Source organism: Sardina pilchardus, chromosome 9, assembly GCF_963854185.1.
Source record: "Sardina pilchardus chromosome 9, fSarPil1.1, whole genome shotgun sequence".
Taxonomy (NCBI): Eukaryota; Metazoa; Chordata; class Actinopteri; order Clupeiformes; family Clupeidae; genus Sardina; species Sardina pilchardus.
In genome coordinates, this window is record NC_085002.1 from 19,082,523 (window position 1) to 19,153,972 (window position 71,450).

At 42.9% G+C, this 71,450-nt stretch overlaps 5 protein-coding genes across 8 annotated transcripts in view; 1 reads left to right on the plus strand and 4 right to left on the minus strand.

Moving 5' to 3' along the window:
* Positions 1–2,503: 2,503 nt before the first annotated feature.
* On the minus strand, positions 2,504–13,132 carry znf76 (zinc finger protein 76). 2 transcript variants are annotated; one of them, XM_062546150.1, is made up of 14 exons: positions 13,062–13,132; positions 10,951–11,050; positions 10,552–10,635; positions 10,237–10,314; positions 9,535–9,725; positions 8,536–8,607; positions 8,255–8,371; positions 7,774–7,975; positions 7,206–7,385; positions 6,057–6,254; positions 5,003–5,106; positions 4,439–4,600; positions 4,125–4,235; positions 2,504–3,419 (listed from the first exon to the last, which is right to left on the minus strand). In XM_062546150.1, the coding sequence occupies exons 2-14, from the start codon at positions 11,021–11,023 to the stop codon at positions 3,315–3,317; spliced, it is 1,677 nt and encodes a 558-aa protein (XP_062402134.1). In that variant the 5' UTR covers positions 11,024–11,050; positions 13,062–13,132; the 3' UTR covers positions 2,504–3,314. The 2 variants fall into 2 exon arrangements, with proteins under 2 accessions (XP_062402134.1, XP_062402136.1); XM_062546152.1 differs by lacking the exon at positions 13,062–13,132 and adding an exon at positions 12,854–13,017.
* A 287-nt stretch (positions 13,133–13,419) lies between these two features.
* c9h6orf89 (chromosome 9 C6orf89 homolog) lies at positions 13,420–19,203 on the minus strand. Of its 2 annotated transcripts, none has more exons than XM_062546154.1 (8): positions 18,810–19,203; positions 17,798–18,327; positions 17,341–17,506; positions 16,811–16,959; positions 15,780–15,931; positions 15,272–15,407; positions 14,847–14,970; positions 13,420–14,710 (listed from the first exon to the last, which is right to left on the minus strand). In XM_062546154.1, the coding sequence occupies exons 2-8, from the start codon at positions 17,984–17,986 to the stop codon at positions 14,628–14,630; spliced, it is 999 nt and encodes a 332-aa protein (XP_062402138.1). In that variant the 5' UTR covers positions 17,987–18,327; positions 18,810–19,203; the 3' UTR covers positions 13,420–14,627. The 2 variants fall into 2 exon arrangements, with proteins under 2 accessions (XP_062402138.1, XP_062402137.1); XM_062546153.1 differs by having other exon boundaries at positions 18,721–19,203.
* Positions 19,204–19,644: 441 nt separating this feature from the next.
* arl8a (ADP-ribosylation factor-like 8A) lies at positions 19,645–30,311 on the plus strand. The gene is made up of 7 exons (XM_062546155.1): positions 19,645–20,072; positions 23,544–23,624; positions 24,223–24,296; positions 24,920–25,013; positions 26,860–26,927; positions 27,023–27,093; positions 27,497–30,311. The coding sequence occupies exons 1-7, from the start codon at positions 19,950–19,952 to the stop codon at positions 27,544–27,546; spliced, it is 561 nt and encodes a 186-aa protein (XP_062402139.1). The 5' UTR covers positions 19,645–19,949; the 3' UTR covers positions 27,547–30,311.
* Positions 30,312–35,846: 5,535 nt separating this feature from the next.
* On the minus strand, positions 35,847–40,597 carry gpr37l1a (G protein-coupled receptor 37 like 1a). The gene is made up of 2 exons (XM_062546156.1): positions 39,750–40,597; positions 35,847–39,044 (listed from the first exon to the last, which is right to left on the minus strand). The coding sequence occupies exons 1-2, from the start codon at positions 40,413–40,415 to the stop codon at positions 38,079–38,081; spliced, it is 1,632 nt and encodes a 543-aa protein (XP_062402140.1). The 5' UTR covers positions 40,416–40,597; the 3' UTR covers positions 35,847–38,078.
* Positions 40,598–70,436: 29,839 nt separating this feature from the next.
* elf3 (E74-like factor 3 (ets domain transcription factor, epithelial-specific)) overlaps positions 70,437–71,450 on the minus strand; it is a 4,595-nt gene continuing 3,581 nt past the window's right edge. For both annotated transcript variants that reach the window (XM_062546161.1, XM_062546160.1), the window contains exon 8: positions 70,437–71,450. This exon is cut by the window's right edge and continues 339 nt beyond it. The gene's annotated coding sequence lies outside the window, so the exon portion shown is untranslated.

Genomic DNA, 71,450 nt, shown 5'->3' on the forward strand with positions numbered 1-71,450 from the left:
CACTCCTCTTTAGAGTAATTATGTTGGCTAGTCCCCTGGGACCATATGGGTATATTCAAGACATTGACCTCTGAGGGGAAAAACATTTTTTTTTTCCTGTGGCCAGACTGAGTGAGAGCTTTGAGCTCAAGACTTCGCCACACCCTGGAGCTCTGCGCAGCAGATAAGAGAGCGATAACAGGCAAGGAACTGTGGCCCAGGCTCACCCGCAGGCAAACAATAATAAGCCAGCAGAACAGGGACAAGATGTGGGTCGATAACACTTAGCATAGTGGGCTGTTTGGGGATGAGACAGCCCGGCTTTGGTTCCCCAGGGGTGATGAGATCATGGCTGTTTTTTTTTTTCTCCCCCTAGTCCCTTATTCAAGTGTCCTCATCAGCTGAAAAGGTTAAAAGATACCATTCAACCTGATCTGCCTTAAGGTACCAAAATGGAGACACACCCTGGAACATTTCAGACAAAAAAAAAAAGCGCAGTAGTTGGAAGGGGAAAAAGAGCTAAACGTCTGTCGTTGGTCCCTGCATTGGACAATGGCTGCTCATCACTTCTATTGTGAAGAGGGATCTGCTGCTTTTCTTAAGCAGACAATAACAAAAGATGATCGCCCCTGAGATTGTCTGGGACTGTATGGAAAAGCAAATGAACAGCTGCTGCTTAGTAGATCATAACATCTTAATAATTGCTATGAATTTCAGTACAACAACCATGTAAAATCACACACAGTCAATCCAGCTTACTCAGTGCATTCTGTGTAGGCCTGTGCCAGGTTCAGACCTGCCCTCTGCCTTAACAGGATGGGGGTGAACAGCAAAACACTGGGCCCATCAGACAGTTGATCAGATTGGACCAGTAGGAGAATAGCGCTCATGTTTATACTCTAAGAGCAAAGTTATGACTGGAACCACCCACTGCTATCAACCCAGTCTGTAAAGATAAGCTTTGCTAAAGAGTGTGGCTTCGTGGGTGTGTGTTTTTTTTCGGGAGGGCAGAGAAACGGAGCGAGGACGCTGGGGAGGAGGCCTGTTGCGAGTCTCAGCAAGAAGGCGTAGGCCCTTCGCTCTCTCTCTCTCTCTCTCTCTCTGTACCTCCTCTCCGCACTTCCTGACATGACACAGACGGGAAATAGCTTACGGTCGGCGGAGCACAGTGGAACAATCGAGGCGAAGGCCGACGAGACCGCCGTGGTTTCCACTGAAGCGCTGCTGGGGCTGAGCGCGAGCAGAGCGGCGCACAGGGGAGGAAACGCCTGCACTCTCCTTCCAGCCTCTCTCTCTCTCTCTCTCTCTCTCTCTCTCTCTCTCTCTCTCTCTCTCTCTCTCTCTCTCTCTCTCTCTCTCTCTCTCTCTCTCTCTCTCTCTCTCTCTCAAGACCTCAGCCACAGCAGCCACTTCCTGCCTCGCTCGCTGCAGCTGTTGGTGCTGGCACCCAATGTCGTCACGGCACCTCAGCCAATCAGGGCCTGTTGTCGAGGTAGACTAGGCTTCCACAGGGAGGGGAGGGGAGGGGAGTGGGGAAGACTGTTGTGTATACAAGAAAATGAGCTCCCTTGGTGTAGCGCTGGTTGGTGGTAATGTTTATATCTGTTTCAGGTCACCATGATCCAAACCGCTCAATTTGGCCCAGTTCAAAATGACCACACACTCTGTTCTCACATGTTTATTTTTCATAAGCTATTGAGGTCTGGCAGAAGATGGCAATCAGTGAGTGTTTTCTTTCTCTAAGTAACACACACACACACACACAAAGTTTCATCTGGCTTGCGGTATACAGAACAGACACAACAATGCCAGGCAGACACACTATTCAGTCCAGGATAGGGAGGGGGAACCACCAGCGAACAGAGGGGTAAAAGACTTGCTGAATTTTTTAGTGAAATGTCCCTTAACCTGAGTGATGGCCTGGAACAGATGAATGGGAGTGGGCAGAAACTAGTGGTCAAATGCACCCAAGACAGATCTAGGTTCCTCTTTTTGTCTTGGACACTTTCCCAGTTCCTCTGTAAACTTTGATAATACTGTCCCTGTCCCTTGCTCAGTTCCTCTGGACTTTTCACGAGTGGGCATCCCCAATGTCATACACCAGAACACTCATGATATTATGTATAAACAGCGCTGACACGGAACCGCTCTAAAATTCGTATACTGGGTTTCAAGGATTCATAGTAGATGGATTTTAAGAAAGAACATGGCAAAGACCACTCCGTCAATAACATTCTTTCATCTGCACATACATGGAACCCCCTACTGCGCGCTATGTAAAACTGCAGCCAACTATTACACCTCCTTCAAAAACACATCTGTTCAGGACTTGTGTTCATTTTGTGGAACACTCTTCCCCCTTGTGTTGAATTAAGGTACTGCATATAGCATGTCTGCAAATTAAATCAAACTGGCTCTTAAACCTAATAAATGACCTGTCAGAGAAATCTAACTCTTAGTTGTCATGTATGAGTGACTCAAGCCAATTCATGCTACCAGAGAACAAATTAACGAGAGAAGCATCTGAAAGTGTAAAGCTAATTTATTGGCAAATGTAAACATCACTGGCCTAAATAGAAGATATATTAAAGATAATTCATACTGGCTCAAAATGACAGCCCTTCCACTTGCAGCAAAACGCTATTGCATTCTTTCACACAGCCATGTGCATGAACTACAGTCACGGGCCAGCTAATAATCCTTCAAAAGAAAACAAAAACACCAAGAGGCTCCAGGCTCCTTGGTCACACACAGACGCAAACAGACACAGACACAAACATACACACACACACGCGCACACACACACACACACACACACACACACACACACAGTCTGAAGAAACACTCATTTATCATATGCACATCCAAATGTTTGATGGCTAAAATCACACTCAGGCTCAAATCCACTTTTAGCGCTGACAGTCAGTTGACAGCAGCCGACCTGAAAGCCAGCCGGACTCGAGAGTAAGGCCCTACCGGATAAAACCAAACAAGAAAAACCAAATAAACAAACAAAAACAAACAAACGAAACAACAACAACAACAACAACCAAAAAAGACAAGACCTGTTATTAATCAGATCTAAGGAGGCCAGAAGTTCTATCCATGTCAACACTCGCAGTTCGTTCTGTTTGACTCACTCCCTTCCGCAGCTCTCTCTCTCTCTCTGTCTCTCTGTCTCTATGAATGAGGTCGTGTCCCTCTTAGTCCTGGAGACGTTGCCCTCAGTGCTCAAGGGTCACCAGCGAGGGTGACTTGGGGATGGTGGGCTGGGTAGGCAGCGGGGATGGTGGTGGTGGTGGTGGTGGTGGTGTGTGCTGGGGGTCGGGAGAGGTTCAACAGCCGTTCTCGACGGCGCCGACCTCCTGAGACAGACCGCCCTGCTGGATGGCAGCTGTCGCCATGCTGATAGCCTCCTCCAGCGTCTGCTGCTCCTCCAGCTAGGCGTGCAAACACACACACACACACACAATATTTGAATGATTAACATTGTTTGAATGATTAGCTGATGTCGAACCAAATTCTTTCCCACTTTTAAAACCACGCAGGCTCTTTTGAACCGACAGGATTAAGGCGTGGAGCTAAGCAAACTTTAAGAAATGAGAAGGACTATCCAGTTAAGTCTGACGTCACATGTGGATTCCCGGTCCTACTGCTATTTTGTCCAAACAGTTAGATAGCACAGCCAGCCTGTTCTCACAACTTGTTCACCTTTCACCATGACTTTCTGTGTAGCTGTGCAGCCACATAATATAATGAAGTTGCAAATAAGACTGAATGAAGTTGTGGCAGAAGTGCAAGACCATTGTAGTTGTAGGCTACTTTGAACAGTGGGGGAAAAAAAACGTTCTTTTACTGTCTATGGAAAAAAACAAATTGCTCTGGGGGCCCAGTTGAATCCGAAAAACAGGATTATCAACACACATTTACCATCAGACTGTTGGTAAATTGGGGAGCCTTTAAAAAAAAAAAAAAAAAAAAAAAAACCAAGAACAAATAGTTCATATCTCTACAGAAGAAACAAAAACATGCCATGTTCTATGCCACACACATCCAGTGACGTATACTGCTTTGTATTGCTCTGTGTGAAGCATCAAAGAGGAAGCAGACAAACCATCTCCAACCAAGTTCCCAAGGCCACTCACCTGTACAGCAATTTGTGTGCCGTTTGCTGTGGCCAGCAGTGCCACCTGCTGGTAATGAGGGGACACCTGTGACCCGCCGCTCATAATTGCCTCTGATGTTACTATGGCAACCTGAGAATACAGATGGAGAGGCGTTTAAAATAGAACACAATAAAACATTTGGCAGATTACAAAGAGGTTGCCATGGAGAGCAAGCGTTTTAATTATGCTTTGCCCGTCAGCTGTTGGGAAATGGGCAAACAAACAGCGGTGACATGCTGCGTTCCATCCTGAATGTGCGTGTGCCCTGATTGCTGCGTTTGTGTAAGTCTTACGGGCTGCAGTTCCTTGCCGTCGCCGGTAACCATGGTGACATGGTGCTGCGCCGTGCTCGTGATGTCACCCTGGTGCGTGGGAACAGTGATGGTGGTGCCATCCTGCGTTACCATGGTGATGGCGGTGCCAAGAGCTTGTAGCTCTTCAGCTGACAGGCTGACCTGGGAAAACCAAACGGATCAAATCAATCGACAGAACAGACTCAGCCACCCAAATGTCATGGTCACAAATACCTCCACGTTCACCCCCATGCACTGTAGTCTTCAACACCATCATGAACGTAGAGTGAATGCCAATGCACTTCTCAAACTTTTCACCCCGTCATGGATTGGTTGGTAAACCGAATTGCCCCTCGAGGACTAATAAAGTTGTCTGAATCTGAATCTGAATCTGAATCTGAACTAGTGAAATCGTACATGGAGAACAAACCCAACACAGACTAGTGTGAATGCCCAGGAGCCAGACTGAGCAGTTTTGCCCCCGTCATTCCCGATGGGGCCCAAACGTCCAGTGATAACACGCATGTCGGGGCATGTTGGGGCATGTCGGGGCGTTACCGGTACCTGAGATCCGATGATGCTGTCTGTGCTCATCTGTATCACGCCTTCCTTCTGGTCCACCCCTTCCGCCTGCTGCAGCTTCAGAGGCTGATCCATCGCCTCGCCCTCTGCCAATCAAATCACACGGAGACCATAAGCATCGCCGCCGTCTCTCACATGCTCCCCACGTGTGCACACAGCAGCATGCTCACTTCCACACGTTCCACCCACTGTACATACAGGTGCCTATTCAGGGGTCATGGGACTCATCTCATGCTAAACAGCCACAGTCATGTGTTAATGATAACAAGAAATCAAGAGACTCCACTTAAATGTGAGTGTGTGTGTGTGAGAGAGAGAGAGAGTGAGAGCGCGAGAGAGTGAGTGTGCATATGTTAGTGTGTGTGTGTTGGAGAAGGGGTGGATTGTGTGTGTGTGTGTGTGTGTGTGTGTGTGTGAGAGTGTGTATGTGTATGTATGTGTCCTAAGTAACGTACTATTACTATTCTCCATAGTCCATGTCAATTGTTGTTATTATTAATATTAATGGCTAATTATTTGATGTAATTACTGCTTTGGCAACATTGTAACACTTACAGTCATGCCAATAAAACTCAATGAATTGAAATTGAATTGAATTGAGTGTGTGTGTGTGTGTGTGTGTGTGTGTGTGTGTGTGTGTGTGTGTGTGTGTGTGTGTGTGTGTGTGTGTGTGTGTGTGTGTGTGTGTGTGTGTGTGTGTATGAGTGTGTGAACTCTTGCACACAAGCTTTAGGAGTCATAATTCAGATACCCTTGAAGGCTTCAGAGTAGCTGATGGAGGTGACAGCAATTACATGACCGAGTGCGTTCAGAATGCCGTTCTAGAGGTCGTAACCAGAGAGCCTGGTGCCAGATTCCCCCCACAGAGGCGCTTTCTATGATCGATACCAATTAGGCATGCCCGTTTCCTGATACCGCTCTCAAAATAGACATGCATACGGCAGCTTTACACAGAGAACCTCCCCCCCCTCCCCCATCAAAAACATGTTCTCACCCCCACACCACACCCCCCCACAACCTGGGTCTTTGGTCTCACCCTCCTCCGTGGCCTCAAAGTCTCCATGGGTGGTGCGCTTGTGCATGGCCAGGGTGGAGGTCTGTCGGTAGGTCTTGCCACAGTGGTTGCAGGTGTAGGGCTTGCAGTGCGTGTGCACCACGTGATGCTTGTACAGGCTGGAGTATTCAGTGAAGCGCTTGCCACAGCCAGGTACTGTGCACATGTATGGCTTCTCTCCTGCAGTGCAACAGAGGGAACACAGACACATAATAAAGATATTTTGCTTGCTTACTTGCTTAGTATGTGCAAAGATCCTTAAATGCTTTTTCAACCGTCTCTGGTATGTGGTTCTTGGCAACTGTGCAATGCACATCTGTCCCGATGCTAGCACTTCTGCTTTATTCTAGGCATTTTAGGCTCTAATCTACTGGATTATGCTGTTGTGAATATCTGCGAGAGTAGTAATGTAGGCCCACTCCTGAGAGCAATTCAAAATCAAAAAGTTGTTCTGGTAACTTTTTAGGCCCCGTGTCCACCAATCGCGTTTTTTTTGCAGTGACTGTGGCTATTTTCAATACAAATTTTATGAAGATCAGTGATCACAGCTTTCACCGCAGCGCTCAGAGCGCTGAAAGTTGAAATCTGTTCTACTTTTAGAACAGTGCTGGGCTCGTCAACTTCTCGCTCTCTCGACGAATCAAAATTGAGGAGGGGGAAAGCTTGCAACCTCGCAACAAGTGCTGAGAACGCTGACCGAAGCGCTAAGAAAAGGAGGTTGAGGGTTAAAAAAAAACATGATTGGTGGACACAGGCCTAACTTTGTATGTTATTACCTCCGGCAAGGAGGTTATGTTTTCATCTGGGTTTGTTTGTTTGTTTGTTTGTTTGTCTGTCTGTCTGTTTGCTTGTTTGTTCGCAAGATAACTAAAAAAGTTATGGATGGATTTTGACGACATTTTCAGAGAAGGTCTGAAATGATCCAAGGAAGAAACAACTACACTTTGAGAGTGATCCGTATCACTGTCTGGATTCAGGAGGCGGTTATGCTTTCGCTTGGCAGAGGTTTGTGCTCTCTGAGTGTTTTTCTAGTCTGTAATGTTTCCTTCATAAGGTCGGTCTGTAACCTTCCTGGATGTGTATGTTTCTGACTCGTAGCCAGTATAGGCGGGGGTTGACCGCAGCTCTGACCTGTGTGTATTCTCATGTGGTTCTTGTAGTTGGTGGCGCTAGCGAAGCCCCGTCCGCAGCTGGGCTCTGGGCACAAGTAGGGCCTCTCCCCCGTGTGGGTGCGGATGTGCACTTTTCGGATGTTGGAGGTGGTGAAGGAGCGTCCGCATCCCTCAAACGGGCACTTAAACGGCTTCTCACCTACACACAGATGGAGTACAAGAGATATATGGGTCTGTGTGTAAATACTTTTCAAAACAAATATGAAGTCTGTCCACGTCCACACACACACACACACACACACACACACACACACACACACACACAGACACACAGAGAGTGGGTAACAAGACGACATGGTAATACATATTTGAGGTCTACAGTAATGTACTGTTTTATGCCAACTCCATGAATCATATCTATAGATCATATCATAAACTTCTCTACAGGAAAGTCCAAAGTGATTAATCACCAGACAGTCATTGAATTTCCCCTTGGGGATCAATAAAGTATCTATCTGTATATCTATGTGGACGAGCGGAGGTGAACATACCATGACGGCGTCACCTCGACCCTCCCATCCCCATACCTGTGTGCGTGCGAACGTGTTTCTGCAGGTCCCCTGACGTCTTGAAGGCCTTGTAGCACATGTCCTCGGGACACTTGTACGGCTTCTCCCCCGTGTGCGTGCGCAGGTGGCTCTTGAGGCCGTAGCCCGTGGCGAAGGCCTTGCCGCAGGACAGAACTTCACAGCGGTACGGTCGGTCGCCCGTGTGCGTTCGCTCGTGCACCTTCACAAAGAGTAGACACGGAAGCAGCCAGTCAGACCTCTACCCTGGACAGCATGAGCCTGCTATTGCGCAACCAATTACTTGAATGTCCCCTTGGGGATCAATAAAGTATCTATCTATCTATCTATCTATCTATCTATATATGCCGATTCAACTTGATTCATGCTTATACTACATCAAATTGAGGAATGTAAGCCTCGCCTCTGAAGAAATTGTTGTGAAGCTGTGTACAGTATGTTTGTGTTTGTGTATGTGTGTGTGTGTGTGTGTGATTTGTACCTTCAAGTGATGCGCTGTGGTGTACAGCCTCCCACAGCCCTCAAATTCACAGCGAAAACTCTTCTCAGCTGTCTGCTGGACCTTGGCAGAACCCCACGTCTTCCCCTCAAACATCACCTAAGGGGTGCACACCAATTCAACGCTGATCAGAGAGATTGTTAGGCTAAACCCAACTCTTTCCCTGTGATATATTTTGAAATGTTTGATCAAATGTTCACATCCTGAAAACCAAAATGTTTTTTTTCCCCCACCAGGCCTATACTGCCATTTTCCATACCCACCTGCACAGTGGTATGCTCTTGATGCCCATTGGTACTGCCAATCCTCTTACTAGTCGGCATCTCTGTCGCCATCTGAACGGGTAGGAAACAGAGAAGCTTCAGAATCGGAGAATGTCCTAAACATGCGGAGACATATTCCTTCCTTCTACTGAGGCCTAGGGCAAGCTTTACACTAGAATGCTCAGTTCAGTCATGCACGGTTATATTCAAGGAACTCTAAAATTCTAAAATCTTGTAGAGTTCAGACTTTAAAGAGACCCTATGCAACTTTCTGCAGAAGACGATCGCTCTTTGTTTACATCTGGAAGTCTGAGACGAAGAACCACGCTTGCAATTTATATATTTAAATATAGCCTATACATGTATAAATATACACGCTAAAGCTGTCGGGGAAGCTCTGCAGAGAAAATGCAAGCATAAAACGAGCGAAAACGAACAACGAAACCGAAACCAGAGATGAAATCGCCAATCCTGCATAGTTCCTCTTTAACAAAATAACTGAACAAAAAAATAAACATCTAGCAGCCAATCATTAATTCTGGAGCCTTGCCAGGCTTTTGCACTCTCGGCTAACTGCGCTTGACTGTGCTACTGAAATGTTTCAGCCTTCCGTGACGACTCTGACTAACAGATTTCTGAGTGCCCGTGACAGACATTCCTGTCTGTGTCTAGATTCATGCTCCCCATCACAGTCTTTCAGGGGGGCATTTCCCAAAACCATAGTTGCAAAACTGTTACAACTAAAGCCTACCTTACACTGACAAGATTTGGCAAATATTCTTGAAAGATTGTAGTCTTTTGAGTAAAGCCTGAAAGAGGGGCATTAGTTAAAAGGCTACACTCTTTCAAGAATCTTTCCCAAATCTTGTCAGTGTAAGGTAGGCTTTACAGTAGTTGGTTGGCAATGGGAAATTGCATTGCAACTATAATGTTGGGAAACGTAGCCCTGGTGGGTAACTGAGTTTGACTGACAGGGATGAGCCGCGTGTGGCCAGGCACCTTGGAGTAGGATTCCAAGCAGGCGATGGTGTCGGCGTCCACCTGGTCCTCAGCCGCGAGGTCCTCCAGAGCGCCCCCTGCCTGTACAGTGAGGATGGTGCTGCCTGCCTGAAGGCCGCTGGGATGGTGGATGTATGCGGTGCTGCCGTCCTCCAGCTGAACTGCCTCCACCGCACTGGGGTCATAGCCATCTACAGGGGACACAGGACACGGGACACGGGTCAGGGAGGTGTGGTGGAAATAACAGTTAAAGATGTCTGAGCTAAAACACTTTTTGTTACATTCAGCAAACATCTCCTCACAATACGCTAGCTGCCTGTCCACTGAATACACTGTAAAAAAATGCGGTCTCTGTAGACAGCCCAGGCTCCAAATATGGCAACAAAAATCATCCTTGACCTGACATGAAACAAACTTTTCCAGTCATTCACCAGCGACATGTGCGTTCAGGAGAGTTTCAGTTGCATGGGAGGGAGGAGCCAGCTAGCTCTCTATTTTGTTTGAAGTGACATTACACAGCATCGCTTACAGCACCTTTCACAGGAGCTCCTGCTAATACGCCAGAAGTGATGAACGAGCCACAGCAAAAAAAGAGCGGGTAAGTGCTTCTTTGCGCCGCCCGAAAAACATCAGGCTGGATCAAGATGGCTGTCAATGCTACCTCTGAGTGTGTGGTGAAATCAAGATGGCTGACAGAGCTACCTTTAGGTGTGTGGTGGATGTAGGCTGTGGTCCCATCTTCCAGCTGAACAGCTTGGCCATCCTCAAATGGAAGGGGATCTGACAGGGGCAAACAAAGTCTCAGTTAGGGCAGCCAATAGCTTAGAAATTGGCCATGTACCTATGGCATTCATGTTGCAATTAAGTGAAAGCATGTTTTTCACAGTCATACAAGTACAATTCTTTAACAGCTTAAAACATGTGGGGGAAAAAAATGAGAAGCACTATAGCTATAGCAGATTCAAAACAACACACAGACATGAGCCATTAGAAGGTCATGCGGGTGTCATGACCAACCTTTCTGTTGCACAGTGACCTGCTGGATGTATGCTGTGGTGCCATCCTCCAGCTGGATTGTGTCTCCCTCTACAAGGTTGCCGTCTAAGAACATAAAGACACAGGTGTAAAAAAAAAAAAAAAAAAACTTTTTCAAGCACAAGTTCAACAGAATAAAAGTGAGTAAACTTGGGTCTTTCCAAGTCTTGACTAGCATTTTTTTTTCCAACAAAATAACCCTCCAGTAGAACACTCATTCTCTCACTGGCATTCTCGTGTCATAATTACAAAATTTTAAATGTCAGTTCGGTGTGGTTATTTTGAGTAGCCTTGATGACCTTGTTTACAGTGTGTGGAAACTACCGTAAGCTATTTGTACAAGTCTGAAAACAAACATTGACATGGTGGGCTTGGTCTTACCATTGATGGCCTGCTGAATGTATGCAGTGGAGCCATCACTTAGGGCCACTGCCTGAAGGCCCAAACTCTCCATCCTCGTTAGGGACCGCTGTCACTTTACCTGCAGGTCCAGGAACGCCCCCCATTAGTTACTAATACATAGGCTATACCACATACAAATACAGGCACTGCATATAGTAGTGGCACTATAACGCCTACAACAATAACTACCCAGAATAACATCACAGGTAATGAACATTTTTAACCAAATATTGTAAGAGTGAACTTGTATTATGATGGGTCCTGGACTCCTGGGCGTTATACCCTAACATTTCAACTTACAGTACAAACATCTTCAAGCAAGGAAGAACATTTACATCTCCTAGAGCATAGTAAAGCTTCAACTGTCCTGTTACTACTCCATCCCATCAACTGACATACATTAAAACACATGAAAAATAAGCAATGCCCCATCTTGCTCATAAATAATACATACATTTCTTGGGTATTATTTAACCAAAAACAACTCCATCATCGTCTCATAATGACATCTGACTGAGCTATATGCATCTCCCCTCATCAAAAGTCCTATAGGTTTCCAACCAAAACCCTATAGGATTTAGGAATCAATTTCAAAATCTGTTTGGAATCCTTTAAGACTTTTTGATAAGGGTTGTGTGATGTTGCGGATGACTGCTTGTGCTTTACTGAATTCTGGTGGTGATCCCGTTATGTGGCCATTGCCTTGTAGACAATGTTTAATTTTAGATAATCTGACCAGTGAAATAATATGCATGAGCAAAAAAAGGCTAAATGTCCGCCCTCTTATATTGTTTGTTACTTGGCAATAAAATGCTAGAGTATCCAACACGCTGCATTCGTCTTTGTATGGGATTTGCCCCCCTAAGGCGGCACACACTGTATCTTTATTTTGACCAAAAACATTATGATGAAGTAGTCAGTTGCTGTTCGAAGGCATACCAGTAGTTAAATAGACTTTATTTAACATCTGCAAAATCTATGGATACATATTGTATTACAGTTGTATGTAATTTTGCATGTACAAGATTAGAAACGTTTAGGTCTACCATACTTAAAATAAAGGAAAATTGATACCCTAAGGATGCGCATAACAAATCGACCTGAAACAGAAACATTTTAGAATGTATAATCCTAACCGATACATTGTTTCTACCATCGTCACAGATCATAATCATGATTATGTCTGCGTACAATCCAACGTGTTGCTGATGTGTCAAACAGGTGACGAGACCAATTTTCCAACGTTAAGGCCATGGACTTTTGATCAATTGAAGTGTCTTCAAAATCTCACCATAAAGTAGCCCTACTTTGCAAGTACAACCAACTTTATTACAAAATCAGTCCAGTCAATGTGAAAGCTTTTGGGACTTGCTTGTAACAATTTCCTCAACATCAACATTACATTACCCAGGCCAGCTAGCGATAGTTAGCTAAATTAACTCGCTGGTGATTACCAGCAGGCCGCACTGGATTAGCAATGTAATGGAATAAGATCAAAGGGATCACTAACAACGAGTGCCAATAGAACCGAGAGGCCTTTCCTTGGGGTTTTTATAATCGCAACTGGACATCTGTTACTGCAAGAAATGACACGAGCTAACAGTTGGCTAGCCAGTGGCTAGCTTGCTAGTTTAACATTACATTTGCCGATCAAGTTCAACACTCACAAACTAGATACTTTCTTAACACTGTTCAGCGCCATTGCAACCGTGATATTGTGGTTGTTAGATATCTATATGTTTCTGATTTTACATTACATGAAATAAACTGCGAACAAAACTCTCGAACCGGAGGGAGTGTTTCCAAGTTATTTAGCTATCTAACGTTAGCTAACGTTTCAGCACAGGCCTTGATGTCTCCCCATGTTAGTTTACGCACGGACCTGCCATTTGGCTCCGTGATCCAGTCGACATTCGATACCACTTAGCGTCTAGTTCAAATCGGTATTCTTTCAGTACTGTAAATTTGTTAAAATAATAGCAAATCCTGCACTTCAGATCCACAACAAACTATCCTGTTCGTAGTCCCCCATTTTTCAATCCCATCTCTCCCTTGGTCTCTGAAGTTGCAGCGCAAACTGGGATACTCACCGCCAGCAGCCCGCCATGCACCAGCCACAAACGTTTGGCCCCGGAATCTGTATAAAAGCAATAGTTGTAGAAATAGCTACAAAGAAGTCGTATGCTAATGAGTTCAGGTTTTTCAAAGATCCCTTGACATTGCACAGAAATACGGAGAAAAATACAAGACTTCATAAATCAGTTAATCTACTTAATATGCAATCAATATTCATGAAACATATGAAATATTGAATCATATTCTTAGAGTTCCATAACAGAAATGAGCCTTTATACCCTGAATTTCACAAATCTGCTTTCAGAAAGGTTTTATAAATAAGTTATAAGTCAAAGTACCAGGAAAGGCAAAAAGACAAAGAAACCACACGTGTTACATTATACCTAACAAAACTTTATGCTGTGACACTTTGACAAGATAAACCAAAACATATGTTCATTGGCTTGCTTTCATGATTACATGTAATCAAATCAACATTGACCATTATTTAAAAATAAAACATGTTTTAGTGTCCATGGCATTTCATCTGTTCAATGTCACACCACCTGTAAAAGACCAAGCTGAATTTTCAGCTAAGGACAAAGCAAACTATTATTCAAAATTGCAGTGATAAGACAGCAACACATAAAAATTCCAGTTTGTGTAAAGATGCAGCCTGTGGGTGACTGCTGGAAACACGGTGCAAAGGCAGACAATGTACAGTGGCAGAGCAACAGTATGTTTATGAAGAACAAATATGAGTTCCATAAGGAGAGAGAGAGAGAAAAAAGTGACTGTCAGCTGACACGACCAATATACAGTAAAGTGCTTTCACAGGCAAAGCCACCAAAGGCAGAGATGGCTAACAGACCAGGCAAATAAAGAGAATATCATCTATGGCATTGTGGATCGACAATCCACCAGGTGTCAAAATCTGGCACAAGTTATGAGACAGAGATAAATAAAAACGTGAACGGCTGCTGAAAAACAAACATTTTCTGGATACAATGTCATTAATGCCATCTGTTATTTAAATTAAGTAATTTTGTACACTAGAGCATGGAGGCCTTTTTTTTCCAAGACAGTCACTAACAACTATGAAGCATACAACAACAGCTCCAGTCTGGCTGTTATAAATACACTTCATTGCATCCTCATAGGAGTTCGACTGCAGGCCAGTTGGGCGGTCCCGACCCAAATAACCGAAGAAGATAAAACAAAAAGAACACAAAGGACTCTAAAACAGCTTCCTGATTTCATCATAGCTGGTTCCTTGACCCCTGAGAGCCGTGTGTAGTGGTGGTTCACGGGCTAGATACTCAGGTGTGTGTGTGTGGGGGGGTGCGTCCTCAAGAGGCTGAGGCAAAGCTGAGGCAAAGCTGGCAAATAGTTTAGTTCAGTCCCTACAAATGAACGCACAGGTTCACACAGAGAGGAGAGGCACGTGAAGACCAAACGGTGGTGCTATTCCTGATAGCTGGGTGCCTGTGGGGAGGTCTCTGAGCAGCAGGAGCACAGAGCCCGACATCTGTGGCAGGGCTGTTCCAGCACCACATTCACTCCCATTCCGATGGGCTTCGGCCGACTCCTTGGTTCGTCTCTTAGAAGGCAGAGCCATCGCACACAATGTTTTGTCCTCTTCCAGGGAACAGCTCCATCTGCCAGTAGCGTGGATCAGCATACACTAGAGGATTTCAAAAAAGACCGTTTTTTCCCTTCTTTTCTTTTTAACATGGTGGCCAGCTCAAAGAACTAAAAATAAGGCAGAACTTAATGGCCTCTTAATGAACCATGACAGTGCACGGCAGGTTTGGACTCACCCATATCTCCAGGGCCAAGCCAGAGGTTGAAAGAGCTGCACTGTTTCTGGCAGTGGTGGACAGGCAGCACCCGCAGCGTGGGCTGGCCCTCTCCTACGACCAGCCAGCCCAGCACCTCCACTCCCTGCCACACACAGAACAACCGTATTACTGACAGACTGATATACAGTCACAAACAACTACATACTGTTTTCAGTATCTACAGAAACTACCTTTACAAAACAGAGCAGCTCAGCCTATCATGTTACAGGATGAATATGGCCTGCCGTTGGCAGTGCACATTATGTCACGGTCTAAGCTTTGATGCCAGCAGCACAGTAACCAAACATTCCTTCTACCAACTGATTTAGGTCCGAAAAGTGGCCTATCTAAATGTTGCTGCTGGGTAGTGTGTGTCGGGATGTGTCCTCCTCGGGCCCACTCACCCTGGTTTGGGAGCTGGTGCTGTGAGTGACTTGGCAGCGCTGCAGCATCGTTCCTGCACTGTCCAGCAGGTGACAGAGCTCTGCTTTGGGGAACAGCCACCGCAACACTTTCTCCCTGGCCCCTGTGGCGAATCTCCTGCACCCAACCAAGGATGATAGAGAGTGCAGAGAGACAGTGATTAAAAAATAAATCAGTAAATAAAATAAATAAAAGGAACTTTATTGGGAGCTCTCTAGTGTGCGGCTCTTCACTTTTCTTTGAAACGTCTATTTTTGATCCTGCACCCGAATAATATGGATGTGTGTTATTAAACTGTATTTATAAAAAAACAAAATCGCCCCTTACTAACCACATGCAGAGTAATTTAGAGTGTAAGTGTTCTGGATGTCAAGAACTCTCTCACATAGGAGTATATGACCACTTTGTTCATAGTACCTAGAATATTTTCCCATCTACATTTCCCAGTGATCCAAAATGTGTGTAAATGATAAGTGAATGTGTGTATACCAGAGCAGGGTGAAGTTGGCGGGGCCCTGGGGGAAGTGCTCTTCATGGGAGAGGCTGCTGTCCTGCTCCTCTAGCAGGATACTCATGGAGGCTGCGTGGGCGGAGTAGAGCTGCTCCAGCTGATGCTTCTGCAGGGTCAGAGACTCACCGCCCTGCCGCAACACACACACACACACACGCGCACACACACACACACACACACGTTAGCCTACTTGTTATGTAACTATACAGTAATAGTTCGCAAAAACTATTACATTTTTTTTTTTTTTTTTTAAGTGTCGAGTAGGCCAACCCTGAAGACAAAACTGCAAACTAGAGTGGAAGTGAGACTGCCGTTCAGGAAATGGTGCCAAAATGAGGATCTGTGCTTCTAAGGTGCCAACACTCCGGTTATAAATGAGTTTTGAGGGTTTACTAATGCAGAATTTGTGCAAATCTTGAAAAAAAACAAAACATCTAATGACGTAAAACACCTAAATCGTGATTTTATATGGTTGTGATGCATCACAGGTAAGTAAGTACAGATACAGTACACCGAGTCAAAGTTCCTCCCCAAGATTCGTTCAAACTTTGTTAGCTCAAAATATCACTTATTGATTCAAGACACGTACAGCTCCATGGGTTTCTTATGCATGCCAAACTTCATTCAAATCTATGATCCAATCCAAGTGTGATGATATGACGCAGACTTCTCCAGAGGCAAATGTTCCTGACTTAAATAAAAATGTTTCGTTGTATAAGAATCGTCAATAGTTTGCTTAAAAACTGTAAACACAATGTCAAGCTATACAAACACAAACTTTGCCTCTGCTTGCTGAATTTGCACACACCTCTGGGAGGCTAAACATACCACTGATCTCCTTTCGTAGTATACCCCCTGGTTGCCCTAATATTTTGTTTCATCTCCCCTTCCTATCTCACCCTCCACAATGTATAGCATTCTGTATAGCATGTGAACCATACTGTACAAAGCCATGTTTGTCGTGAAAGGGACATCTCTCTCGCAGTACCAACAGCAGAGGCAAACTCACCTTGAGTAAGACAGGTTGGGGTCTGGCACGTAGCCCAGTGAAGTCTGTGTGAGACTCAGCGAGCTCTGTGACGGCAGAGACATCTGCACAGCCAGAGCAGTTTACCAGAGCTTGCTGTATGGCCCCAACACTCCACCACTCATGAAATCCTGCAAATACAGTGCCATTATAGTAATGAGATGTGCTACACTGTCACTGCGTGTGTTTGTATTTGTGTATGTGTGTGTGCGTGTGTACCTTGTTCACACTTATGTGTATTTTTTGAACAAACAAAAGACATTTTGTTATAAAGGGGCTTTACAGAGATTGTGAACCCTGAGAATGATAAGCCTGACATGGAAGTCTTAAGCTGCCCAGCAACTACTTAGAGTTACAAGTTACCAGTGTGTTTATTTGTTTCTTACAGTCAAAGCATCCATTATTACCAAGGCCATATGGCAAAGCATGACATCAAGGTATTCATTTCTGGTTCAGTACTTAAACAAATAAGACAATCCTACCGCAATATGTAAGATACGCAGTTACTTTACCTTGCAGGTTATACTTCTTGGCAATAGGCAGTGACAGTAGCCGCACATGACTGAGGGGGGAAGACCAATTATGACTGCCTGAGTCTAGTGACCCCAAATGACGAGGATGATGTGGGTAGGTGAAAGCCAACACAGCTACCACCAGGAAGCCGATAGCTACAACAAACTGGAAACACAGAAAACTTTTAATTGCCTGTGGCTTGACCACATAGAAGGAGCACCACTGAAGGTGTGGAGGACAACTGATAAACCTGTGTCTTTTATACATTTTGGAACAAACTCGATGAAAATAAGGAATATTGACTATTAAACTGACTCAACACCTGTTGACCTGTGAGGTCATAAGAAATGATATCAATATCAAAGCATAAGCACAAAGTACATCATCTCTGATCATTTACCACCTTCATCATCGATTCACTTATGTTATAACAAGAGCACTGGATTGGATTCCTACCTTGATGGTGGCTCGCAGAATGGGAAATTGGGGTGGCTCCCTCCGTGGTTCGTTAGTCTCCAATACTTGTTTAATGAACTTCTCAATCTCCCTCTCGGACATGCCATAACGATATCCGGACTGCCGTAAAATGTCGATGCTTTCAGACAGTTTGTCATAGATGCAAGGTTCACTCAACGTTGTGCCCATAGCGATCCCACTGGTTCCTGCTCGTTTACCGTTGAGTAAGGTTTGAAATCAGCTTCAAGAGGATGAGGATAACAAAGCGTTTTTGGAAGAGATAGACATGCCGTAAACTCCGTTTCCGTGTTGGAAGAGACGGGACTCACTAGGCTCAACAGATAGGCACACAAATGACAGATATGAAGCTCTTGTTATTCGGGTGCGATAGTTCCAGATATAGATCCACCAATATCAGCACACTTTTGGAATCCGTTCAGTAGAAGTCCATAGCAGCGTTTCAGAAGCTGGAGAAGACACACTTATCCCATATCACGTGAAAATTCCTTTGCCTTCATCGTCGATGACTTCTGCGATATGAAATAAACAGATTCAGTTAACATTAGTAATTTATATTAACAACATAAGATTTCCTTACTATCTCAAAGTCAATGTCAAAGCCAATATTACAACAAGTGTAATTACAACAGATGATATGTCATATAGAGATGAGTTACTAGTGTAAAATAAGTGTCTTGTGTAATAAGGTAACGTTAACGCTAGCCCAAAACTGGCCAGGTAACATTAGCTAAATGCTAATAACAGTATCGACAGCTAGCTTATCGTTGTAGCAGCAGCCCACAGCTAGAACCATAGCTAGGCTAGAACTAGCTTACCACACTAGCTAAACAACTGCTCAAGTGTGCCAGTACTTGTCTTTCGTTTATGTCTGAAACACTATGCACAAAACTAGGTATACTCACACTTAAGTGACATTACTAGTAAGTCCGTTTGCTTTTCATGACCAATTCCTACCAATACATTGCGGTGGCCACCAAACCACCAAACTTACTCGATGACACTTCACCTCCACCAGAGCATAGCAGCCCAGCCAGTCTACTTATTCGACGTTCTCTGCCTCCACCTTCCACTGACTGGTTCGAAACCACCACTTACATTTTACAATCCGCAGATTCGACTAACTGTCAGTTGGCCATTTCTGGAGCAATTTAAAAAGGTATAATTCAGTAAAACTGCCATGTTGATGTAAATTATTGTAGTTCATATACTGTTAGTCTTTGATAGATTATTTTAGTTGACGATGAAAGTACACAATCGAATCATCATGTAGCTAAAACAAAATAACTTTTTGCGCTTTATTTTTTAATACGATTTCTATGGTTTCTGTTTTACCCACAACCATACAATTATTGTTGCAGTGGCCAGTCAAATCAGGAGATTATTATTTGGCAAAGCACAAATTATCCTTTATACGGCTATGCGCAGAGCTAGAGCTAGGCCTACTACACATGCCTACCTCTACCTGTCAAATGAAGTGGGCTCACATGGGCTGCATAACAGGTGAAGAGCACGCCTGATTACCACCATCCCTTAACACACTTCTCATTAACCATCTGTTCCAGTTTATTGGAGTAAGTAATGCTAAGTGGTTATTGCAAGAGGCGCAGCGATATTTTTTTTGTGATTCTGTGTACATTGTACAAACAATAATAAACTGTAGTGTGTTCCTGAAGTGATTTACTTACGTTTTTTGATTTTATTACGAAATAGTAATAAAAAAAGGTTAAAGTTAGACAAGCCATTTATTTAAACGAACTCCATAAAGTGTGACTACGATAGGGGGCGCAATCTGAAGACTAAGACGAGCACCCAGACCAGCATGCCTTCTTTTACCAGTCGCCCTTCTCCCTGCATTGTTTAGGATCAGCTGTGCATGGATCTGAAACCCCACCCAATGAGGAAGGACAAACCATAGGGAGGAACAGGGACTGCAAGAAAACAGAGCGAGGGGGCCTTTTACGATAGTGTCGATCATTACAGGGCAATAATAACGATTATTGCCGTTTTCAGTGCAATTTTCTCCCAGGAAGAGGAAGGAAGTCTATATTGCAACATTTCTCCTACTGTGCGCCGCGACGGTGAAGCTAGTCAGCTGATATTTCGTTAGCAATTTCCAACGAGCGGCGACAAAATGATTGCCTTGATTAACAAGCTTCTGGACTGGTTTAAAGCCCTGTTTTGGAAGGAGGAGATGGAACTGACATTGGTTGGTTTGCAGTATTCGGGGAAGACGACCTTTGTAAACGTGATTGCGGTATGTGATGATTTTTTGACTGCGTATAGTAATATTGCAAATCATGATTTTCCTCCGAGGTAGCGGTCCCGTGATTGACGCTGCGCCCCCAGTTAATTGCTAAGTGTCGTATTTAGCCGAGGCAAGAACGCAGACTATTACACCGTAAAAATACGATGTCATCTTGGCTTGTTTTGCATGTGGTTGAAGTTGCCACAGCGTAACTGCAAAAAGACAATGCTGGATGACCGTGTGGGCCCAGAGTGTTGCTAAAGCGTGCGTAAATGAGCGGCGAGAGCTAGCCCCAGTTCATCATATGATGTGCAGAGACCCGTTATGACGGCATCCCGTGTGACGTTGGGTGAATGAAAATGGAGTCCTCTCAATATTTGCTCGGTAGTTAAATGCATCTGTGATCCAAAAACTACATTTGTCGGCCACATTGGCCTAAATCCGGCCAGGAATGCCCAAGACGGAATTGGTGTGTGGATTAAGCTAGTTTGTAGTGACCGCTCGAAATACACTGCTAGCTTTCGGCTAAAGGGGCAGAATCTTAGATCGAGACCGACGCTGACCTATAAGTTGTAAATCATGCAGATTACGGTTAGATATGTCCATGGCCTACGTGACTATTTCACAGGATGAATTGAGTGCAGTTGTTGGTTTTAACACCTTATCCAACAGCCACAAAGGTTTTTGCAGGTGTTGGGCCTACTGTAGCTTATGCCTGGTCAAAAAGGTTGCTAACCTCAAACAGACCTATAGCGTCATCATTCTTTGACATGACGTTTGGTAGTTGAGTGGCATGCTTCCTTTCGTACTTAACATCGAAACGTTTAAATATTTAGATTAAACATTGATAAGCGAGGTCAAAGACCCACAGAGCTGTCTGTTCAAATGTTATGTTGGAGTTCACTGAAGCAACTCCTTTTCCAATAGGTAGAGGTGTGTGTGTGTGTGTGTGTGTGTGTGGTTGTGTGTGTGTGTGTGTGTGTGTGGTTTTCACACCGACCTAAGCAGTCAAGTTTTTGACATCACCTTTTAACACTGACTGATGAGGTATGAGTAGCCTTCAAACAAAACAAAAGGCCCACTTTATAGAAGCCATCATTGTTTCAAAAAGTGATGTTCATTTAACATGTTCATGGTAGTTTTGAGTTTGGCTGGGACCTTATGCCAGTTAATTGTGAGGATGATTTAGAATGTTTAGCAGTCTGTAGTGATGTAGTTGGTTTATCCTTAGCTCAAGTCATATTCAAGTCATAGTGTCATGAACATTTCTCATCATGATTCAAGTCATGGTTTCATTAGTTTTCATATTCTTCCAGAGCAAGCTACACCCCCTCATTCTGTGTCATTGAGAAAGGCCCCAATTAGCTTGTCTGGTAAGGCAAACAGGATGTTGTCAGCTGGGTCTGCTGAATCATGACATTTGTACATTAGTGAGTCAGTCACAATATAATCAGTTTGGACTTACTTGTGTTGAGGTGGGCTTTACAGAGTCATATTAGCGTGATGAATGTGCTTGTTTTCAATTAGATGTCATTCAAAGTGCTTCATTTTATTCAGATATCACTTTGATAAAGACTATAGTCCATCACTACATCACTGGCATAATTGACTTGCCATGCATCGAACCTTTGAACCCAAGCTCCAGTTTCTTCAGTGTGATTATGTTTAGTTTTGGATACACTTTTTTAATTAGGTCATCATAACAATTTCATTATCATCATCGATCATTGCAGAGAGATGATCTTTCACTCTTTTTTTGTGATCTGTGAAATGTCATTAGAAATCCTAACATGTTACTGAGATGCAGTGTGTGAAAGAACAGCCATATATGAAGATATGTCCTATCGGATTCCTATTTGCTACTTGGCTGTCTTCCGTTGACCAGCAAAAGCTTGTTATGGATACCATGTCTTAGCATCTTGTAAGATGTTATAATTTGTCACCCACCACTCTGTCTAGTTTTGCTGCACACCGTGAGTTAAGTTGTCTGCCATAGCTAATGAGTATTCCACCTGCACCGGAGGAGAATGCTGGCCAGACTTTGTGGAAGGTCATCCGTGTATAAATTCACACCTTTGGCAAGGACATAAATTTAACCTCCTCATTGCCCCACCCTCTACTCGCAATTCCTTGCCGGCTCACATCGTTCGAAATCGCATCATCTTGCCAGTTGCCAAGCCTCCTTTTATCAGAGGATCCATCACCAGGGCTGTAGTTTAGTGACACATTACATGACAAATTCATTTTGACTCATCCTGAAGAGGAAGAGTATCAGAAGCCTGAAATAGCTTGTCTGCCATCAGCAAAGATATGTGATGATTTCTTTTGAAACCTTTGAACCAATGACAACTAATGAGTTAGTGGGTAATGCAATGAAGACCCCGTAAATAGACACAGGCAGATTGGAAAGGTATATGTGCACGTAAGCTTTGATGGTATTGGATAAGGTGTAGTCGATTAGATCACACTGTCCATCACAGGCTTGGTTTGTATACTGTTTTGGCTGTTTCAGTTGGTGATTTCTACAGATCTTTACAGTAATTTCCTGTGTATTAGCCGCATTGTGTATAAGCCACAGGACAGTGTTTTATGCAAGTTGAAAGAAACAAAACCATATTAATACCATATTAATTGACCCCATATATTAACCTCATAGCTGAAGAAATTGAGCAAAATCAATGTATAGAAATTGTCTAGAAATTACACTACTGTCTGGTTGTGTAGTGTCGATGGGGCTAGGGCTAGAAAATGCAGGTAATGGTGAAAGGAAAAAACACCTGAGGCATTATATGGCTCTTATACAGAGCTCTTAAATGGAAGTTGAAATAGCAAATGTTTTTTGAATCCATGTAAAGGGCCTTTCACACTGCATTAATATCTGTAATGGAAAAATATTGCTCTACTTAATATGAACGACAACATCCACTTCTAAAACATAATGATAACAGTTTTCTTTATAGTTATTGTTGTTGTTGTGAACGGTGCTTAACCCACAGCACACTGATATGCTGGCATCATGGAGTCATGTCCTTAAATTCTGCAGATTCGTTGCATGGCTTGAAATTATTAACCCTCTGAGAATGCAGATCATGCACTGTGGAATCAGTGATTTACCCCTGGCTTTCTAGGAATAATTCAGTGTCTGCAGTGTAGGATTGATGGACTGGAAAATGTCTCATGTCACAAACTGCCAGGCTTGTGCTTTGATGGCGTTGGAGGGTAACAGCCTTTGGCAGGTGTGTGGGTATGGGAGGTGTGAGTGAGACAAGAACAGTCTCGCCCTCAGACGGTTCAGTCACTCCTTCTTATCCGTATCTTTTCAAGTCTTTTGCATAACGGTGTGAGCAAGTTTTTGAAACGAAACCCTGTGTGCGTGTGCGTGTGTGTCAGTGTGTGTGTGTGTGTGTGTGTGTGTGTGTGTGTGTATGTGTGATTACATTTTGTGTATTTACGAATGCATTTACTGTTTCCTCTCTGTAGTCGGGGCAGTTCAGCGAGGACATGATCCCTACTGTGGGCTTCAACATGAGGAAGATCACCAAGGGCAACGTCACAATCAAGGTCAGGGCATCAGCCAATCCAGATCCAAACAAACACAAGACCGTTAACCTGAATATAACATTTCTAACATAATTGCTCCTAATTTTGTGTGTGTGTGGGGGTGTTGTAGTATATAATATCATGGCTGTATTTCTTTTGAGACATTTCACTTCATAGTCCAAGCCCATCCTGTAGAACATCAGTCTGATTTTATCACAGTGATGTAAGCAACCGCAGTGATCTGTATCGCAGTATGAGGCCTTGCTATTCATTTGACAGAATTAAGTGAACGTTAGAGTCAGGCATGAGTGAAGACAGGATCCCTTTGGTCTCCACTAAATTCTATTTAGTGGTTCTGATACTGGTGCTTGTCATCTGCTCACACAGGGAGGACAGATCCTCTCGCTAGCCTTGCACATAGCCAAAGTCTGTAAAGTCTCTGGCATAGTTTAACATTTAACATTCAGTCTAGTTGTGTATGTATGTACTGTATATGCATATTAGAAGTCTTCTCAGTGTATGTTTGAGAGCCATGCACGTCTGTGTCCCCATGTGTTGTGTCTGAAGCATTGTGCTGGGCATGTTGAGTTCTAATTGGTGTGTTTTATTCTCCTGGCAGCTGTGGGACATTGGAGGCCAGCCTCGGTTCAGGAGTATGTGGGAGAGGTACTGCCGTGGAGTCAGTGCTATTGTGTGAGTTCTACTGGAGTTGTCCCCGTTTCCACCTTGTTTACCACGCTCTTAGCAGGCCATGATATAGCGATGTTAATCATTGCAATGGCAGACTCGAAGTGAACATTGAACTGAATGATGGTGGAATTCTTCTTTTACTGTTCAGAAGGATTGTAGTGTGGTTTAGGCACATGATGGCAATATGTTTTTATTTTTTTTATTATATTATTCTGAGCACATTCATTGGACAAACTGTTACAATAGTTGGCAAGTACAGCACATTTTCACAAATCGACTTATTTTAACATTATTATATTGTCTTACTTCCTCAGACTGACATGAATTAGTAGGTTTTCTTGTCAGCATTGCTAATAGCTTTGACACCACATGCACTCACATGCAGCCCAACAATCACATTAAACATACCAATTACATTTGGCTGCTTTTTAGCCAAAGCAACTTACAATGTCAAACAGTTTAAGCTTTTTAAAGCAACATCCCTTGTCCTTTTAATGACAACAGTTGATAACACTATTGGGCACTCATTTTTTTTAAGATGTGCTATATGTGGACCTATATGCTGTTGCAATATTTTCTTCAGATCTAATTTTTGTCTTTTGGTTTATGCTTCCTGTGTCATTCAGATATATGGTTGACGCTGCCGACCCTGAAAAGATCGAGGCCTCCAAGAACGAACTGCACAACTTGTTAGACAAGCCCCAGCTGCAGGGCATTCCAGTGAGTACAGCTCAGGCCACGACCAAACCACCCATTTAGAGCCCTGTTTTCAGTAGCACTTCAGCCAAAGCAGTGTAATGCCCTGTTCTGCGGACATTCCTGGAGTGCTTATAGCGATGACCAAGTGACCTACGTTGTAGCAAAGTGTGGCATATGAGAGGTTTTGAAGCAGGAAGGTTCTATGTGGACGGCTTTTCAAACCAAAGAGCTTTTGGGGTTCCCGAGCCTGGCAAATAGTGTTACTTATAGTGTTAGCTGAAGGAGCCACAAGGTTAGACTATAATGCCTTTGTTTCACAGAATCAAATCAAAGACCTGCTAGGTGCTCTAATGTAGAGCCTTTTACTGTGATGGAATACCCTTGCAGTTCAGCGTGCATTACCCCACTGATGACCGCATTGTGGTCCAGTGGCTCTTACCACCAGACTCTTTGATCAGAGGACCATGCGAAAAGAAACGATGACTCCGTTTTTAATGGTGGTTTTTAACCATGTCTTCCAAGTTGAAACTAGCTAAAGGGTGTTTATTGTTTATGAGTTCCAACTGCACGCTGTAAATAATGTGTGTGTGTTCATTTTGGTATGATGCTCTGAGAAGACCCATGTGTGGCCAGCTGGTTAAAGGGCTGTGGGTAGAGTGCTTAGTGCCGATCCATATGCAGCACCTCGGCCCCCACATGGAGCCCCTCCCTCCAAGTCCTGACGAGGGTGGCATCTGTCCCGTATGGGTCCTACCATGAATAATGAATGTGTGTGTGTGTGTGTGTGTGTGTGTGTGTGTGTGTTTGTGTTGAGTAATGACCACCACTGCAGTGCTGTCAGTGCTGTCTGATTTATTGAACCGGGGGAAGAGAGAGGGAGACATAGAGAGAGAGAGATGGATGGATGGATGGATGGATAGATAGAAAGATAAATGGATAGATGGATGGAGGGTAGCAGTGAGAAAAGAATTACTGAGCAAGTGTGTGTTTTTATTTTTCTGTCTGTGTGTCACCGTCTAGGTATGATTATTATACACGTGTGTGTGTGTGTGTGTGGGTGGACAGGGAAAGGGGTGGGGTCAGACAGCTTGTACCGTAATTTCCCTACTATTAGCCGCGGCTTATACATTGATTTTGCAAAATTTCTCCCGCTATGAGGTTAATACAGGGGGCCAGTTAATGTGGTGTTAATATGTTTTTTTTCTTTTGACTTGCATAAAACACTGTCCTGCGGCTTATACACAATGCGGCTTATATGCGGGAAATTACTGTAGTGGAGTCTCTCTCTCTGTCTGTCTGTCTGTCTCTCTCTCTCTCGCCTGCCTCCTTCCCTCCCTCCCTCTCTCCCTTTCTCTCTCTGTAGTCGCTTCAAAGTTAGCATGTAGCCTTAAAGGGCAGGCTGGTTGGTCGACGTGTCTGTCTGTGACTAGACATGGGAGGCCATTAAAGGGGCAGCTGCATCGCTGGGCGGAGGAGGCAGAGGATCCTATTGATTAAGGGCAGTGGCCGAGGGACTCGCAAAGGTCTTAAAGGCTTTACGACTCTGTTCAGAGAGGTGCACAGCGACGCGCCCCATCCGAGGGCTTTTTGTCCACCCTCATCAGGATTTAGGTGGAGCCGCCTAAATTTGGTATCCAGGAGAACTCACAGGAGGACGGCTTTCTAATTGAGTCATAGTTAATTAAATATATTACGATGTCACTTTAAATGAAAATCTGATGAATAATATGCTGTTGCGTCACTTATTATGCTATCATCTTTCACCTAGTATAGTGTCATAAGAACATTGGCTGAGTTTCATTTTTAAAGGAAGATGGTAATGGGTGTTCCTGTTAGCAATGAAACCTTTTCCATTCCGTGCCTACAGGTGCTTGTGTTAGGAAACAAAAGAGATCTTCAAGGTGCCTTGGATGAGAAGGAGCTGATCGAGAGAATGTGAGTGGTTGAACATTTTGCATGTTGAACTCTACCCTTTATTTTGATCGGAGGATTTTAAAATTGATTTTAAAACTCAATCCTGTGCCCTCCAGGAATCTGTCTGCCATTCAGGACCGAGAGATCTGCTGCTATTCGATCTCATGCAAGGAGAAGGACAACATTGGTAAGAATTTATCTAACAACGGGTGTCCCTCCCTAATTTGTGTTTATGTTGCTCTGGACAAAGGTCTGCATTAACCGTAACTGTAACCATGTTGTGAATGTGTGCTAAACACCATGCTTGCATGGAATATTGCTTGTTCATTTTGCCTCTATATTTTATGTATTGGACAAAGGCGTCTTCTAAGCAACATAAGCATAACCATAATAACCATGTATGTATGTATGGTGGAGGTAGTACGCTTTGTACAGTCTTCCAACAGGATATTGATTCACAAGTTTAATCATAGATGTTATTCAATGAGCTTACTTGCCTCCTATCTCCTGATGACCATTTGCTGTTGGTTTGTCTTTGGAGTGCATAGGGTGAATTAAATGGTGTTTATTTGCATTGTGTGTCCCTGTAGACATCACACTACAGTGGCTGATCCAGCACTCAAGGACCAGGAGAAGCTGAACCCCCCCAGCCCTTCATCCAGCCCACCTTGACCTAACCCTGGAGGACCAGCGTCCGGTGCACACACCCACACACACATGTACACATATACACACACATACACACAAACACACGCATACATTTACACATACACAAATACACACACACACACACACACACACAAACTCACACACAAACTCACACTCACACACTCACAGGCTTCTCAAATTTACTGTTCTAAACAAAAAAAAAATAGTAATCCCTCACCGCCCCTCTCATTTCCTCTACATAACCCCCCCTACTCAATCACCACTCTCCCCTTCCCCACTCATTACACATTCAGCCAAGTTCTGTTCTTGTAAAGACATTGTGTAAAAAATATGATTTGCACTGCTTTTTTTCTCTGGTTTTGTAGTTTGTTTTTTACATACACATTTTTTTTACAAGTGACTGACTGGATAGCATTTGGCTCTTTGATAAGTCACTGATCAAATAACGGCTTGTTGTTTACCTTCTTTGCGCTTTTTTGTTGACCTTTTTTTTGTTATTGTTCGTTTGTTTGTTTGATGGGAATCTAAAATGTCTCGTGCTGGTCAGAGGGTTTCATTGTTGGCTTGGTCTCACCTTCAACAGCCACAGTGGAGAGATCCACATGGCATGCTCTTCAGCATTATCATAGTATCAGTGGCCAGAGGTAGATCACGGACAGTCATTTGTGAATTCAGCTGATAATTGATTGCCATCGCTGACTTCCTGAAAAAGGAAAAGTCCCACCCTTGGCTGAGTAGTGATTGTGTGTGTGTGTGTGTGTGTGTGTATGTGTGTGTGTGAGGGAGAACCAGCCTAGTACCAGTTAATCATGGTTTTCTTGGTAGGGGAAGGGAAGTGAGCATACCACCTGCCTCAGTGTGTGGCTTTTCATCTTAAAATCAGAAGAGAAAAAAAAGAACAGTGACGATTGTGCTGGTTGGTCTAACTTCTGAATGCATCTGCAAAACACAGTAGCCATAAAATCAGCTCTCTTTCTTCAGCGAGGTACTTGCATGCAATGACGCCCCTGTCCTCCAAACCCCACCTGCCCTTGCTATGTCGTCTTGGCAATTTATGTTGTGAATCAAACCTGGAAAATTCAATGTGCAAACTATGTATCTTCTTGCCTTTGTCTTGTATTACCAAGCTGTAAGCAAATTTTAGTAATACCTGTATCATGAAGAAAGTGATTTGCTGACAGCTCTTAATGACCTGACCAGACTTGCGTTATGAGATACCGTGTGTGGTCTTGTCCCTCTGTGTAGACCAGGTCAGGCCGTAGCCCAGTCAGTAAAGATGTTAAGTGTATTTATCCCGCAGGAGCAGGAAGCACACGAGTGGCCAGCTTATAGCTCTGGTTGGAGATCTTGTGAGAGTAACTCCTGGCCACTCGGGACGCTTATGTTTTTGTGTATTTACAGCATCAGAAATGAAATGATGTGTACAGTGCTGAGACCATTTGGTTCAAAATTGAATGATGATGATCATAATAATCAGAACCAGCATGTTTGTCCATTATTGGAATAGATTAGATTATAAAAGTCAATATTTTTTATCTGCATCATGTGATCTGTTGTTACATATACCCTCATTAAAGCCATAGTTTGCTCTTTTTAAGCTTTTTTTGGAAGGTTCCCAAATTTTTAAACCCCTTGTATTATTCTCCTGATTGGACACTGTTTTGAACGTATTTCTGAGAGCACAGATTCAGAGGCTTATGCAGAGTTGAACTGAGTGCACATTTTCGGCACATTGTTTCTGTTTCGCACATTCCTGTTGAGGGGGTGGGGACAATTCAGTCTCTTTTGATGCTCTGCGGTCCTCTGCACATCATGGTTTCGGATCCTCCAACAGCTTTGCACTGCTGCTTTGGAAAAGGTTAATACCTTTCGATCTTATGCTTGGTAGTTTGACAGCGTGGGAAGAGTGAGGCAAGACTCGGTGGACCCGTGTTAAGTTTGAAATATTTTCTGATTGGTATGCAATTCGCTTGGATTTGGTTCAGGATAAGGTATATGTTGCACGGCCCGCCATTAGATGTCTTAAATGAACAATGCTAGAATGCATTCCTGGATTTGTGTGTGTGTGTGTGTGTGATTCTTGGATTAGAATCTGTACATCCCCTGCCCCACCAGAAACCAGCAGTTCCAACAGTGCTTACTGCATTCGTTTTGTTCTTACCATTTGTTCCCCCCTTGTCTGCCAGACTCTTTACACATTACACACTAATACACCTGGCTGTGTTGGCTTGGGTTCAGCTGTCTTATCTCTGGGTTTGAACTGACCATGCCATTATGGGAGTCATGGAAACACACAATTCTGTATGAAACCCCCAAAATTCTGTTTGCCAGTTGCCTTTTTACATTTTTTCCCCTTTTCTTTTTTTACTGATTGCCTAAGGTGTTGGAAGGTGTACTGTGTCAGTTTCATTTTTTGAAGGTACGTTTCCGTTACATTATACATATGTACATTTGCAAGCAAACAAACAAACAACCTTTTGGCATGTTTTTGAAGAGTTTCTATTTGCGCTCTCCGATGGGATGTTGTACATAGCAACTTGGAACCAAAACAAACTCTCCTGTCTGTTCAAGTCCTATGAGTTTTTGTGAAAGCTGTGTGCAAAAAAACATATGTATATATAAAGCATAAATTGTTTTATTAGCTTTGTTGGTGAAGGAGTGAGTTGTAATGGGCATAACCTGTTTCTGTTTGGTGGAGGGATCTGTTGGAATAAATGGGGATCACCTCTTTTTTTATTGCATTGGTGAAGGGGTCCTTTTTCCCTTTTCAGTTGCAAAGGAATCCCCTCTCATAATGATTGAGGAATCCTTGGGGTAGTGTGGGGATCACCTGTGGAGGAGAGGCGATTTGAATCGTGTGCTGCATGTAGACGGGCAGTCTGTCACCTCATGGCGGCAGGGCCTTGGGGCTAAGTTTGGCCTGAGATGGCCAGACGAGCTGTCTTTCATACAGCACAATATTTCTTCCTTGTTCTGGCTCTTTGCCTCTCTCTCTCTCTCTCTCTCTCTCTCTCTCTCTCTCTCTCTCTCTCTCTCTCTCTCTCTCTCTCTTCAATAGAGACTCCTGGTGAATTAGACGATTTTGGACTTGTTAATAAACAATTCATTGATAAAGGTTGCTGATATTCTGTGATGTCAGAGCAAAGGAAATAGGTCATACTTCGGCCGAATGTTAGAAGATGCTGCAAAGCCAAACCTTCAGGCTTGAACCCCATACTATAAATATCCTAGTCACCTCTAGGTGGCAGCATTGGCCACTGTTAGCAGTGCTCTTTATGAAGTTAACATCAGGTTGATATTTATACAGTCTATGGTTGACATTAGTCCATGCCTTGTCTCCTAGAAGTCCACAGGTGTATTGATACTGAACTTTTTTTGACCAAGTTTCATCTTTGACTCCCTTCTCTAATTCTTGGTGAGCTCAACAGAGCTCCACCATGGCCTTTGTTTCTCTCTGTTTTCTTCTTTTTTTCATTTGTTTTGAGGTGGTAGTCTATTCAGTAAGCAGTTTGCAAAAAGATAAGAAATTACAACAACAAAAAGAAGAGAACAATGCCCTTCCTCCAGAGTGTAATCCATGATTGGTTTTGAAAGGCTTGGCATTTTTACTGTGTGTTACTAATATCTGATAACTGGGATGCTCTGATATCATGGAGGACTTCTGAGCACACTACTGGTTTTTATCAAGTGCTAGCATCATGGGCTTCACGAGAAGCCCTGCAGCATGAAATCAGTTGTATTCATAATACACTATTTGGTTCCCTTAGAAGAGATGAAGAAAAATGTATGTATTCTATGTATTAATGATGAAAATAGGCTGTTCCTTGCTATCTTTATTATAACTCTATTTCTTTTGGAAAATAACTTTTTAAAGAATTGTTGACATGATAACAAGTGTTTCTGTATAACTTCTTTGAAGAAACTTTCAACTGATGAAAACAGGTGACTTTTATTTTAACTTCTCTTTATATTCCCTTGTCCCTCCAGTGAGAACTGTACATGTTGCTATTGTTATCTTGAGATAATTTAAAGATGAAAAATAAATGATTTCCCACTCAATGAAAGACTTCCGTTCACTTCTTTGTTTTTTATTTTACCCCCGATGGATTTCTTGGAACTTGTACCTGACAAAGAGGTGTGTATTAATTGGCAAAGATATTCAGGAAATGTCAGGCTAATTAATTTTCTGCTCAAAGACACTGGGAGTCTGCTGTTCAGGCACAAAATAATTGGCAGGCAGGTATGCAGTATCTCTTCAGGGACTTCTTTACTGCACAATGCAACCTGCCCATTTTATTGGCTACATTTACAGGCAAGTGTGCTTGGTGCTGATTACAGACCCCAGTGGAATCAGTTGGACTATCTGCTTTCATGATGCTGTCCAGCGTTTTCTAAAACGTCTTGCTCCAACTGAAATTTGGGGGGAGAAATGGAATTTGAAATTGGAAGATATCCAGCTGTTCTTGGCAATGTAATGAATGTCCATGGTATGTTTCATCCTCATATCAGGATGGAAAAAGGCCAAATATGTCTGAAGTAAAGTGAAGTGAATGATGTGGAAAAGTAGAAAAACAAACGTCCTACTTCTACACTTTTTATGGCTGTCAAGTCGGATTGATTTGAACTGAGTATTGATGTGCTTAGTCAGCTGAGTCCCCTGTCTTTCAGTCGTCTTCAGTAAAAACAAATGGCTGCCAACTGATTACATGTGAAAGAGGGTGTGCGGCAGTATAGAACCTGACCAGTAGAGGGCAGTGCCCATCTTCCGAATCCAGACAGACTTGTTGGATCTTGCAGACATGGGAGGCAGAGGGGCTGGGGCTGAGTCGAGTCGTCTCCTCGCCTTTCATCCTTCCTTTGAGGCTCCCTACACACACAATTGACGCAGTGTGGCTTGAGAAAAATCTTGAGTCACAAAAGGCAGTCATTGCTGAGAACACTGTGACGACTCTGGTGGAAAATCTGTGGCGGGGAGACGGCTTTCATGATCACGTCAGCTTTCGTCTTTGTGTCTGGGTCTTGGCTTTATGGTTTTATGCTGGGAATGACGCCTTTTAGATTGTCACAATTCATAAAAAAATAAAGAAAAATGAAATTCAATTGCACTTAATTGTGATTAAATAAAAGTGTTTAAAACATTACTCTTTGGTAAATACAGTAGAACTGCTTCCTAGCTAGTGATTCCCAGAGCATGTAATTTAATTGATGAAGTGACCATGCAGTTGCCTTTTGTCTACAGCCTAAAATAGAAGTTGTTTGTGTGGGGAGAGCGTGTAAAGGCTTTTCTTAACCTGCCTATTCCTAGGGTTTTCATTCAAAGCCTGGCGATACATGCTGGAGCTTTCGGAAAGGGTGTCCCACCGATGTTGATTTTGGACGAAATCTCTCAAGCTGAGCAAGCCTTTTTATGTGTCTGTGTCTGTGTGTGTGTGTGTGTGTGTGTGTGTGTGTGTGTGTTTGTCTGGAAGGAATAGGCTGTTGAGAGCAGGGATGTCTTGATGAGGAGGCCCTTTTAATATGATTGCCATGTCTACCAGTGCCACCATGCTGTTTCTTCTCACGCCTTCTCACCCTCTGATGCTGAGAACGGCCCGACAGGAAGCAGGAAGTGTCCAGCTGGACGCGGTGTGAGCGCGGGCCGTACTGACCCCTGCCCCCCTGCCCCTCCGCCCCGCCGCGCCGACTCCGGACCCTTCCCACTCTCCCACCGGCACCAGTGATGGAGCGCTGACAGACGGGTCGGCAGGGGTTCTCTGTGTGGAGGGTTCTGATCTTCGCGGCGGCGGACCCGGCCTGCGGAGTGCTGGACCCACTCCGGCGCTGTTTGCGTTGCTCCCAGGGCTGGGGCTGGCTGTCAAGGCTGTTGTCATGGCGGCGCAAAAGGGTCTCTCAGGATCGGGGGCTGTATGTCGTCGCCACCCTCACTCTCCCACCCCCCCTGTGCTTTGGACAGGAACAAGATAAACATTGTCCTCTAAGTGTCTACCCCCTCAGAGGGGGACTGTTCACTGCAACACGTTCATACACACACACACACACACACACACTTATTCACATATACATACACACAGTATGTAAAGTTCCTCTCACAGGCGGGTACACACAAGTATCAAAGAGGTGAACACACCCTCTCTCCTCTCGCATGTAAGGGTCATGAAATATGGCAATTGGCAAGTAAACGTGCACTCACCTACTCACTTCTATACATAATGCATGAACCTACAAATAAACATGCAGCAATGTGCACAATGCAGAGATGTTTATGCCCTACTAGACAGAAACACGCTAAGGCATGGCACAGTTGGGTGAAAGTGAATATCAGTCAGGCCATGTTAACCAACACAGTGTTTGTCCTAGTGTTACGAATGAGCAACCATCAATAACACTCCTCAAAAATGTTTTGATAAACACATTAGATGTCATTGAGAGTGTATGATCAAATCAAATGATCAGTAAACACAGAACGAGGCTATGTAGAAGTGCTTGCTGCTTCTCAGCCATTCTTTCTTCCCTCAAATCATTAAGAGACAGTTATTTTTCATGCCACCCTTCTGTCATCAGCTTCACCGAACCTCTTTACCATTCCTATGGCCATAAGTCCAACACTAAATACCCCTCTGTCTACTGTAGATCTACTTCTACAGATACACTGACTACTTCGCTTATAATACATAGATACTTTATGACTAGGCCCACAGATGTGCATAAATGGTGTATACTACTAGGCTGGCTAGTCCCTTGTGTTGCAGTATAAAATAAGTCCCTTTTCCTTTTGGCTCAGACAGTGGCTGTCATTTAAAGAGTCACTGAGGCCATTCCTTGCCAGTCGGATGGGCCCACTGTTTCCGGTCTCACAGAGTGAATCTGTATGCCTGTGGCCCGTCAAAACACAGGGCACATTCTGTCTCCTATGGGGCTGTTCTTTGAGACGGAGTTCCCTTTGTCAGTGACGCAGGTGGGGGCTTTCTGAAGGACAGACGTGGGCCTCGCTCTTTCAAACCTGTTTGTGTGTGTGAGGCCGTAGTGTCATTCACTCGCTCGCTCACGTGAGCGGAGAAAAGGGCAGCAGTTGACCACTGTTAAACCCTCTCAAATCCAAAGTGGAGACCCATGGCAAGCACAGTGGCATGCAGTGCTGTGCTGAATATTCAGCTCACAGTTGCCCTGGATTAGCCTTTATACTACACCCGGTTTAAAATGCCCCCATTCCATTTTAGCATGCATTACACATCTGGTAAGCACACAAGACAGCCATGGTGATAAACACTAAGCACTTAAACTGCGCTGGGAAAGAAGCCATCATTTAAACATTCATTCATCTACTGCATTAAATCGCTGCCAGCACCCGTATTGTGAATTACAAGCCGAAAGACCACCAAAGACTCTTTTATAAAGGAAAAAAAAAAAAAAACTTCACAGGTCAAGCTTTTGATGCCGAAGATGTTTGTGTACTCAGCTGTGCAGTTCATTACAGACACACTTGATGGTTTTTGACCAAGGCCCTGAAGAGCTAACGACCTCGATTTCATTTAGAGGCGGCGTCTGGTCCCTCATATTAATGAACCCGGCAAAACGGCTCTAAATAGGACCGGTCGGTGTTCAGGCCTCACGTGCAACAAGTTCATGTGGAAGACGGAGCCAAAGTGTCCCGCCAGGGGAGGGGTGTGAAGGGACCGAAAAAGAGAGTGAAAAAAAAGGCCCCCGTCGTCAGGGTAACGGCTGGGGCAGCGGGGCAGAGACTGAGGGTCTGTATTCACACTCGCTGCTCTGGTCCCACTCAGAGTCTCTGGAGTACACACTTGAATGTGACAGTAGCTTAGCAACCCCCTCGGTGGCTGGATATGGGTATTGATATGCACTGAGGGGGCTCAAAGGAGGAGGGAGGGTGGTGGTGGGGGATGGGGGGGGGGTCAGGAACAATAGTGTCCTTATGAGAACCTCGATTCCTTGTGGTGTGCTGAGCGACTAACGTGGGAGGACAAATATTCCGTCCGAGAGAACTGAGCCACCCTGAGCCAACCAGGCGCAGAAACTTCCCAGCATCCCAACTCCAACCCCCACCCCCCCCCCACCCACCCAACCCTCTTTCACTTCTGTTTGTGCATCTGTGTGTGAGAGAGACAAGGATAGAGTGAGGGGAAAAGAAAGAAAGAAGAGCAGAGGGAAAACATCATGTGTTAGAAAACAGACAAGATTTGAGTGAGTGACTGGATTGTTCACTGTTGTTGATGGGTGGTTCACCCTTTTGTCTACATTTACATTAAGACTTGCAACTTGAACAAGTTATTTTATTGGGTCCAAGTCAGTACAATCCAATGTAAACATACAAATAAAAAATAAAACAAAGGTCTAACTGTTTTCTTTATGATTCCCATAATCTTTTGAGAATTTCAGCCAATATCTCCAAATTCAGCCTACTGTCTAAGCTTTTCCAGTGTAGAAATTGGAAAAGCTGCAAATGTTTAACGAGACATTTAAGGAGACATTCTGATCACCCCGTTATTGATAATTGCTGAAAACAATTGAAATTCAAAACAAATGCACTCAATTTCACATTTCAGATTCTCATTTCGGATACCACTGTAATGTCAGGAGAAATGTTCTTGGTAACAGATTCTACAAAGAAATATCTTTCCAGAACAGAGCGTACAACAATGGACTTCATTTAGTTTGTACCAGCTACCTACATTTAGCCAAAGCATGCCATAACAGTGACTTGTGTATTTAGAACTGACGTGTCTATTTGCTTTACAGAAAACTGGTGTTAAACTATGAATCTTTCTATCCATGAAAACATTTTTAAAATACTATAAACTATTCAAATCATATTTTTCAACTCTCAGTAGAAAAGAGTAAGACATACTAAATCAATCCCACAGCATCATCATACATATTGTTACCCATATAAACAGTAATAACTGTATGTATTGCTATGAGGTCTTGAGTTAACTAAAAATAAGTAAACTTATACAAAATCCCAGCCCGTGGATGGAGCAATGTCATGTGTTGATGAATAAAGAATACTACATAACATTCCTCTCCTTGTTCATTATGCAACACAAAAAGAGGGTTAGCATAACAGAAGACAAAGGCCATCTACTGAGTCAAACCGCCAGATGAAAAGCCATCACTGGACTCATTTAGGCCCACATAACTCCGCATTTCAAAAGTCCTTTCAAAGAAGGAGAGAAAAAAACACCAACATAACAAAAGCCACACAAGCCGTTCACAGTTTCAAGATTCATAATCTTTCTTCCTGGCCAGCTTGCTTTTGACATAGAAAGAAAAACGGAGGAAATGGGGAATTTCTCATGCTCTCCATTGTAGAGTGTTCTCTTCAATCTCCTTCTTGGGTTTTTTATTTCAAAATCTGTCTTGTGCTGGTATATAGCAAAGAGGGCATCGGAGAGCTTGCATGTCAGCCGAGATGTTTTTTTTTTTTTTAAACCACTAATACTGGGGGCGTTGTGGCGCAGCAGGCTACAGCGCCCGTACCATTTACGGGTCCGAGTGCCCATGGGGACCCAGGTTCGAATTCGGCCTGCGGTCATATCCCAATCCCACCCCATCTCTCTCTCCCACTTATTTCCTGTCTACCGCTTCACTGTCCTATACTAATAAAGGCCAAAAAAATACTTTAAACCACTAATACTGGACAGAGCCCTCGGCTTTCAACAGGTAAACTATGGTTTATGTACAGTAAAAGGTCACTTCAGCAAACACAATGGCCTTCATTTACGAAAGGAACGTACAATTTAGTCGATTCAGTATGGTCTTACGGTGTGGGGTGCCACAGAGTGAATTGGTGGAGTACTGGAAAGTTGGAGAGTTATAATCATAGAATATAGTCTAGTCTACTGGAACTGCATATTTGTAGACTTCATGTAGCCTGTTATCATGTTGACACATGGCACAGGATACCCATCATGTATCAGAATTACTTTTGTTGATAAAAAATGAGAAAAGCACAACAGTCATGGCATCAATCATGCATTTTGTTTTCTTGTGCATAAAAGATAATGCTGTCCTTCAACTTGTCTCCGGTGTTCCATGGAAATATTTTTCTTGTGGCTATCCCAAAATGTTCTCTTCTGGATGTATTATGCACCTCCATGTCATAAATTCTAGGGGTGTGGCCTCTAAAACGAGAATATAGGGGCGTGATATTAAAATGACGCTTGTTTTTCAGTCGCCACATTTACCAACACCCATTGATTCTCGCGCACGCTGCAATAATAGAAATATTTCACAAATCCCTTGTGAGCCCTGTCGTAAGATGACTCCTGTGCTCAGATCTGTGCTGGTTTCTACGTTCGTTTGATAAATGAGGGCCACTGAAAGTTTCAGCAAAAGAATAATCTCCATGATAAAAAAATGATTCAACTTCTTCCCGCCTCACTATTTTCTACCTCAAGCCCCAGAGATGGGACATGGTTAGGTCATGAGATGTCCCCGCAGCATAGTCATTTCATTGGGGGGACAGGGTCCACAAGTAGGGCCCCCTCAGCAGGGGGTGCCTAGGGCCAGGATGGAAGAGTTGTCCTTGGCTTTATCGAAGAGGATGGCGGGCGTTGTGCCTGAGACAATTTTGAGTTTCTCCTCAGGGACGGAGGAGGTGGGCGAGGAGGAGGTGGTGGCGGTGGCGGCCGTGGAGTGCGAGGACGAGGAGGAGGAGGTGGACGCGGACGAGCGGTCGGGCAGACACTCGTCGCAGCAGCAGCAGCAGCAGTCCATGAAGGCCTGGCCCAGCGCGCGGCACAGGCACAGCAGGATGACCGGCGTGGCGGCCGCCCGGGCGAACATCAGGAACTGGCCGATCAGCTGCAGCAGCGCCAGCGTGGCGGCGGGCACCTCCAGGCCGGCGTAGGCCAGCGTGATGTTGGCGGCGTTCTCCGGCAGGCCGCAGACGCCGAACACCACGGCCAGCGCCAGGACCGTGCGCGTCAGCTGCCGCTCCCGCCGCCGCTGCTGCTGCCTCTTGGGCGAGGACGACGACGACGACGCGGACGACGACGACGTGGTGGAGGGCGAGAGCGGGCGCCCCGCTCCGGCGGCGGACGACGCCGACGACGCCTGGCGCGCCTCCTCGGTCACGTGGCGCGTGAGGAGCTGGCACGCCAGCGTGAAGAGCAGCGGCAGGCAGAAGAAGCAGCCGAAGGACCACCACATGCGCGCCTCGTGGTACGTGAGCACCAGCGAGTACACCGACTCCGGCAGCTCCGGCGAGGGCCGCTGCACGCACGAGTCCACGGGCAGGCCCGACGCCGGCGCCACGTCCTGCTGCAGCTGCCACAGCAGGAGCTCGGGGATGGCCAGCACCATGGAGCCCAACCAGATGACCGACAGCTTGGCCAGGATGGACTGGCAGGGCTCCACCATCCGCGGCCGAGGCTGCGGGCTCGTGGCCGTGTGGAAGCGGTCAATGCTCAGAGCGCACAGGCTGAAGGTGGTCACTCCCAGCGAGGTCACCTGGATGGAGAGAGAGAGGAAGGGAGAAGGGTGAAGACATGAATGATGGTAGGGGTGGAGAGGAGAACTGGACAAACTGGAGAGTTCCGTGTCACTACAGGAGGGGCAAACCACACAGTTTATCATAAAAGTGCTGAACACACTTTGTGTTTTTAGCCATCATGTATGCCTAGTGGCCTAAAGAGGCCTGTTCAAGTGTGTTTTTTTTTTTTTTTTTTTTTTTAAATCAACACACTTTCAAACCAAATCAATTTCTATAGGCACCCAATCAAAGATGTTTGATTAATAATATTAACTTTCCATACAGTTACAAGTGAAGCAAAGTACAAATGGAGTAGCCTAAATAATCTGTCATTATAGGCCTATTGATCAGGCACTCCTGCTGGCATCACAGTAGCTAAATATCTGTTGTCTTGTTTATTTATGTAGGGCAGCGCAAGTATACAATTGTCACTTGGCGACCGTTTGACCTAAATCTGGTCTCATTTAAAGTCGTAATGGCTCACTTAATTAGTCTTCCCTCCAGACAAATAATGTGGTGAATAGATAATTAGCATAACAAAGTCTCGACTAGTAAAGGAAAACGAGGGGGCAGGGCAACAAACCCTATAGGGAAGATATACTACCAGAAAGTGTTAAATGTATCTAAATATATAATTTAGATGAACTTATATGTAGGCTACATAGGCTACTAATTAAACTCACCTCCATGTAAGGGACAATTCTACACGAAAGGTCTCCCATTAACCTCCTTTTGGTCAGTTCGTTAAAGATGACCACGGGCAGACAGAAAAACAGGATCAGGAAATCCCAAAAGGCCAGGCTGGCCAGAATGCAGTTCCAAGCAGTTTTCATGTAATAGTTGTGCCACACGATGCACATCACCGCCAAGTTACCTATGATACCTACAGCAAACACTATCAGTGAAAGGAGCATCACTGCATAAGCGCCGTAGGAACTGTCAGTCACGGGATACAGAGGGTTGTGGATACGAATAGAATTGCTACTATTTTTTCCATCCCCGTGAGTGTTATTGGGGAAATGCACATTCCTCGGTGTTGTAAAATAACCGTCTGGGTCATAAGGTCTTGGTTGCCTGGAGTTATACGGAAACTTCGATCTTCCATCCTTCGCCCCCCTGGGCACTCTCTTGAGGTTTGCCTCCCGAAATAGCATCAGATGATTAGTCCCAGCCATATTTCCTATCGGATTTGATTTGGCGTCAGAAATTGAAATTGGCATCGCAGTAGAGCCCGCTAATCCACTTGATAACATTTCCAAAGACGCAAGAGACTCCGATGATTCCTTCAGCGGTTTCGCGTAACGGGGCTCCGTCAATCCCAAAATAAGGAACAAAATAGGGCAAAACATTGTATCCACTCAAAAATGCAACAATTCCATCAAATCGAACACCCACAAGAGTTCAGACAGTGATTTCCACAGCCGACGAATGATTTACGATCCTGAAAGCTCCAGTTGAAAGTCAGACACCAAAGCCCAAAGATGAGATGTTCAGAAGTTTGAAGCAACTATCCCCATCCTTTGAGTCCGTTATTCATAGGCAACTGTATTTTTGCTGGGCTCAAAAGCCCTCTAGTGTTCAGCGATGGTTACACAAGCCAAGTTCCCTGGATCACGTGAAGCTGCATGCACATTTCACTAAGGAATGCAATAGCTGGAGCAACAGCAAACAACAGCAAGCAACAGCATAACACAGGTGCTAAAGGACAAAGTTACCATTAAGATGTCCACTGGATTTTCAATGCCAGTTATCGTCAACTTGATATGGCACAGCTCTGCTGGCTTATCTTCAGTTAGTGGGAAGCAACAACACAGGTAGGCCTACACAAGCAAGTGTGATGGTAGATAACACAAAGGAGCACAAGCAACAACACAACACAGGTCTTACAAGGTCATGTAAAACTGCGCTGGTATTTTTGCTTTGTATTCCCATGTATTTTCTCTGAAATATTAATCATGCAATCTATTTTAGATAATCTCAGTTGGACACACTTGGGAAGTATTTTAGCAAAGATCTTAAATTCTCGAATGGCTCTGTTCACTCATGGTGATGCATTCAGAAGTCCCCACTGTATATGTAATACAATTACTACTTTTAAAAGGTTACTAAAAGGTTACTAAAGGTGTACAACAACAGATTTTTTGAACATGACAATGCAGGGACATGCACACCTTTGGATATTTGTGGTTGCCACAGACATTCATGTGATGCCAGGTCATTTCCTGATATACGGGTATCAAATGAAAAGACAATAATTAATCGGACAGTAACACATTCCCATCCTGGTGTTGACATCAACTTGACAGGGCCTACCTTGGCATTCACTTATTTCCTACAAGCCAATTACTGTACATGGTCCGGAATATTGCCAAGAAAATGCCTTCTTGTCCTTCCTGTTTTCAGTACTTTCTGGCACATAGCCCACTATCCGAGGCCACAATTATCTGTGCTCAAGCTTGCAATGCAGAAGAATGCCATTGTGCCTTGCATTCACTGTCCACAACAGAAATGTTCAATTACACAAATAAAAGTCTTCAGTAGCCTACAACCCAGCCTGCAGAATTTGCCCATGTAAAGCCAACATATGCAGTGGTCAGTCAGTGTATAGCCATAGACCTCCTAGGGAGGGCATAGTTTGGGTTTATTTTTGATTGGACTCGTATGTCATTGCTACTTTGTCTCCAGTCTGTCCCTTTCTTAGTGTGAGGTAGTGATGTCATGTTTGGCTCATGTGAGACCAGTACAGCAAATGTGAAAGTCTTCCTGAAGACATTGTTGATTACTGCATGTTTATGCCTTATATTTTACAACAGTTATTACATTTTGAGTATTATAATAGTTGCTACAATGGTGAATGGAAGAAAAGAACATGTTTGAAAACTACTGCCAATTTTTTTGAGGACTGTGGATTGAGGATAACCTTACATGGATACTTTTAACTGATTTTAATTGGGCAGTTGTGATCTCACAATGTCTTTTTACATTACATTACATTACATTACATTTGGCTGACGCTTTTTAACCAAAGCCACTTACAACATGGTAAAAATATTTCAAGCTTTTAAGGGCAGTTCTAACAGCAATTTAAAAAAACACAATAAATGCATCAATGAGTGTAGTAAATGCATCAATAAGTGCAATTGTCTGTAGCAGTGCTATGAGAGAGGATGTTCTCTGAAGAGCTGGGTTTTCAGAAATTTTTTGGAGATGGCGAGGGATGTCCCTACTCTAGTATGAACAGGTAGTGCGTTCCACCAACGAGAAACGACAGATGAGAAAAGTTTGGATTGGCCTGAGCGTGCTGGTGGAAGAGACGTCGCTCGGCTGAGGAGCGCAGTGATCTTGTGGTTGCATATGCTTGTATGAGGGCATTCAAATAGGTGGGAGCAGAGCCGGAGAGTACTTTGTAGGCAAGCATTATAGAGTCTTGAATTTGATGCGGGTGGCCAACGATAGCCAGTGTAGCTGGACGAGCAATGGAGTGACATGCACCCTTTTGGGTTGGTTGTAGACCAAGCGTGCTGCTGCATTGTGGATAATTTGAAGGGGTTTGACTGTGCAGGCTGGGAGACCTGTCAGGAGGGCATTACAGTAGTGAAGTCGAGAGATGACTATTGCCTGTACCAGGAGTTGGGTAGCATCTTGAGTCAAGTAGGTCCTGATTTTCCGTATGTTGTATAGTGCGTAGCGGCACGACCTGGCTACTGAGGCTACATGATCGGAGAAGATTAGTTGGTTGTCGAGAATGACATACATTTCTTGCAGTCCTGGTAGGTACAACAGACAAGGAGTCGATTTAGGTTTAGCTGGAGGTGGTATGCCTTCATCCATGTTGATATGTATGAGAAGCAATCTGAGATTTGTGTCGAGACCAAGGGGTCATCAGGTGGAAAGGAAGATAAAGCTGCGAGCGGATGATCTGTTCCAAGGAGGTGGTATAGCATAGAGAAGGGGCCCAGCTGCTGGAAATGTCTAGGAGTCTTTTGTGAGATCACAGGGGTTTAATCAGCTAGATTAATCAGCAGATAGATTTCCAGGTAAATTGTTTCCTGTTACTATTGTTAGCAGCAGCATTACATGTTATATATAGCCTGCTGAAAAGTGGGAGGGTGTGGTGTTTTCGTCATTGGCTTGCTCATATCACCTCACACCCATGACACTTGCCGCTTGCTTGACGTAATGTATGCGGACATATTTCTGTTTTGATAACCCTGTGTATGGTGTTCTACAGAAGTGTTACAAAATGTTTCCTGTGGACTGGTCAGGGTTTCCACCTTTAAAAGAAATGGTGGTATTGTTCTCTCTTGGGGAATTGTTTCCAACCTTAATTTGAAACATATGAAACTTTAAGCGAGTTGGCAAGAACTGTGATCTTGAACCAGTGGGCTTGAAAGAGGACTTTTTCATGTTTACACTTGAGTTTACATAGTTAATCATTACCTTGGACATCAGGCAAAGCCCCAGCTGAGGAAGCCAGGCATTACACTACAAAATCATTCAGGCACTCCTTATTTGATGTTTATTTTGACATGAAAAACAGAATGTCCAAAACACTTGATTCTTTTATGTAACTGGGCTTGAACTTTATCTAACTGTTCATTTCACTACAGCACCATGTACAGTATACAGGGGTGGGCATTGACAAAATATTTTTTTTTTCAGTGCATGAGTACTCATCAAAATACTTTTTAAAACTGTACTTCTACTCACTACTCCAGTTTTTGAGCCAGTTGCATAGCAGAGTGTGCAGGTATCTAAAAACGCATTGCATTGTGAAGTTCAAAGTGTGTTGTCATGTGCTCATAAATAAGCATTTATGTAATTCCTTTGTGCTCAAGTGTCCATTCAACTACAGAAATAATTTTAAAAGAAAAATGAATAAATAGATACTATAAAAAAAGAGGGGTTGGGGAGCACCAAGGGAATCCCAGGTGCAACAGTTCAGTAGAGGGAGAACTTTCAGACAAGCGGCTTCTTGGTTGGAGACACCACATGGTCAGCATCTGAAGTTCTAGACTAAGAAAACCTTCTTCACAACTGCTCTCATATCGATCAGCATTTGTAAAGCATTTGCACACAATTGTTACAGGCAGGATGTTGGCAATAAGGTTATTTAATTTGTCCACTCTGAGAAAGGGAAAAGAGAGAGAAGGGTGGAAAGAAGGACAAATAGTGGGAGTACTAGGCAACCCTAGGCCTAGTAGGCCTGTAGTCAGTTCTTGTTTGATTGGCCCACTGAACCTGCTTTACCTAAAAAGAATTAACAAGTGCTGTCCCTTGCCCCTATAGGCTATTCTGTGCTGTCCAACAGCTTAACAATATGACTACATTTCTCAATAAGGAATTAATAGGGAATACGTTCATTCTTAAGGGAGTTAAATGGACTGTTACTTGAGTATGGATGTTCTGTATTCTACCTAGCACTGCATGTACAGTGCAGTGCTGTGCATCATTTACAATATGAGATTCATTCACAGAAAAAAACAAAAAACAATGGTGTCATTATAAAGGTTGTATTTTCCCTCATTTAAAAAATAAAATAAAATTAAGGCATTAAGATCAATTTCCACAGTATGTTTTTCTTTTTAAATACCTTTTTATGTCAATTATAGCATGGGTGTCTTAACCTATGCACATCACTGTATATAATCTAAAAATGTGAAGAAATGTACTGTCATTTGTGTTAAAATCTTATAGCCTACCTGAACTAATGTCAATCCAGACCCATGTGTAGTAAGTATGCAGTTGGTCCACTAGGGGGCAGTCCATATCACTTCAGATGAAGAATTAACCCTATATTTGACATAGTTCACTCAAGGACAAGCTTGCAAAGCACAGTTCATCTCCTCTTAACCAACACACATTTATCATGTGTATCTCTAAACATTGCTTTGCAGAATTTGAGGGTGACATGAAATTATTTGCATGGCAACATAATCACAGCAACTACTGATGGTCGTTACAAAGAGTTACCTTATTCTATAGCCTACCTCCTTTAGATTCTGATCCACTGTGGATTTTAATAGTTGTTACAATAGTTACTATACAATAGTTGTTTACACGATTGTACTTGAAATTGAAGTACTGCAGTTGAAGTTATGCAGACATTACAGCAAAGAATTAAAAGATTTACCACTACCCGAAGAAGAGACGCAAGCCCTTGCATACAGGAGCTGTTGCACACATTGCTTCTGCCCCCCCCCCCCCCTTCCCCCACATACCTTAACAACACACAAGTAAGTACACACACACACACACGCACGCGCGCGCGCGCGCGCACGCACGCACGCACGCGCACGCACGCACGCACGCACGCACGCACGCACGCACACACGCACACACACACACACACACACACACACACACACACACACACACACAGACATAGTGGATAGTAAATAGGTATGTGTCAGATAGAGAATGCTGCAGGACTGCTACTTCTGTGCCGTCTGGCCCCATTTTGGTGTCTGTTTCGGTAACAGACACGTTTTGTTTTCCTTTCCGCGTGGTGCTCATTGTTAAGTCCTCTTCTAGTGGATGGATCTAGCTATCCAGATAGACTAGAAATGCAGGATCACGCAATGTCTTTATGTGACTGTGTAGCAGTTTTATCACCAGGGAATTATTTAGATACCAGGTTAACCAAGAAGATTAATTTGTCAGATTGCAATTAACTGTGGAATTTGACTAACAATGCATGGAATCCTTCACCACTAGGAGATTAATGTTATCCAAATCCAGTTTTCTTCATGACGAACAACATCATCATACGTTTAATTTGACAGCTTGATAGTTTGATACCTTGTTTATGGTTTTAATAACGGACTAACAGCTAGCCTAAATTGACAGGACTATGTAGCATCATTGCTCTTTCATTTAAAATATGTACAAGGTGATCTGACACTAAAATAATAACAGAGCAGGCTCAGGTTTTATAAAGCAGACAATTTCAGTTACTATAAACAAAAATGAGATTTGAATTGAATGGATTGGAATTAAATTGAATATTTGCAGTGAAAGAAAACTGTGTATGTCAAATAAGGCAAAAGAACAGCAGTGACTTTTGCCTTATTTTTTAAGTGCTGGTGCAGCCACCTCAGATGCAGGTCTGATAAATTGTGTCCAGTCACGTAAGCCGCTCATGACGATGCAAAACCGTGCGCCCTCTGACACACAGGCGCACAGATGCATCTTGACCTCCCACCTCTAGGCCACTGTTCTCACACTCCACACTGAGAGCTTAAGGGGTCAGTGGATTGTAAGCGCGGATGTCTACATATATTTGGCAGGCCCTTTATGCAACGTTGCCTGATGGCACAGATTCCTCCGTCTGTCAGTCTCCTTCAGGTCACCTTATCAGTTCATCGGGGTGGCATGATGCCATCTGCTCTGCATGGCAGCATGTTGTCCTGATGAACTGGTTTGGCCAGTGATCGCATCACCTAGGCATATGCCACCATCAAGGCCAGTTTTCATGTGTTTGACAGTTGGGCTATAAGGGCCACCTCTTCATGCATGACTCCCTATCGGTGTTTCCCAGGGTCAAGCTCCTATTCCGTAAATCAGGGGTGTCAAGCTCATTTTCACCCAGGGCCACATCAGCATTGGCCCGGTTTCCCAGATTTGTTAAGAAGCTCTTACGTTCTAAGAACTTCTTAGGAGCGTTCTTAGAACGTTCTTAGAGCGCTCTTAAGAAGTTCTCATAGCACTTAACAACTTCTTAACGAATCTGGGAAACCCGGCCATTATGAGTTGCCTTCAAAGGGCTGCTTGTAAATTAAATGTAAATGTATCGCACAACTGCCTTGGCATTATTATTAATTACCAACAAGTTAGCTTTGAAAGTAGAATTACCATGACCATTACAGCAAGCAGATTTTCAAATGTTTTGGTAACAAAAACATAATGCTTGTGCATGTGTCATTGTAACATATTTGATCAGATTAAGAAACCCTCAGCATTACTCATCCATTAAAGACACGTGCATAAGTGTATGGCAGAAAAAAGCAAGCTCTCACAGGCCACATAAAATCAACAGGTAAACTGCATGTTGGCCATGCCAAATCTTTTGCCTAAACTGGGAGGGCATTTCTTTGCCATTGCTTGGGCATGAACCGGTGCCACCTGATTGTTTTGATAAATATGTTAGAGAGGAATTAGGTCATAACACTATGAGCTACAGTATATAGGTCATGACCATCAGAATCTTTTATATGCATGACACATCATGATTTTGACATGTGCTACAAAGGCCTGAAAAACTCAAATGTATTGTGAACTGGTAAAAACTGCTATATTGTTAAAAAAAAAAAAAAAAGCTAAAAAACCCTTTTTAATCTAGAAAACGAATACATGTAATTGTTATCAAAGTTACTGAATTATGTAATAGTTGCATATATTAAGCTGCATGCAGGGAGAAAATAACATTGCTTTAACTGTTGTCTGCTGTTTTGCAAGATTTGCAAAGCATGTTGACAAAATGCGTTTTTGGTATTCAAATGTAATATTCAAATAGCCCTCATGGAATAAAAAGCAAGCTTTACTGAGAGCCATGTTTGTCACCTAAGTTATTTGAATATGTATGCAAAGGGATATACTCTTGAACAGCAAAAGGAATATACTGATAAACAGAGCATCAAGGTCAATCCTCAACCCCCCCCCCCCCACACACACACACACACACATATTGCATCGCTCTACATTATGTAAAAACATGGCAGACCACCACCAACAGTTCCCCTTTTTGTGTGCTTAACATCTTAGCTCTCCCAAACTGCACCTCTTGGCATTGTTGACCCCACTGAGCAAATCCAGTCCATGCATAGATGCTTTCATTTGGAGTGTTAAATTGGTGTGTTATTGCTTTGTTTTTTTGGAACTGGGTTCCAAAACTCTTCTGCACAACAATTGTTATCGTCCAATGCTTATGACAACAAAAGCAAGGTGAGAATGATTTATATAATTTGCCTAGTCATCCACCATCAACCAGCCTTCGGTTGGTCCTTATCAACTTCTTAGTTTCTATGGAAAACGCTCAAGTATAAAACAAACAAAGAAGCTCAAAATCCCGTATGTCAACATGTGAGACATTACAGGCTTATGAACAGACACTGGAGCCCGTTGTAAGTTCCTGTATATGGAATGAATTCTGTAGTCTCCTGTCCACTTTAATAGGCTAAACAAGCTCTCTTTTCAGATGTGAGGGCTGCAGAGAGAGAGAGAGAAACAGAGACAGAGAGACAGAGAGATAGATGGAAAGAGACCGTCGTCAATAAAACTGTAAAACTGTAAACATCCTTCTGTCTGAAAGCCACATTTCTCACACATCACTAGCTTATGGTGTCATGGGGACAGAGTGAAAATGGTGGACTTTGTTTTTGTGGTGTTTGCAGAGTGGCCGTTGGTGCCAGGCATGTGCCCTCCTGCGGAATGCGCGTCCTTATCATGGCTGATAAAGCTGTAAACCAAAAGGTGGCGGTGCCTTGACACACCAATGCCAAACCTCTTAAAACATCAGTGGTACGAACGGTATAGAGCTCTTTTTTTCCCACCAAACAGCCTCAGCTAGGAGTCATGTCAGATCGAATATCCAGCTTTTGCCTCATTACGTCCAGTCAAGGTTCACCCAGGGGTTTATGTTACGGGTCAGTCTTATTTTGAAAGTCTTCAAACCTGTGAACTCAGTTGTGGAATGATGCCTTGCTCAGATGACAATCAAGAGTTAACCTATCACTCTGAAAAATTGAGTGTGAAGATAACACACATATCAGACCAGTTGGACCAAACTCCCCAGTGGTTTTACAAGGCGTGCATTGTGCTCCAGTGTTTAAATGTGGCATTTCTCACAATCCTTACCATTAACATCTGCTCAAATCTGCTCTTGTTGGAAAGAGGAGCAGGCTTCATGGGCCTAGAATCTAGAGACAAATGCACAACACCGTTATTACAATGTGGGTCTACTAAACTCAATAGGATTAAGTGCAAATATTATTAGTGAATAACCAGTGGACAGTGGCAGAGATATTGTTCTAAAGTATCGTTCTAAAGTGGAACATGCCTTTGACTTGGTCGGAGGACCAGTTAATGTAAAGTTATCTAGGTCATCAGTTGCACCATGTAATCGTCTAGGCACAGACTTCACCTGAATGTGACCCTGCTCTCTCAGAGTTGGCCTCTTAGGGAGTGGCATGCTTCTCAGTAGGCCGCCAAAGAGTCCAACTCGGTCACCATGCAGCATGCACACTTCTTTCCCTTTCCCCTTTCTGTGTGCATTAGCTCCTCCAAAATTCTGCGCCTCTTAGCGTTGTTTGCCCGCCCACTGAGTAAACTCAGTCCTGCGTTCCAGGTTATGGCCACTGATGTTATACATCTCATGATGGTGGTGTTGTGGCTTGTACTCACAGTTTCATGTGACTGTGCTGGGGGACTTTCTGTAGCAGCCCAGTTGGCCAGAGAGGTAATTATTAAGCCACACAGAAACTCGGACATTTTTGCTTTCTCTTTGGTCGGGTGTTAGTCATAAACATCAAGTCAAGTCAAGTTTATTCATATAACACATTTCATAGACAGAGGTCATTCAATGCTTTACATAAAATAAAAGCTTAGAAGGGCAATAGTCAAAGAATAGTTTAAAAAGTAAAGATCATAATAGAAAAGAAAAATAAATAGTGTAAATAGTCAGTAATAACATTTGAGGAGAAGACTTAATGCATGCACATAGGTATTCAAATGATGCAAAGTCCGAAGGATGACTTTCTACGGAAGAGCAATAGGGCCACGGAGTAATATATTCAAAATTTTCGAGAAATAAAGTCAAAAGTTTTGAGAAAAAAAAATTCTAGAAAATGTTCTAGAAAGAAGTCAGAAATCTGTAGAAGGCGGCCATAAAGTTTTTGATTGGGATATTGTTACGATGAATAGACAGTGTCGAGTGGCGCAATGCTAGCTCTCTCGTCTGGTAATGGAAAGACCATGCCATGAACATGGGAATGGACAGATGCAGGGGACAGGGGTATCGTTCAAGTACAGCTCGCTCCGGCCCGCGGGAAGGCGAGGCTGACATCAAGCCCCGTCTACATCAAGGACAAGTGCATTCTGGGATTGTGATCTGTTCTGCGCATGCGTGTAATAGTAGCAGGAAGAGGGGAGATTTGCCTGCCAGGTCGTTTGTGACGATCTGTTGGACTGCTTGTCTTTATTTCAAAATCGTTGTCTATTCTTCTGTTTATTTCAGATAGTTTGTTATTAAAAACCATTAACGAAAAATAAATGTTCGTCGTTGTTGTAAAACGGTCATTGAATTCAGTCAATTTAAACTAGCCTACAAAAAACTGGTTCATGACGGGGATTGAATCCGGGTCCACTGAGTGATAGACGAGAGAGAGCTAGCGTTGCACCACCTGACGCTGTGAGCTTATCAGTACAATATCTCAATCACAACCTTTATGGCCGCCTTCTACAGATTTCTGACTTTATTCTCGAAAAATTTTGGCTTCTTTTTTCTAAAATTTAGACTTTTTTTCTCAAAACTTTTGACTTTATTTCTCGAACATTTCGACTTTTTTAAAAAAAAAAAAAATCTCAGAGATTTAGAATAAATATATTACTCCATGGCCCTATTGCTCTTCCGTAGATTTCACTGAAATGACTTTTTGAAAATTGTGGCTATCCCCCCACCTCTTTTATTTGCTCTGGTAGCTCTTAAAAAAATGAAATTTGGTGGAGCTGATTCGATGAGGGCACTAACCATGTCTCAGTTAAAAGTTAAAAAAAAAGTGTGTGCAAATCAGACCATTGATTAAGAATTACTTGTTTGAAAGAGATCTGATACAAGGGCAAGTTTTACTGTTGATGTTGGGGTTTACAATCCACGGCGGAATTCCGAGGTTGTTGTGGTAATGATGCATTTCTTCTATTTCTTATCAATAGAGGAATAGAGAATGTCAGACTTACTGGGTCCCGGCATGCTCTCAAAACTATTATCAGTACCATTTCTATTGCAGGGACCCTTAAGAAACATCAGAGAATTTAAACCAGTGGGCACAGTGCAAACAAGCCATACCTAAATCTTTAGGGCAGTGATAAGATGTTATTGCTGTGGCACAGGATATATAGATGAAGATCGAGAGGGAAAAAGTTAGAAGAAGTTAAGTTAAGTTATGGTCATGGTTATGGTTATGGTTATGGTTATGGTTATGGTTATGGTTATGGCTATTGGGCAGATGCCTTTGTCCAAAGCAACATATACAATAATTGATCCAACAGAACTATTTCAAAAAAGTTGGTCAGACTACAGTAGGGAGAATAGCAATATAAACAATAAACAATATCAATTCAAGCAACCTAAGGAAAATGAACAATGAATATAAAGGAGAATAGCAAATTAACAATAAAGTCATTCAATAAATCATGTAATAACAATAAATATGGCATGGTAAGGCTACATTAACAGGAAGCTGACAACACAAAATAACTTGTATCAGCTTTCTATTACCATCAGCTACTCTATCTGCCAGTGATGGAATTGTGTGCATATAGCAGACATCTCTGGAGCTGTTGGTATCACTGAAATGAATCATCTCCCTCTGGGCACAACATCGTATAATTTGTCTCCTGACATCACAAATTGATGTTTCTCTTCAATCATGTGCCCCTCCCTCGTACACAAATTATGATCCCGCCCCCCAAACCCCACAGTGTACCACAGACTGATACTCTTCCGTCATGTTTGCAGAGAGAGGCGCGCTCAAACTCCAAGATAACTCCTTCTTCGGGTGCGAGTTAAATATCGTGGTGATCAAGATCTCATGATTGGGTGACATCCTAGCGTGCAGCCAGATCTTGATCACCTGTTACCTTGTTAAAACAAGTCAGTTTTGGGCATTTTTCACACACTGAGGACGGCTTGACGCCGAAACGTGTATGTTTTTTAGGCATGGTGCTACAATAAAGAATAAAAAGATAATGAACTAGTGAGTGCGGTTCTTTTACTCTTCTGTCATGGACACAGGCAACGTGTCAAGCATTGCATGTGCTGCCCCAATACGTCAAGGACTGGTAATGATCCGCCCACGTCGTGCCTTGCTCACTTCCAGCCAATCAGCGTGAGGGTGTTTGCATAAGAAAGGCAAGGGACTTTCCCTTTCTTTTCCCAGTCATTTCCAGAGAACTCTTAACAGGTGTTCATTATGTTTGTGTGTGTGTGTGTGTGTGTGTGTGTACAGAGGGAGAGAGAGAGAGAGAGAGAGAGAGAGAGAGAGAGAGAGAGAGTAAATCCAGATTGGTGAGTGATTTCACCCATCCACACACACACACACACACACACACACACAAACATACACTCTTCAGGCATGCAGAAGAGGAAAGGAGTTAGCAGAAAAACAGTGATCACATCCCTCTCACAGTAAAACCCAAGAAAGCATCATTGCATAAGTAAGAAGTGGAATGAAAGTTCAAATCTCGGCTTTTCATTTGAGCACAGAATTGGAGAGAAACCTATTTTGTAAGCACTATATTAAAGAGTACTTACAGGTCCTGAGACATGAAACATGTCCATTGTTAATTAAATTATATTACTATGTTTCAATATCGATATTGATATATTGGATTTGTAGAAGTAGTCAGGGTAACAGCACAATGTTTCAGGCAAAACAATTCTCTAAGGGACACTGACTTGAAATTGATGTTGTTATATTTTGGAGTATAGAATTAGGTATGTGCACACCTTGCCCTGTCTCTCCTTGTGCCTGGCACCTGTACTTAACTTAGGGTCAGGTGCATGCACCAACCTTGTCATTCTGCAAGGTATTCAGTCACTGTCACTAATATGTACCAATACATAATGTGTAATTGTCTGTGTGCACTCAAAGATGGAAAAAAGTTCACCTTCACATCACATATGTAGCTGTCAGCATTTGTTGTCACTCCTTTTGTCTTTAAAGCTCTTTGTTTTGCATCCGGGGGGGGGGGTGTAAAGGACAATGGACTTGCGTGAAACAAAAGGTCTTCATCTTCTCATGTGTCACCAAACAAACAGCACCCCCCCTCCACACCTAATCACCCCACATCAATTAGACTCATTGGTGTGTAGGTGGGGTGCCTGCAGCATCCTCGCACAATGGCCACTGGTTCCGTCATGCCACCAACATTCTAGTCATACATCATCATCTGACACCGACTCACGTTCACTTAACCATCAGAGTTTACTTTTGTTGATACCCGTGACTCTGTCAAGTGCCAATCTTTTGTTTTTTCCAAACCCCCTGACAGAAAAGAGACTCGTTGTCTGCCTGGCCTGTTTCATCATAACGCCGCTGTGTGTGCCTATCATCGTAACAAATGGCCTGCCAGGGTCCGTAAACATGTCATCACCTGACAACAGAGATGCGTGCGTTGTAGTGCGGTAACCTTTCATTAGACTGACATGCTCTGGTCAGCCTGGCAGGTTGGCAGGTTGGCATCACACTCGGCTTGTTTCCTCAGTATGAGTTGGCTGGTTGGCCTCACAGCTCCTTGCGCTCTCCCATGTATCTGCATAAACCACGTCTAACTCCCCCTAAATGTGCAAGGTGGGCCTATTTGGCTTGTTGTTAAAAAAAAACCACACAGTGCCATTCCTTCACCTAAAAATAACGACTTCAAACTCATTCTGACGCTATGTAAATATGGAGAACCTGAAGCACTTGATGTATTGCATTACATAACGTTGATGATCGGGTAGGATTTGGACCCTTTTAGTCAGTTTATGACTAACTGAGTACCATTTTAAAGCTCCGTGCTGTGACACATGAATGTTTAAGCTGATTATCTATGAGACAACTTTAAACTTTAAAGCAGTGTTGCTGGGCAACGTTCCACATTATTGTGGTTCTGACATGTTCCCATTGATATTGGTCATCAATGTCTTTCCTGGAGAACGTGAATCAGTTGGAAAAAGTTGCCAATTTATTTGTCATGATCATCCAATCACAAGAAATGGAACTGGCTATGTGGTTACCCAGCCCCATGTTGCCCCATGTACCATCATCACCTTTAGTTCTGCCCCTGGAGCATCTCAAAACAAGATATGTGACTTTCATATCTGATTTTAATTTTTGCCGTTCTCAGGTGTTTCAATTGGAAGATGTTAGGAGGCCATAATTCAGAATGCAGTATCTTGACAACAATTCAACATATGGATTTGACCACGATATCATTTTAAAGCTTATTGTGTCCTCTTTTCCTTTTGGGTCACTGTGACTCATTTTGCCAGATCGCATATATTTTTTTTAATTTTAACTGGCAACCATTATCAGACATGTTTCCCTTTATTTGATGCTAAATTCCCACAAGTTTATCAGTTTTTGTCTGAAAAGCAGTTACGTAAACCTCCAATTCAACCATTTCCCTGTCCGAGAATAATCAGTGACAATTACTCCTTTCCTAGAATAACCAGTTCTGATATTCCGTTACTGTGTTAACCGAACACCTCCAGCGCCAGTGGTGGGAACTTGTAAGAGGAGAGCTCTTCCCAAAACTGTGTGCTAATCTACAGACAGAGTGAGAATAGGGCTCCAACAATGGCATTGTGCCTCATGATTGTGTACTGGCTGGCTCTCGCAGGAGAAGACGAGTGGCTAGGTTTCATGAGGTCAGTTCTGGTTACGTAAGGCAAAGGTGTTGGGGAAGAATACAGACACCACAGATAGTTGATTTAAAACTGCAGCAAAACTGCTATATATATAGCAGTTGCATTGTATTTCATAGTAACACCCACATTTCGGAATAATCTGTCTAATACTTTTCCAGAAGAATCTCTTGACTGATCCTCTGTGAAACTGAATCTTCAAACCCCCACAATCACAAACCGACCAAGTCTGCCAGCTATTTCCAAGCACAAACAGTTGATATCTCACCCAACTTGACACACAACCACCCAACCCGAGACAAATATGTCTTCAGATATTTGGTTTCACTTTGACATCAGACAGTTTTGTGCTTGGAAATAGCTGGCAGACCTGGTCGGTTAGTGGTTCTGTGGGTTTGGAGATAGTTTCACACAGGATCAGTCAAGAGATTCTCTGGAAGCTTATTAGCACTAATTCTTATGCATGCCTATTTGCGTGTGTTTGTGTGTGTGTGTGTTTGTGTGTGTGTGTGTGTGTGTGTGTGTGTGTGTGTGTGTGAGTGTGTGTGTTTGTGTATGTGTGTGTGTGAATGTGAGTGTGAGTGTCTGTGTGTGTGTGTGTTTGTGTGTGTGCGTACATTCATGCGTGTGTGTGTATGTGTATGCATGCTCTCTCTTTCTCCTTCTCTCTCTACAGACACACACACACACACACACACACACGCATGCACGCACGCACGGACGCACACACACACACACACACACACACACACACACACACACATACATACTGTATATAAATGTGTGTGTGTGTGTGTGTGTGTGTGCGTTCATGCATTCATGCATGTCTGTATGTATGCATGCATGAATGCATGTGTGTTTTGCGTGTGAAACAGCTATCTTCTCTATGTTATGTTAATATGAGGTTGATTGTAGGGCATACAGTAAGCAGCCCTTTCAGATCTGCTTGGGTTGGGCTGACTCCAGCGGCTTTGATGTAGTTTGCAATAAAGTCTCATGGTCCACCTTTGTCAGCAACAGCAAAACAGAGAAATGTTGACATACCTTGACCTCTTATGATATGTTCACTAGGGGCTAAGAAGGCCAGGAAAAAAAACCCTCATATACCAACATATTGGATTGGAGTATAAAACATGTACACATCCTGGCCTATCTCTCCTTGTGCCTGGCACCTGTTATTAAATACAGTATATGTCTGTGCAGTGAATGCCTTTCTTTCTCCATTCTTTTTATGGGATGGCACATGTATCACAATACTAGGGCCTATAGCACTTTCTCCATTCTTTTTATTGAGTGGCACATGTATCACCATACTAGGGCCTATAGCACAGCCAGGTACAGCAGATTTGGTTAAACCCACATGTCCTTCACATAACCATATTTGAAGAGTTACAGGTTACAGTTAGGCTACAGTTTTAGGTTACCATGACCACACAACATGCCACGCTGTTATTATTGTCCACCATGCCGATGTGAACAATCGTTCTTCTTTTCAACAATCGATGCACAGTCTGTTGCTATGCTTGTTGATCTGTTCTCGTGTACTTCAACTGAACGTTATCTGATAGATCTTGGAAACAGATCACACTTGTCAGCTACATGATGTATTCCATTATTATGATAATATGATATTGTTCCATTGTTAAGGTAAGAGATGACACTGCAGACTGGCTCTTAATCAAAATGTTGAGCAACTGTAGAAGGCCTGTGGCCAGATATCACGTTTTCTTGCGCAGACGACGGCTATTTTCTACACTAATCCTATGAAGTTCAGCGTGCTCAGCACTCAGCGCCTCTTCCCTTTAGAAAGAGCTTTGTCAATGAAGTTGGATTTTGCTCTTTTTTTTTACACTGTTTTCTATTTTCAAATCTAATGGCATATATGGCGAACAATTGTTCTTACATTTATTTTGGTAACATTTTAGTTAAAGGTATATACATAAGAGTGACATTACACTGTCATGAACACATGACACTGTCATGACACATGAACCATATTGCTAATTTTAACCGTAACCTCTAACCCTAACCCTAACTTGTCATGACAAAAAACAAATGACACTTAATGACAGAAGCGTTATATCATAAATGTTTATTGTTTATAATGTTTATGACACATTCATGACAGTGTCATGTCACTTGTATGAAGATACCAGTAAAGTGTAACCTATATGTTCAATTAATATGATGAGATTGGTGAGTTTTACTGAAAAGACTTCAGATGACATAGAACAAATAGGGCATGAGAAAGATTTTGTGGAGAGACAAGGAGTTCTGCACAGCTGAAATGCGGAGGTAAAATACCAATCCTATCTGATTACTGTCAGACAGATACAGATGAATGTGTTGCTTCAGCTTATTAGTCTTCCTCAACATCTCAGTGCACTCTACCTCCTCATCTCATCTCATCACCTGATTCCAGCGATACGTGGAGACAAAGATACATTATATAGCGGCATTAGTTGACAACCCATACTGAGGTTGATTCAGACAATGCAGCCCAGCTTACCATAATATGCTTAGGGTAAGATACCTTTTTTGAAGAACTGCATCTCAATTGTGTTCAAAATACATCTCTGACTGGTAAAAGAGGGCCCACAGTGAAAAAAGCACACAGAACCACGGTGGAAAAAAAGCACATTCTATTCAATTCCACTGTGGATCACTGATCCCACCTGCCCCTTCAGGATATCTCATACACCACACACAGATATACACTCAGCACCAAAGTCATCACACATTGAGCACAAACAGACAATATTATAGTTACAAGTGCTAGGCATAATAACATTAATTCAGATCATCTTCAAGTTCTATACCCAAAGCATTATGGGGTCAAGCTATTTACAGACTTGTCAATACCATCTGCAAAATTCATTGAACGACTTTCTAAGCATCAGCTACCCCAAATAATAATGATAATAATAATAATAATAATAATAATAATAATAGTAATCTTTATTTGTATTACCTTTCATATTCACAGAATGTTGCCCAAAGTGCTTTACATTTGGTACATGTAACATAGCACAATAGTAAAAAAAAGAATCATTCTCTATCAGTCATTTCTCTTTGTTGCTGTGGCCAATTATGATCTAATAATCAGCAACATAGACCTATCAGAAATATAGTAAAGAACATAGAAACATAGAACATAGACATAAAATATAGAGAAGAGCATGTAACACAAGAAAGTGAGGGATAATCAATGACGCACCGTGCGTTTATAGGAAAATAATGCACGTTCAAACTGGTAATAAGGTCCCGAATTGGTATGTATTTTTGTAGGATGAGCAGCTGTATCAAAGATCATTAAGGGCGGAGCAAGATACTTCATGAGAAGCCACTTCATGGAACCCGAATCGCAAGAGGGAGGGGGGGCAACATCCCCCTTTATGCAGAGCTGTTCCATTGAAGTCTATGGGCATGACACCCCTTTATTCAGAGGAAGTGATCTCCATTTTGCGCCCATAGACATGAACTACAACGAAGTATCTTGCTCCGCCTTAAGGATCTTTGGCTGTATGCAGCACTGCCCAAGACAATAAAGTTCATCTAATCTAATCTAATCTTCCATTTCCGACTAGTCATTGTTTTAAATTCTTGTTCAAAACACTTGATGTAGTTTGACTGACTTCTGTGTAAGAACTCACCCACACATGTCCACCCATGTTATCGTAGGTTGTATTTAAATTGTACTTCTACAGTATCTGTCTCTGTAGTTCCATTTAAATCCGGACAATGTAGCCCAGTGCTCCATAAGATCATTTGATACTTTTCATGAAGAACTGCATCTCAGATACATCCTTGACTTGTGAAACAGTGGCCATTGCTTTCTAAGCCCACGGGGAAAAAAGCACATTTCATTCAATTCCACTTTGAATTTGTGTAAGGACTCTCAGCTTTTGGGGGAAATGAGACAAAATCAATTCACCCGATATGATTTAAGAGAAATACTCTCATCCTTGGACATTGAACGGGAACTATCAAAATTTGATGTATTTAAACATTTCAATTTTTCTTTAAATGTGTCACAGTGTACTTTGTAACATGTCCAGTACACCTTTATAAAATACTGTATTCCACTCATTTCCTCTCTCAACAAATATATTAACCTTTCGGAGAAAATTATTCTTTGGTGGTATTATCCAGGGGAGCAGAGGTAAACACAAGGTCATTTCTAACCAGTCTTTGTCTTGTTAAAAATACCTGAGGTATTGACAGACATCTGCGTCAGAGGACACCCACACAACATGTCCACACGTATTAGCTCACATTGTATTCAAACGGTACTTTGGTACTGTTTCTCCAATTCCAGGGAAGTAATTATGTACGGCTCACAACTCACGTTCTCCTTTTTCCAAAATTGAGCAACTTAAGTGGGCGTTGGGTCTCCCACCCCGCCTTGACAGTTGTTCAAATGCAAGGAAAAGCATTACTTAACCACACGTGACAGCCCAGATGTCAACCAGCATGTATGTTCATGTCTTGACCTGGAAAAAAGGTGTGGTTGGGAAGGCAATCTGTTGACAAATTACAATACCAACCTACACAGAGCTCTCAACACCTACCGTTACACAGAAGATGCTACCACAAATGATCCCTCTTTCCTTCTTGTTTTACTTTAAACAATTGAAAGGCCAAATGCTAGATAGACATTATGCCAGATGCTAGAAATTGTAGATGTGATAACTCATAAGATTCCTTTTAATGTAACCCTGCTACAATTATATATTATTATAATTATTTATTATCCAGTATCTCAGTTATATGTTAGTGTAAAATTTCCCACCAAATGTCTTTTAGACACCTAATCTTGAACTGGGTAAAAGTTTCCATATAATCAATTCAAGAAAGGATCTACTTGACATTGTTTTGCCACATACAAATATATCAATAGCTCGAGTTGACAGCTGGAAGACAAATCATTCTATTCGTTCTGGCTTTCATTCTCTAAATCTCTTGAGCACATGTGGAGTGACAATACGTCCTTGGTCATTCTAAAGGATTAGAGCGGATGTGACACTGCATTGACTACGGAGGACAGACTCCTCATATCTACTGCCACACATTGCAGAATTGGAAATAGTGGAATTGTTTTTTGAGATAAACTAAAATAAAAGTAGTTACAAAGTACCTCTCTCTATCACACACTTGCACAGAGAGAAAGAGAGAGAGAGAGAGAGAGTTGATATCATGCTTGATAGATTTACCGATTGTCACCATTGCTTATGGGTAAAAATTACCTTTGTTGGCTAACTCACCCTTTGTTATTGCTATTGCTATTGGATGAATGCCAAATTTTCTCTCTCTCTCTCTCTCTCTCTCTCTCTCTCTCTCTCTCTTTCTCTTTTTAATTCCATCTTACACTATCTCTGTCTCTCCGCCATCTCTTTCTCTCTCTGTGTAATTAGCACACCACAGAAGAAAGCAATGACTGGTCACCCACTAACGTGTGACACTGGAGTTAGTAAACATTAATAAGTGGCTTGTCACTGTGTTTTGCGCATGCGTGTGCGTGCAGTGCAACCACAGCTCCCAGCCATAATGACAAACCAAACCCAATGACCCTGTATACATCTGGGTTAATGAAAGACATTAATGCTTACTCAAGCTCAAGAAACCTATTAATAATGCATGTTAATATTTTGATAGTTCACCCGCCCTTAACATTCAGGTGGCTGTGTCAACACTGGTTTGACTGTCAACAGTAGTTCAACTCATGTTGTTTTAGTTTAAACTCAGTTGGTGACCTTTGTATTTTTTGAATGCACCATGATAATATTAAATGTAGCAATGATCATGCAATTATTTTACAGTGTAGAACATTTCAATAATGAATTGTTTTATTTGATACCATTGAGGAACATTCAGAGTGCCAAAATGACTTGATGTGTCTCCTCATATCCCATTATAAGGGAATCGGAAGGCATGAGATAAGGTGGAATCATGGTTGTGCACACTGTATGAAATCAAACGCTCGACATGTTTCCGAAGATCTTGTGTGGAATAATAACAGGCCTCACCCTTTAGTAGGTCAATAAAGCTGAGATTCGAGAGCAACAATCCGCCCCGGATGCCAGGCAGCATCAGGTCAGGCGAACAGGGTGTGTGCCTGGCACTGACTAGCCCTTGATGGGAAAAGACTGGGCAAACGTGAGACGCGGCGGAGGTCAACGTTCAAAAGCAACATAAAAGATTCGGAGAGGCTTTTTTTATCAGATCACGTGGGTGGCTCTGCCGGTGTCTGCGAGCACTCGTCTGCACTGTTGCCCTGGTTCTACGCCACCTCTCCCTTCCATAGAGAGAGGTTGTTAAGTAATTAAGGCCAGGCTTCCAGTAAGCCTTTCCATCTGTAAACAAGGCCTTACACAAAACAAGGAGAGGCTGTGTTCAGCTCATAAAGCTGTGCCAATCACAGTTATCTTGCAAAGTTTAGTGACGCACAATATAGATTTTTTTGTGACTTGTCATATGGCGTGTTTTTTGTCTTGACCAGATGCACTTAAAATTGAGAGGAAAAGAAGCTATGCAATGTAATCTTTTCCCCACATGCATGGTGACATAACAGTATAGCATTTGTCCAGTACGTTTGAACAAGATTTGCATAACTGTAAAAAGCACAGGTCCATGGACGTTGCAGTACATGACATGCTACTCCATGTTATGCAACACTATGCAACAATTTGTCACTTGGTGGGGTATGCTTTATAAGGCAGCTAGTTTTGGTGTAGTTTTGAGGGACAAATAAACTCATGTGTCATACTTTTCAGCAACTTTCTAGAAGTGGCGATAAGACTCTGGCATTTGCAAGGTATTGCATGCCCTATAGGTGGCTTGCTCACTATTTTTTTTTTACATTTAGGCCACACCAGACCACCTGTTTTGAGGTGAACTCTTGCACCTTTTATTCAGAACACCATTGATTGACTGCTGACTCACTCACACTCTCTCGTTCATTTCCTCACATTTTCAGTTTGAATCCCCATCTCACCCCAATTGCTTGTCTCTCATCATCCTCCTCCTCACACATCCTCTCCTAAACTCACTGTAGTCATTACTTAGTCAGGCATTCTTGGTCACCCTCGCTCCCTCAATATAGATGTGGCCTACATATTTCACTTATCTAGATCCTAGACTCAACACAATCGCCAGTCAGCATTCGCCAATCAGCAATTCTCCTTAAGTGTTTATACGACACAACAAAAGACTCTTATGAGGAGGTGCAGCTGAATGTTTGTTTTTATTCTTATTTGGGTGATATGGATGAGGCAGTGAAACCTCCTTGCACTGTATCCTAACTCCAGCTACTTTTCACATAGATCTCTGTTTCTTGAGGTTACTTATTGTCTAATGTCTAAAAGCATCTTTGAAAATCTGTGTTCCTGCTGCAGCAGAGAGCAGTCAGGCAGCTACTGTACAGTGCTACACTCTGGGGGCATGATGTTGATGATGCCCCCTATCGGGGTTTTTCCCCATATATACTGACAGTAGCCTATTTGGTGACCAAGAGAAACAGTGACAACACTATGAAAACACTATGTGAAAAAATGGCCACAATTATCCTTTTTAAGCTTTTAGACTGCATGCTAAAAGGAACAGCTGGTCCTCCTGGGGCTGAACCTCAATAATCTGCCTGAACGTTTCGCAAAGCTGCAGCGGCAGCAGCCCGGTAGCGTTTGTTCAGGCCCCACCTTTATCACACACAGTATCTGCGGAGGAGGCTGAAGTCAAGGACGCCAAGGGGATGGAAACAAGGAGGAGGAGAATAAGAAGAAGTAGAGAAGAGAGAGAAGAGTGGACACCCTTAGGAGAAACCATAAACTGTCGGGCTGACAACACTACGTCACTGATGGCTTACTGGAAAGCTTTATCAGAACTTAAGATAAGATAACATGTGTCAAACCTCTGCCCCCGCTCCTTATGGACTTGGTAAAGCGGTGGAGGTGTTAGATCGTAGTAGTCTATTTTTGGTAGTGATACTTCCGGTAGAATTACATTCTTACTTTAATGAACTGATATCTTACTTATTGGACCCTGAGTTTACTCATTTGTTCCGTAGATTTACGCCACTGTAATCTGAAAGCCTAATACAAACATGACCTTAATGTATTTCTGAAGTGCTTCACATAAATCTTATCACTAGACATACTTTATCATATCTACTTCTGCACCTCATATCGGTATAGACTTCAGCAGAGGTTGGTCGCCTGTACTTGGTCTTGGGGGAGAAACTGTAAAGTCGGTGAATACTGTCCACTTCTTGAACATATACGTATATCCTGGATATATTATTGTCAGAGCTAATGCTTAACCTAGCCAAATCGATTTAATCACTTAAAGAAACCTTAAGTGTGTGGGCACGACATGTATCAATGCTTGGATGTTAAACATAAACTTCTCCTGATTGTTTGAGGGAGAAACATGTTGTCATCGTCCAATAAGAAACTCCTTAGCTCCTCCTTCATACTTAGTTTGCTGGCAATGTTACAAGGTCTTCCAGTAAATTACGTGCTGAAGCAAAAACCTGGCTGCAGGCCAAATACACCTGCTAAACAGGTGTGACTAGCAAGTGAGACTGTGTGTGTATGTCTACACCTGTGCAGTATTATATCTTGGTGACAAGCTAGGGCGGTTCAATTGCTTTCAAAGTTCTCTTTGTAAATGTGTGCATTCAATATATCTCGCTTATAATGGTGTTGGCTGCTACAACAAAGCCACTAACACCTAAAGTTGCTCACCAACTTCTGATAGTTGTGAGCGGCACAATGGCCCATTAATGGTTATCTATATTTCATGAGGGATCATGAACCGTAAGAACAAGTTATTAGTTAAATCAATCAAAATCGTATCATACAGGTTCCTTTAGATGCAGAATCTGTAGGCTAATCGCAGGAGAACATGAGGAAGACCTGGTTGCTTGCACAAGCTCTTTTAAGACAAATAATGTCTCTCAGTTTATGCATTACCATAGAAGTTCTTGGGTTCAAATATTTTTGAGTTGCAATATACAGCAGACTTATTTCCTACTGTGTCTTATGAGATCTATGGAAACTTGGTCATTCTTTACTTACTCATGGACCCACTCAGCACACCTGGTCTCAGAAGCTCAGTTGCATCGTCTGGTTAGTAGGCCAACTTGGAAGGCAGAGAAACAGACGTATTGTCTCGCGCAAACGCAGAACACACGCTCATGTCAGTATAGTCTTCTCTGTGTTTTCCACACACTTTTTGGACTGTCTCAGGGAGAACGGGAGCCGACTGATCAGTCCAACTGCCATTTCTGACGACAGTCCACCGTCGGGCAGTGTGTCAGGGCCTTCATGTGTCTACGCTGACAACACTTCTGTTCACCTCTAACCAGTTGAGCTGTTTCACAAAACACATGATGTGCCCTGAGGCAGTCTATCATGCATAGCGTGTTAGCTCAGGGGATTTCCTTTATCCATCAAACTGAAGAGCCATACATTACGCCACTGTCACAGAATCCTGTTGACTTTGGCACTTCGCAATGGAGTGCATTTCTCAACATTCCATTGCAACTAAGCTGTTAAAAGGAAAACATTTCATCTGCAGTATGTTTATGACTATCCTCAGTGATAGGAGGAGGAGTGACTTTGTGGCATTGGCATTATATTTGTTATTCCACTAACAAGCAGTAAAGAGGCGCACAAATGATAAGCCATCATGCCATTTCATACAGTAGCTCACCTCATGACCTTGTCACCAGGTTTAGGAGGGTCTTACATCTATTCATTTCATTATGCAAAGTATAAACAAAGCACACGGTCTGTAGGTTTCTTTGATCATTTTCGCTCCGTTTTTTTCCCCCTACTGCTGTGACACTGATGAAGAATAAAGCGTTTGTTTTCCCTCCGCATCAGACAGTGGACTGCACCTGCCAGGTCTACCAGCCAGGTGTAATTGGTCTGCTGTCTGCCTGAGGAGGCCAGTCTGCGTATGACCTGGCTGTACTTAGACATGGCAACCACGTTCCAGACACACGTCAGGCCATTGTGACACTGATATGTATATATAAGACCGTGCAAACTTTAAAGAGATCATTAAGGTTTGAAGGTTATTATGACCGCCGCTAGCGTAGCTAGCGAATCGGTCATATAGTTGTTGTCAAAGTTTTTTTTATTTATTTTTTTTTTATTCTTTTTTCCCGTCATTTTTCGTCAACGATTCCCGGGACACCGTAACACCGGAGCGCATGAAACTTGGTGGGCATGTAGCCCCAGTAGAGTTCTATGGAAAATTTTCGTTTCGTCCCCTGGGGTCACTCCACCCCCGCGCTGCCCCCGCCCGAAGCCCAAAAATGACAGTTTTTCCTACATAACTACCTGAACCGTGGCACCGAGGATGACAAAATGTTTATGGTATGTTGTTCTCTAGAGCTTGCATCAACTTAGCTTATAACCAGTCATTTGTGATTTGCCCCCCCATCGTAAAAATGTAAAATGCAATGTAATATTGCTTTAATTGCCCCTATCTTCAGATGAGATGTTATGAACTGCACCAAATTTCATGTGTATGATTAACCTGACACCCTCTGGGAGTATGCCAAGTTTTGTGGAATTTCATCCATGGGGGGCTATAAAATAAATGGATTTATGTGTACATTCAGGACTGTATACCCATCGGCCAGTAGATGGTGGTATTATCTGGAGTCTAAATCCCCCCCTGGGGATTTCAAAAACTGTTCCAAACATCTCAATCTCTGCTAGTTTTTGTCCTAGAAACATATAAGTGACACCATTAGAAACCTTTAATCAACTAGTTTCCAAATACGTTTTAAAAGAGAATGGTTGCTCTGGGTGCAACAAACATGCAGGAACACACAGACACACACACACACACACACACACACACACACACACACACACACACACACACACACACACATAAATACACACACACACACACACACACACATAAATACACACACACACACACACGCACCACTACATACACACATGTACATAAAACATTATACAAACACATGCACAAACACGCCCACACGCATGCACACATACACCCTTACACACACACACACACACACCTACACACACACACACACACACACACACACATGCACACACACATCTTTGAGTACATTTTGTGAGACCACCGGAGCTGAGAAGTGAGTGTGTGTGTGATGTACTATAGCCTGTGTGTGTGGGTGCGTTTCTGTGTGCCCATCTGTGTGTTTGCATGTGTGTATATGTGTGTATGTGCATGTTCTGTGTGTGTTCTCTTTCTTTCTCTCTCTCTCTCTCTCTCTCTCTCTCTCTCTCTGTCTGTGTTATCTGTGTGTATTCTGTGTGTGTTCTCTCTTTCTCTCTCTCTCTCTCTGGGTGTGCCTGTGTGTGTGTGTTTGTGTGTGTGTGTGTGTGTGTGTGTGTGTGTGTGTGTATGTGTGTGTGCGCAAGTGTGTGTTTGTGTGAGTGTGTGCCTGTGTATGTGTGTTTGTGTGTGTGTGTGTGCACACACGCGCATGTGAGTGTGTGTGTGTGTGTGTGTGTGTGTGTGTTATCTGATATTGGAGTGACAGTGACGGCAGAGAACACAGTGAACATATACTCAGAGACACATTAAACACACACACAAGCAGACACACACTCACACTAGACAGAGAAGCACTCATACACAAAAGCAAGCGCACACATGCACACACTCATTTACATACATAAAAGTTGCAGTAGGGATGGAGTAGGCGATGGAAACACAAGCGTGATTGATATTTGCGGAGAGAATGTGCAGGACTAAGCGGCGGTCATATTGTGTATCGCTTTGCGGTACATCTAGTTTGTATAGGTGTGGTGACATGGAGGGCATATGTGACATGTGATTTAATATTTTTTCTTCTTCTTTTTTTTTGGGGGGGGGGGGGGGTGCTTGTGTGTGTGTGGGGGGGGGGGAGGAGAGTGCACACATTTGTTATCTTTGACAGCACGTCTCAGATTTCAATGTGAGTGCCAAGACAATTGTACACTTTCAGGATGCACATTCAAGAGCATATTTTCGCAAATCCTTTTTGTGTATGTTTAAGATTATGATCTAGACCATGGTCGGAAGGGTTGATGAAATAACTTTCTTATAGTCTGGTTAACGGTCATCTGATCCTTTTCAGAGATGAGACAGACAGTGTGACAGAGATCAGGTGGAAAAGTTGCGCTTCAGAAAGTAAAAGTAAAAACCACCATGTCTGTACCAAGCCAACTTTTCAGCCAGAGCAGCTAATAAACCTCTGAAGTTTGCCTACAATAAACTATCTTTGACCATATAAGCAGATCCGGTATCTTGAGATTTTTCCTGTGACATGAAATGACATGGAGATTTTTAATTAGGCTATCACACCTGTTAAACTCTCGTGGGGACGAAGAAATGCAGATGTTTTGCTCCACACACTTTTGTCCTCTGCCTTCTAGTGGGTACTGTGATCTTTGATACATTAAGATTAAGCACACTTAATTTGGCTGCACCAGAGCTATCTTGCAGTGCAACTTGCCATAGGTAATTAGCTTCAATAAACACCTAGATCTCCTTATTTTGGCAAAAATGGCAGCTTTGGTTCCTTTTTGTAGGCGAGCTTCAGCAGTCTATTGGTGAGATCACCTGTGTTAGGTGCACAGGTAGATCCGATACATGGCTGGACTTTCCCACCTCTGACAGATATATTACTGTAATCTTCATTTCCAGTCAGACTTTTCTTTTTTTTTTTTTTAACATTTTTCAGAAGCCATCTTTTTGTTCTTTATGAGTGGTTGCTCTTAAAGACAGCATGGCTGTTAAATCACTGTCATGTCACCCAGAGGGGGTTTGTTTGAGACGGACTTTCCTTTGAAATACTCAAGTCATTTGTAGTCATGTGGAGCACTTCCGTTGAACATAGAGAGAGAGGAATAACTGGAGAACACGTGTGGATGTTTGTTATTTTTATTTCAGTGCAGCAATGTTTCGATATTACATTTTCATTGGAGACAAAGGCGGTAATTAATATAATAATAATAATAATAATCTTTATTTATAGAGCGCTTTTCTAAACATAGTTTCAAAGTGCTTTACATATGAAATAATAAACAGAACAAATAACACAAAAATGAAGTGACTAAAAACAATACAAAATATAGCCGCAAGCGGCAATGGCGGGCCCGAGCACCTGCGGTGCGGAGACCTGTGACATTTCGGAATCTAACAAAGCAACATGTGCGTGTTGGTGGGCATGTGCATGAGCAACACACATGCCCACCAAATTTGGTCAATTTTCCTGAATGTATGTGTCAATCACAACAGACAACACGCTAGGTGACGCTATAGAGTCCCTAAGCCACACCCTAGGCCAGAGCTCTATCTCTGACTATCGATAGCAATAACGCACAAGCCCACCAAATTTGGTTCATTTTCGTGAATGTGTGTGTCAACCACAACAGACAATGCGCTAGGTGGCGCTATACAGTCCCTAAGACACCCCTGGCCAGAGCGCTGTCTCTGAATAGCTATAGCAATAACACACATGCCCACCAAATTTGGTTCATTTTCCAGAATGTATGCGTCAACCACAACACACAATCTGCTAGGTGGCGCTATAGAGTCCCTAAGCCTCACCCTAGGCCAGAGCTCTGTTTCTGACCAGCGGCAGTAACAACAAACAAGCTCACCAAATTTGATTCATTTTCGTGAATGTATGTCAACCACAACAGGTAACACACTAGGTGGCGCTATAGAGTCCCTAAGCCACACCCTCGGCCAGAGCTCTGTCTCTGAATAGCTATAACAAAACACATGCCCACCAAATTTGGTTCATTTTTGTGAATGTACTGTACGTGTCAACCACAACAGACAATGCGCTAGATGGCGTTATTGAGTCCTTAAGCCACACCCTCGGCCAGAGCTCTGTCTTTGACTAGCAAAAACAATAACACACGAGCCCACCAAATTTGGTTAATTTTCGTGAATGTTTGTGTCAACGACAACAGACAATGCGCTAGGTGGCGCTATAGAGTTTTTAAGCCACACCCTAGGCCAGAGCTCTGTCTCTGACTAGCAAAAGCAATAACACACGAGCCCACCAAATTTAGTTAATTTTCGTGAATGTTTGTGTCAACCACAACAGACAATGTGCTAGGTGGCGCTATAGAGTCCTTAAGCCACACCCTAGGCCAAAGCTCTGTCTCTGACTACCGATAGCAATAACACACAAGTCCACCAAATTTGGTTCATTTTCGTGAATGTATGTGTCAACCACAACAGACAACGCACTAGGTGGCGCTATAGAGTCCCTATGCCACACCCTAGGCCAAAGCTCTGTCTCTGACTAGCCATAGCAATAACACACAAGTCCACCAAATTTGGTTCATTTTTGGGAATGTTTGTGTCAACCACAACAGATAACGTGCTGCTAGGTGGCGCTATAGAGTCCCAAAGCCACACCTTAGGCCAGAGCCCTGTCTCTGACTAGCAGAAGCAATTCCACATGTAGCTGCCAAATTACATCCAATTCCTAACCTTTTTTCTGCCTATAACACCAACTTCCTGTTTCTTAATAAAACGCCATAATTCAAACCTTCGCCATTTCAATATACTTCAAAAATTCTAAAATCTGGTCGCAATTCCTCTCGGGCAACCCCTCAAGATCATTTTAGTGCTTATATGACATGATTTCGATAAACCGTCTAGGAGAAGTATTTCAAAATACGTGATGTGCAAAAATCATAATCATAATCATAACTCAAATTCTTCTAAGATTCACTATATAATTTAAATGTAAAACTTGTTCAGAATAATACAACACACATGTCCACCAAATTTGGTTCATTTCCGTGAATGTATGTGTCAACCACAGTAGACGGCGCGCTAGGTGGCGCTGTAGAGTCCCTGAGCCACACCCTAGGCCACAGCTCTGTGTCTGAGTATCAAATGCAATTCTACATATGCCAGCTAAATTGCAAGAGTTTTAGAGCATGCCAAGTTGGTGAAAAATGTTACTGGTAAGATAATTATACTATAATAATAATAATAAGAAGAATAATCTGAGCAAAAACAATAGGGCCTTGCACCTACGGTGCAGCCACTTTCAGTGGCCGCACCTCGGTGCTCGGGCCCTAATAATACCATAACAACATTGGCAAGAATAAAGAAAAAATAAAAGTTTTTTTTTTTTTTTTTTTTAATTAAGTTGAACTGTGAGTACCCAAGGGTGAGTGAGGCGTGCCTTCAGTTATACTATGTCATCCCTAGGCCTACTCTCATTCGAATCATCAGTAGAAAACAAATATGTGGTATAAAATACAATCATCACACAGCAAGAATGAATAGATCAATACGACAATTACATTATAAATATTTATTTGTGTGCTAAAAACTCCATTGGCTTATATGGGAGTGCCTTGTTGTTCTAAGGTTAAGGAACCAACCAGTGTGGACGGTCCACATGAAGGGATCTATTCACTTAAACAATAATAATGACAACACACACTCTCTCTCACACACACGCACGCACGCACGCACACACACACACACACACACACACACACACACAAACACAGTATGTATCTTTGAACTTAAAACTATTTATTATAGAACCGACACAGATTGTAAAGAAGATTTTATATCTATGCATGTTGTTTTGGTCAGTTTTGTTTTGTGTTTTTTTGTTGTTGTTTGTTTCGTTTCCTTTATTACTGATATTTTAATGTGTCACACAGGATTCAGGAGATGAAGTAAAAACATTAACTGAGAATCTTGTTGTCATTCACTTTATTTAACAAAGACATGTACAAAAAACAATATGCCATACTTTAAAGTAAGTACATCATACAGTAACTGTAAGTGATAACCATTTGAGATTCAACTCTCATACAAGACAAGCTATTGAATGATTTTGACATATAACAGTAATCATTTATAGCCAGGTTCTAATTTGTTGTTGATTGATATAGGTGTGCTTACAAATATGTATATTTAAATATGTGTTCATACATACAAAGGTAAAACAGAGATGTCATACATCATATGACTATTCACAGTTATTCTCTCACCCTGAGTGTTTCATCTCTTCATTTCTCTCTTGCTTGTCTCAGTACTTTCATCTCCGCTATTTGTTTATCCTGCCGTCTGTCCCAAACCAGGCTCTCTGAGTTGCCAACTCTCTTGCCTATAGACCTAATCATTTATATGAATTCTAAAGTCAGTCGACAGCAATGTCATGTTACGGCTTTGGTCCTCTGCCTCTGACTCCAGATTAGGCATGAAAGATGGCAACCCTGGACTCTCCCCACATTTTAACTATAGTGCATGAAACTGTTCAAAAACCATCACCATAAAGTCCTAAAGGTAAATATATACAGGTAGTGCTTCAAACAGGACTTCAAAAAAGGTTTTCAAAGTATTTCAAACCAAGACTTCCTACAGGAGATTAAAGTCAAATATAGTCCAACTGCCTCTCTAGTTCACACTGATGTTTTAGAGATGGATGACTAAAATCCATCCCTTAAATCCCTCAGATGAAACACAAAGTGACAAAGTCGAGAGGAGCGCCTAGACATGCAAGACCTGAAAGGTGTCAATAGCAATGCCTGACCAATAATCATACAACCAACCATGCTTTTCATCCACCCTAGGGAACACATGAACATGGGAAAAGAGGATATGTACAGTACTCTTACACACACACACACACACACACACACTCACTCACACAACATTATTGGTTCATAAAACCTACTGGAGCCAAAAAAACATTGGCTTACATTGT

Bases quoted from the DNA above. Each gene is read 5' to 3' on its own strand.
- znf76 (XM_062546150.1), bottom strand. From the start codon at position 11,023: ATGGAGAGTTTGGGCCTTCAGGCAGTGGCCCTAAGTGATGGCTCCACT. The intron at 8,608-9,534 runs GTGCCTGGCCAC...CTACCCGTTCAG, and splicing joins GCTTGGAATCCTACTCCAAG to ATGGCGACAGAGATGCCGAC. The intron at 5,107-6,056 runs GTGAGACCAAAG...TTTGATTGGCAG, and splicing joins CTTTGAGGCCACGGAGGAGG to AGGGCGAGGCGATGGATCAG.
- c9h6orf89 (XM_062546154.1), bottom strand. From the start codon at position 17,986: ATGGGCACAACGTTGAGTGAACCTTGCATCTATGACAAACTGTCTGAA. The intron at 15,408-15,779 runs GTATACACACAT...GGTTGGGTGCAG, and splicing joins GCCAACTTCACCCTGCTCTG to GAGATTCGCCACAGGGGCCA. The intron at 14,971-15,271 runs GTGAGTGGGCCC...TGTGTGTGGCAG, and splicing joins GCACCAGCTCCCAAACCAGG to GGAGTGGAGGTGCTGGGCTG.
- arl8a (XM_062546155.1), top strand. From the start codon at position 19,950: ATGATTGCCTTGATTAACAAGCTTCTGGACTGGTTTAAAGCCCTGTTT. The intron at 24,297-24,919 runs GTGAGTTCTACT...TGTGTCATTCAG, and splicing joins CGTGGAGTCAGTGCTATTGT to ATATATGGTTGACGCTGCCG. The intron at 27,094-27,496 runs GTAAGAATTTAT...GTGTCCCTGTAG, and splicing joins CAAGGAGAAGGACAACATTG to ACATCACACTACAGTGGCTG.
- gpr37l1a (XM_062546156.1), bottom strand. From the start codon at position 40,415: ATGTTTTGCCCTATTTTGTTCCTTATTTTGGGATTGACGGAGCCCCGT. The intron at 39,045-39,749 runs GTGAGTTTAATT...CTCTCCATCCAG, and splicing joins GAATTGTCCCTTACATGGAG to GTGACCTCGCTGGGAGTGAC.